This window comes from Ipomoea nil, unplaced genomic scaffold (assembly GCF_001879475.1).
Source record: "Ipomoea nil cultivar Tokyo-kokei standard unplaced genomic scaffold, Asagao_1.1 scaffold1034, whole genome shotgun sequence".
Taxonomy (NCBI): domain Eukaryota; kingdom Viridiplantae; phylum Streptophyta; class Magnoliopsida; order Solanales; family Convolvulaceae; genus Ipomoea; species Ipomoea nil.
This window is the reverse complement of record NW_017617462.1, coordinates 2,464,681-2,536,769: the sequence shown is the minus strand read 5'-3', so window position 1 is coordinate 2,536,769 and position 72,089 is coordinate 2,464,681. Positions and strand designations below refer to the sequence as shown.

Sequence of the window (72,089 nt, the reverse complement as noted above, 5' to 3'; positions counted from 1 at the left end):
ATGTCTGTTGGTTTCCGCCTCGGATTTGATTAGAGTTCAATCCAATTCAGGCTATGATTTCATGTTGTGATATGATATAGGTCCTAAATCGATCTCATCTTCTATTCTTATTGTTTTGGAATCAGGAGTCTTTTTTCTGATATTTAGAATAATGCAGATTAGAGGGACAGTTTGCCGTTTTTGCTGTTGAACTGAGACTATTAGACTAGCACAAATGGAAGCAATAAGGATTCAAATTTTTGTTTCAGTTCAGATTAAGTTGCTCCAATTATCTCTGCATTTTCTATGATATTCATTACCAATCCCACCATGTGTTTGATAGAAGTCTTATGCGGAGTTTGTAATCTCTATATAATATCAATAATTTGCTTCAAAAAAATCTATTGATGGGATGTAATATGAAGGTGAGCAGATTGATTCTACACTAAAAAAAAAAAAATTGAAATGTAATGCCCTAAGAAATGAAAAAGTACACTAATTTATTTTCTTTAGCATCATGTTTCAACTGGAAACATAATAGAGACTAATTCAGCAACATTATATTATGTAATTGAACCCGGAGCTTTTCAAAGATAAATGGAAGCTTGAGCTTTCCACAGCAGAAACAGAGGGAAATATAGAGAAGAAAGTAGGGAGAAACTTTTTTTAGAATTTCATATTCAAAATCTGCATAATCTGTCAAAAATCATGTGGTCAAGCGATATAATTGTGACTCTCCAAAATGAGAGGTCATAGGTTTGGGTTCGAACTCCAATGGGGCCAGTGACTCGTGTAGATATCAGCGTGGAGAGATGTTGTGAAAAGAAAAAAGGCACCACACTAGACATCCAAGATTACACACACTCAGTTGAACGATCACACTTAATACATAAAAACAACAAAGTAACCGGGGTGGATGACAACAATATTATAAGCCATGCACTTGATTGATTTTGTTAACGATAGTTTTTTCTTCTCCCTTGACGTTTCTAAACGAAAACTGATGCATTCGTAGGAAGAACTTACCACAGACGCAGGCAATAAGCAGACAAGCTTTATAGCTAAGCAGTTTAAAGTTTTAATATTAGTTTTTTTCCATGACTATTTCCTTTAGTTTGTTAATTTGTTTTTGAAACTCCTAATTAGGTGGAAGTGAACGTTAAGTCCATAGGTATTTATTGATTAGCCTTTTCTGAGTTTTAATCATCGAGTGTTTTATGAAATTTGAAATTGTGAAATGCAATTTGGGAGAGGAGGAACTCCAGAACTCTTCATCTTATTTCTATTACTGCTTGTTTCCTTTGTTGCCTTAGCAACCATAGGGAAGTCTAAACCAGCCGTTCCCTCGGCTCGTCCCTCAAGTCTCGTTTGTCGCCCAGTGACGCGTTCGCATATTCCAAAGCCCGTAACAAATTTGGTATCAGAGCTCGACGCCATGGGCGAGAACTTGGCAAAATCGTTCAAGGCTCTCCAAGCCACTGTTGTCGCTTTGAAGGCAGACCACGAGGAGGACCGCGCTTCTATGAAGGTAGATCGCGAGGTCCGCCAGCTGCTCCGGCAGCTACTGTCTGTGAAGGCTCCAGCAGCTGACGACTCCAGTAGCCACGATGGCCAACATCACCCGCCTCCGACTGACGCTGCAACTACACGCACAACCCCCGGCATCACCACCGCTGCTCCCCAATTCGCCCGGCTAGAATTTCCTCGTTACGATGGCCACGAAGACCCAACCGGTTGGCTACACTAGTGTGAACAATTCTTTAGGGCCCAGGGCACGCCATCAGGGGAATTTGTAAGAATGGCTGCTTTTCACCTAACTGGGGTGGCGCAGATGTGGCACTTCCATCTGGAGATGGAGGAGCAGGTGATGGCGTGGCCCCAATTCAAACACTGTTGTTTACTACGCTTCGGCCTTGACCTCCGTGGAAACGCAGTGGGCAGTCTAGCCAAGCTCAACCAAGGTGGTCGTCACGTGGACGATTTCAACGACATGTTCCAGACGGTGTTGGTGCGCGCACCGGTGATCCGCCCCGACCAGGAGGTCGACCTCTACACAGCTGGGCTGGACGAGTGGTTGCGGATCGATGTCGAAACTGCGCGCCAGGTGAACCTAGACGTGGCTATGAATCTCGCCCGGACCTACGCACGCCGGCAGCAATGCCTTGCCGCCCAACCAACCCTTCAGTCTCACTCATCCTACTTTGCCCCTTTTGCAGGTGGTTCGTCCCGAGCTACTCCGTCGCCCCCCAGTCCGTACCTAGCGACTCGACAGCCCCAACTGTCCAATGGGATGAGATTTCCAATTTGACTATGGGATGAGATTTCCAATTTGACTATGGGATGAGATTTCCAATTTGACTATGGGATGAGATTTCCAATTTGACTATGGGATGAGATTTCAAGGGATGCAATTTGCAAAGTCAAAGGGAATGAGATTTCCAAATTGACTAAGGGATGAAGTTTACAAGTGAAGGGATGCAGTTTCTCAAATTGGTATCCCAAACAAATTGGAACCCCGAAATTGAAATAGGGATGCAATTTCATCAGAAGAATTGAAGTTCAAATTGCTTCAATTCAATTGGAGATATAGATTGCAAGGGATGAGATTGCAATTCCAAATCAAGTAAGGGATGAGAATTCAATTTGACAAATCTAGCAAGGGATAGAGATTTCATTTCCCAAAATAGAAATTCCAAATCAAGTAAGGGATGAGAATTCAATTTGACAAATCTAGCAAGGGATAGAGATTTCATTTCCCAAAATAGAAAGGGATGAAGTTTCACAAGGGAAGAGATTTCCAAGTCAATTGAAGAGATGAAGTCTGGAAGCAGTATACAGACCCAGATACACGAAAAACAGAGGAAGATATTAGAAGAAGTTGCAGGAGCAAAAATACTAGTCTAACTAGTAAGGGATTATATTGGAGAATATATTTTGAAGATAAAAATCCCAAGAGGCGTGATCTACACCAGATGGAGATTCATGGGACGCCATTTTTGCTGAAACCTCAAGCTCAATTTGAAATATCTGACAAGATCTGCAACGTTATCTTATCTTCTGACAAAAGGCTATACAGCTAAGCAAAATTTGAAAATGAGACCGTTTCTTTCCAACGGACGGATTCTCATTACCAGCTATAAATAGATGAAGATTGAAGCTGAGGAAAGCAGAAGCAAATAGCAAGAAGCAAAAAAAGAAAAATACAAAGAGCAAGAACAGAGCTAAACAGAGCATACAAAATTCAAAGAAAGCTTTCCATCTCAGGAGCTTAAATTGATATATCTTTTGTGAGATAAACACTCAGAGTGATACAGAGCTTAGAAAAGAAATATCCAAGAGTGTTAAAATCTTCATCAACTTCAAGAGACTCAGCGCACCATTGAAGATCATCTACAGAGTCTCAAAGTTGGAAGCAAGGCAAAACTTGTTTTGGAGCAAAACAAGGGAAAGGAGGAAAGTAACACGGAGTTGTGAAATCCTGGATTGTCACACGGAGCTGTGAGATCCGAAGCAGCAGTGTCGGAGGACATTGGGCGTGATTGGTGTGGGCTTGGTGATCAAAGCACCAGATCACGGAAGATACGTTTCTACCGGATCGTAGAAGACGGGGGGAAAGTAGCATGGAGTTGTGAAATCCTGGGAAAGTAACACGGCGACGTGAAACCCGAAGCAGCAGTGTTGGAGGCACTGGGCGTGATTAGTGTGGGCTTGGTGATCAAAGCACTAGATCACGGAATTCATTGTATCTTGGAACCAAGAAGTGGTGGATATAGTGAATTGGCTCTTGGAGAAAAGAGCAAGTGGAGTAGGAGGATTACATCACCTCGTGAACCACTATAAATTGCCTTGTGTTCTTTACTGCTTTCTTTACTTACCGCTCTTGCTTGCTTCTCACGTCAATAATCTTGACACGATCTACACACACACCGTATCGTTTATTTAATTCCGCTGTGCACCGGACTCTAACAATCTAGTTAAGAGTCTTGGTTTATCTCTGGCTTACCTTTTGTTAATAACATGATACAACCACTGGAGTAGCAGTACTGTTGTTGTTGTTGTTGTTATTATTATTATTATTATTATTATTATTATTATTATTATTATTATTATTATTATTGTTATTGTTATTATTATTGTTATTGTTATTGTTATTGTTATTGTTATTGTTGTTGTTGTTGTTGTTGTTGTTGTTATTATTATTATTATTATTACTAGCATTGTACCCGTGCGATGCACGATCTACAAATTATATTTTAATTTAAAGTACTATTGTAATAAACAAATTGATTGAATATATTATAATAAGCTATACATATGATATCACAATAAATTGATTGAATATATGATAATAAATTATATTTTAAAATCACTTTAAATATTAAAAATGTAACATTTAATAATTAAACTGTAATGGAGGTGTGTTCTTGTTCATGCGACTGTACTGTCAAACAAATTTGTGCATATTTTTTATTCTCCAATTGAATTTTGAGTAGAATGATTTACAATTTTTACTCAAATGGAGGCGTATTCTTGCATCTATTCTCCCAATTCTGAGCTTGGAGCTCTAGAAACCTCCATCTCACTTCATGCCGCTATCGAACATATTTGTACAAATTTCTTGGTCTCCGATTGTTTTTTGAGTAGAATGCTTAGCAATTTATACTCAAATGGAGGCGTGTTCTTAGGGGTTTTCTCCAACTTCCTGAGATCTGACCAACTCTATTTTTTGAAGGAACATAAGGAGGTAGCTGTTGTAGAAGGTTCGTGCACGGTTTTTTTTATCTTCTGTTCTACATATTTGAAATCTGAAATTAGATCGATCTAGAGTATCTCATCTACTCTCTAAATCATAGGATTCAACCTTAAAATTAATAGAAAATAACTTTTGGATGATTTGTGTGTATGATTGAAATCATATATGTTCTTGCATGTTATTCTAATACAGTGTAAAAGCTTTTTAAATAAAAATCCAAAAAAAAAAAAACACATATTTTTCTACAATCATATGTGTTGCAAATTTATATTACTATAGTATTTCAATAAGAGTACTAAAAAAATGCTCTACTAAAGACAACTATAGTATAGTATTCCTAAAAAAACTGAGGATTTAAGAAAGATTTAACTCAAAAAAGACTGCAGTACATATATCTGTCATGATGAATTGTTGCTTCCTGTCACTCTCTAATTTAAATTCTACCTCTCTCAAAGCAAGAGCTGAAAAGCTCTTCATTGGGCAACCTTCAAGTTCAAAGAATACAAAAATGATACCTGTTTCTTAGCATACACATCAGTGATTGTAGCAACAACCATCAAACCACTTGTGTACTCATCAAAGGTGTTCCTACAGGACAAACTTTATATTTTTCTAGAGGATGATCTGAAAATAAATATGGTGCTTAAATATTTCGATTTTACATTGAAACTTGATTTAATCTGTCATATTCAAAGTGTGCTATTATATTTGATCAAATCTGTCTTTAAAAAACTGGCTATAAAATTACCACACCTTCTATCATAAAGGTGTAAACAGGGACAAAAGCATATTATACTAACATATGAACTTGCTTAGCATCCTCAATCAAAAAATAAATAAGGTATACCTTCTTTGAATGGAGTTATGTATTTTTCAACTGGTCCTTATGTATATGAGCATGGATACAAATACCTAACATAAACTAACATTTATATTAATTTAATAAATATTAAGCATATTATTTTCAAGAAAACTACAATGAATGCATGCATTACTTACTATTGCTTTATTTTCTAGAAAACTATCTCATATTTATTCCTATTCAGGATGTGTTTTTTCCTCCTGCTAATTGTCAAGATTAAACCGAGTGTGCTGCATAATAATAAGGTGAGAGTTAAAATAAAGTATGAATATATTGAACACACACACATATATATACTTATATTCACATACTTGTTGTATATTAGTATATAACAATATACACATTTGAATAAGAATTGAAATTAGGTACGCATTTGAATCTTACCTCTATTTGCAGCAATGTGTTTTCTCTCGCAACACATTGCAATTTGCAACCAAGCTTCTTTGTTCATTGTAGCATCCTTCCTTCCCCGTCCAAATTATTTATAGAATTCACCTTGATATTTTCACAAACACTTGGCAGGACATACATTTTTTTAATTCAAGTACAGATAAGAACGTATCTTCCTTTCATTAAAGAAAACACATTCTTTAAGCTTTGGTTTTGTTTAAATATATCCTATTAATATACATGTATATCTCATCTACATGAGAGTGGTCATCCCTCCTGCGGTCTTCTCCCAGCACAGCTGCCATGCACCACATTTTTTCCCACCACCGCCATTAACATGCTACTAAGCCAGACTAATGCCAACTTCAGATCTGCCAAAAAAAAGAAGAAAAAAAAAACCACAAACATCCTAGTGAATATATAAAGCCTTCTCCAAAAATTCATCCCACTAGTACAGAATTGCAGATAGGCAACCATTGTAAAAGACAATAGGCAACCATTGTACAATGGTCGCCTATGAGAGGCTCGCGGAAAGTCATGGACTTTACGCGACCATTTTTAAATGGTTGCACATTGTCAGTAATACGCGACCATTCTTGACCCAGAATGGTCGCGTATTGTTTTTTTATTTTTTTTTATTCAAATGTAATACGCGACCATTCTTGGATAGGAATGGTCGCGTATTGTTTTTTTATTTTTTTAAATCAACTTTCCGCGACCATTCTTTGTAAAAGAACAGTCGCGGATACTTTTTTAAAAAATAAAAAAATATAATTTTAAAAATAATTTTATTTTGCACCATGCAATTCTCACACAACCATTAGTAATATTTATACTACTGAGTACTGTAATTGTAGTAAAAAAATGTATTCATAAGATAGTAATAGTTGCGTAAAGAAATCGACTTTCATAAGATAGTAATAACAGTCTGGTTACAAACATATTACAAATTAAAGCTAAGCTCAAAGCTTCAGCATTAGAAGAGTAATTGCGCGAACCAATCAGATTCTCAGCAGCAAGAAACTGTACATTACACTTTGTTGAATCCATTAAAAGCTTGCTGATGCCATAATAATGTAACAACTGGCACACAATAAAATTAGAGACAAATGCTTAACACCTGACTCATAATTTGATTTTATCAAAGATAAAAGGTGTAGATTTTTTTAGCTGTTTATTCAGAGCTCAACTAGTTCATATAAATTATGTATCTAGAAACCATAGCCCATGAAATTTTTCTTACATGTACTCATCTACCACATTTGTCAATTAACAAAGTCAAAAATAGAAAGTAATTAGGAACTAAGTCCACTCACCATCTCCTGCTTAATCCTCTTGAGGTCCTTGTCAGTCAGTAGTCTAGGTGTCAGTCAGTAGTCTAGCTGTGCATGTGTCTGATGCGAACCTGCAGGTAACACAAGACATTATAAGCTGTTTTTCATGTTAAAACCAATACATTTTGGAGATTAAGATTGGACATACTTGTCTATGAAGAAGTAAATCCCAAAGAACAACCAGCACAGTACAGTAAGTATCCAACAAAGAATAATCAACCTGCCAACAGATCATTAAAACGATTCAAGTTCACATTCGATATCAACTGTCTGCCTTTCAACGTTAACATGATGTGATCGTACACTTACCAGCGAAGCGTTCTTCTGAACTTGAGAATTCCTAGCACTAACAGACAGATGGCTGCAACCAAATTAACTGAAATGATAACAGTACTTATTATGTACACAATCCTTAAGCCCTTCTCTATTGCCCTCCTGTTTTTCCTCGCCTGCCTCTCGATATCAGCAGCCCGACTGTCGAGGCTCTTGGATGTGGAGGTCAGGAAACGCGTGGCCTCAGGACCTCAATCTGTGGCTCCTAAATCTGCACTCATTTCTTTCATTGCCTGAGTCATGTTGTATATGGTGTTTGATGCCCCATCTGTAGTGTCAATAATTATGTCAACAACTGTATCTGCTCTCGATTGGAACCTCGCGTTCCCTCCAAGGACTAGACCCGATGCAATCCTGAAATCGTTAAAAGGAAAAGTAGGATAATGCTAGCTGCTGGTAGATGTGGTAACCTTAGACATACATACATACATACATACATACATACATACATACATACATACATACATACATACATATATATATATATATATATATATATATATATATATATATACATGAAAAAACTAACCTATGATTGGAATTAGCTTGTGATTGCTTGTATTTCCTGTGGGGGTGTTCTATGTGGTGGTGATCCCTGTGGTTATAGTAAAGAGTAAATAAGCGAACATATAATTTTAAAGAAAAATTCCTTCTTATCATAGTTTTAAAAAAAAAAACAAAATTTTGATTAATGTCTAGAAAAGTGAAACAAGATTATATGCAGCCTAGCTGCCATGTTTTTAATATCTTATCAACGGTGAGGAGGTAGCCATAGCCATTGCAGATTTGCAGTTAATCAAAAGCATCTTCTATGTGAATATTATTAGCTAATTAATATAATCAAGACTGCAAAGTTTTAAGGTGGTTACCTAGTGCACAGTGAAATTCGTTCTTGCTGTCTTCTGTGCATTGCCCTCCTCCATTGTAACACTCTTGACAGGATTTTGAGACTTCCATGTACAATAAAAGATGAGCAGTTAAGCCATCATTTGTTTGTTGAATAATAAATGCAGATGGATACAGGGTACAGTTAACAACATCACATTTGGAATCGATTTAACTTAAAATCTAATAGTTTGAGTATCAATTTAAATTCAATTAAAAGTTATAGGATCAATTCGAGAAATGGGCATAATCAAATGACTATTTTGAGAATTTTCTCAAAAATTATAAAAGGAAATTTTCGTTATATATGTAAAGCGCCCACGACGTCGTATTACGGATACTGCGGGCAACTCCAGCCAAGTTGGTTAAGCTATTGACTAGGTAACCACAAGGTTACAATTCGACTCCCAACGGGAGCGGCCTATTGGCCTTTTTGGTTTGAGCCAGCAACCTAAGTTGGTTTACCTCCTTGTGGAAAAAATAATATCCCAGTTTCTTCACTAACAGTACGTATCCATATCCATGTTTAATAACTAACTAGTATAAAAAAAAAGTTGTACATCAGTTACTATAACTCCACCACCAGAAAGCATTTGTTGCTTAGTCACGGTTTAATAACTAACTAGTATAAAAAAAAATTGTACATCAGTTACTATAACTCCACCACCAGAAAGCATTTGTTGCTTAGTCAGACGTGACTGAAGAGGAAAATAAGCATTACCTATATAACATAGTATATGAGTATATCTTAGCTATGCCCCCAAAGGAGATCAGAGCAATCTTCAGTCAAAAAAAAAAAATTAAAAACTCCCAAAGACAAGCTTTAAAGAGCTCCAAGTCAAAATGCTACATTCCACCAAAATTCCATCATCTAGAGAATTTTAATATACCTGACAGAAGACTTTGCATCCCTGACTCGGATGGAGGTTGCATTAGTTTGTAAAAAGTCTCTGCAAAAATGAACATGGACTGGATTTTCGAAGATTCTTTGAAGACCTGGACACGGGTGTCCTATAAGATTGAATTGATGGGGGGTTAATGGACCAAACTATAATGAACCTATGATGGTAGAAATGTATGATCTCCATTGGTAATCATGACCATAATGTAGGTATCTAGATAATAGCTAATCATGATCATGATGTAAATGATAATTTTCTCATTAATCATGATAGAAATAGCATGAAAACTCTAGTGGTAAACAAGATCATGATATAGGTTTCTAGTCAATTAGTACCATGATATGTTAATGACATTGTTGTAGGATCAAGCTTTGTGGAATGGCATGTTTGCTAGTTGCCTAAATCAACTAAAAATGGACAATAAAAATGGTATGAAAGACATCAATACATCTAACAAAGGAAGCATTCATGACATCTTAGGTAAATATGGCAGTCAATTTGACTAAAATTTGGGATTGAAAATAAAATCTACATATCACAAAAGTAAATGAAAAATATTACCTGTTTGGATAATCAAAATTTTGAAATGTATCAAACAAACATATTAAAAATTTAGTTACAGGTTGACCCTTCAAAAAAATTTAAAATAAAATAAAAAGGGAAAGAATAGGTATATATACTAAGAGTGTGTGCCTTTCAAATTTACCCCCTTAAGTGTGATAGTTCTTGACCAAAAACCAAGTGCAAGAAGAGAGATCTGGATAGGAAAAAATGAAACTAAAAAGCGGCCCTGATTCTCAGTTTGAATTTTGCTTAATTAAAGAGTGGACATGATACCGAATATAACAAAGAGATCAAATTAACAGAGATAATTGCCAACAAAAGCCATAGGTAAGAAATATAGTGAATGTCTGAAAAAAAAAAGCACTTAAAACTCAAGTTCTAAGATGTCTCAAATGGAGAAAGGATATTGAATCCGCATGCCAACAGCACCAGAACTAGGTATAACAACACCCTGCAAGGTATGGTGCACATTGGTGGCACTCTGCACATCCTGCAAAATGATTTGACTTCAAATAACAACATAGATAACAGAAGCTGCATACAGATTAATAGAGCAAGCATATGAAAGAAACTTCATTTGTGTAGCCGTCATAAACTTACTTCAAACTCAATGAAACATACAATATGCCTTTCCTGTCTCAATACCTTCATCTGCTTATAACCAGGTTGCCTGTCAGACAATTTTTGGGTGAAACAAACAAATCCATTCAATAACAGGTGTGCACAAATTTGTACATAATGTAGATCAATTAGATGAAGATGCAAAATCCCTACGCAGTGAACAGGCCTCTCAACTCTTCCTCATTTATGTTCTCTCCAAGATTGCCGATGAAAAGGGTATTGCAAGGAGGATTATCTTTTGTATTCTACAAGAGTAAATCAATCATTATTAACAATTAAACACAGCTCCAGAAAAATGGCTCATTCGTCAACAACTTCCAGAAACAAAAACATAAAAACAGAGCCACTGCATGACACATTACCTGGACAGGCACATATCTGCTTGGTGCTGCAGGCATAGGAGCAGGAACAGGCATTGGCACAGGAGGAACATGGTAACCAGTATATGGATCATATGGTTGAGGTGGTGGAGTCATGTACCTGAGCCATATCACTAATCAGGTCCATATTACAAGTATGACAACAAGTCATCCATGTGACTTAAATTTAGTGCAGTTCAATTAAGTTGCAGGAGATAGTTCTGCAATTTTTTGTGAGAAAGGAGTACTCTTACGCAGGTGGCCCCCAAGCTGGTGCAGGAGGGGGGTGAAAAGGAGAGGGGCTAGAGTACCCAGTATGTGTACAATCACTGCCAGTCCGCATCCGTTTGCTCTGGTCATAAGCATTTGAATCAGCAACAATTCCTGCATGTAAATGATAATTAGCACAGGGCCAATACTATAAATCATTCAAGAAATTAAGAATTGAAAAAAAAAAACTGACACAATTAATGAATCCTAGTGTTAATCAAGTAATTGTCAGTACAATACACTGTAGATTTCGTGCCCTTTGCTTTTACTATACAATATGTGACACATTCCATTGAATTACAATTCTAATATTTTAGATTTTCCAGGGAAATGAATATGCATCTCTATATACTAATACAATTAATCTATCTGCAGTGAGAATCCTTCTCTCAACAGCATAACATAGTGTGCATAAAGCAAACCTATAGATTCTGAGATGTAATGTGAAATGAGAATCGTGTTAAAAATTTTCCAAAACATGAACCATTACAACAATTCACATATGAACAAAAGGAAAAAAAATCTAAAAATGTGGAAGAAGTACAATCAAACACAGTGCTTACAGGGAATGAGCATTCAGGCAGGTAGGCAGGCAGGGGAGGAGCAATGCCTATTCTGGAAACTTGATCATTTATGCGGTTTGCAGCAAACAAACAATGACAATGGCAATGCCCTCAACAATTGGCAAACTTGATGGAGGCCAGAACGGTGACCAGACGCCTCATCTCTCGAGTACTCCACCAAAAAAAAAAGAAAAAAAGATTCAAAGAATTGTCCTAAGATTCTAACTGGTAGACAGTATATCAACCCTCTTAAGTCTTAACTTCATTGGGATCTTCTTCTCAGGTGTTGAGAAGCCTGGTACCCTTCAAAGAAATCGAGGACGTCTGTCTCGAGGTCCTCGACTGAGTACTTAATATAGTTCTCGGGGTGTTTGCCACACTCAATATGAGTCCTAAATATAATATATATATATATATATATATATATATATATATATATATATATATATATATATATATATTAACAATTACAAATAAATAAATAAATAAGCTAACCTGCAGATCGGCGGCAGTGGCACGGCGCCAGCGGGGAGGGCGGCTGTGGCGGTGCGTCGTGGTGGGGGCGTGCGACGGTGGACGATGTTCAAGTGGCTGGCGGGTACATCGCTGTGGCTGTGGCGGTGGGTGGCCGTGGCTGTGGCGTGTGGCGATGCATCGCGGTGATTGTTGTGGCGGTGGGTGGCCGGCGGCGTCAGACGGCAGACGGCGTTGAAGATCGGAGATCGGCGTTGGAGACGACAGACGACGTTGACCCTTAATGGAGACGGCAGGCGGCGTATGAGATCTGATTGACGATCGGCGTTGGATGAGTAGAGGTATGAGATCTGATGGATCGGATGAGCAGACGGTATACGTTGAGAGGATGAGCAGATCAGGTCTCTGATGGAGTGATGGGTAGATCTACTGATCTAGGGTTAATATTAGGCAACCATTTCTATTTGAAATGGTTGCCTATTATAAAACAAGTTCTATTTTAACGCAACCATTTCTATTAGAAATGGTTGTCTATTATAAATCAATTTTTTTTTAAATAAATACAAAATACAATGGGCAACCATTATAATTAACAATGGTGGTGGATTATTGATCACTTATTTAGAAAATTGCCACCGTGAATTTTTGGGCTAAGATTAGACAACCATTCTTTCAACAATGGTGGCCTATGATCAATCTTCTATGTTCAATTTTGTACTAGTGTCCTCCGACCATCTTCACTGGTGTGTGATAATAGTTGGTGATGATGCTTCGTGTTCTACGGTCTTAGCAACATCGCCTCTTCTAGATCGCTAAAATTCATCCTTTGACCTCTAAGTTCTCTGCAATATGAGAACCCAATTTATATACAGATATGGCTATCTACTTTAATGCGTATAAATTAAACAATGCTTTGTAGTACTCAAAAGACACCTTGAAAATAACATGTGGTCATTACTCCTTACTGGTAATTGTTTTCTAGTAAAAGACTGATTCATAAATACACTGTGTATCTAAAAAAAAAATTCTTGTAGAGGATTTGTCTAGAATCTTCTTCTATTGGGCAGAAACTTTTTATCAAAAACAACTTTTGTAAGCCAAATATTTGAGCGGGAATTTTGGCTCTATTTTGCATCCCAAGGTGTGTGGCTTTTTTATATAGTAAGATTATTATTATTATTATTGGTGGTTTAGTTTATAGTGGAATAATGGATAGTGATACAAGTTGTTGGGGTACAGGGGTAGTGGATAGTTTCTATGATCTGTATATTTATAGCCACCTATGTACTTGAAGAGGGCACTGAAGAATATATTAATAGATGTTGGTGACATTTTGGGAGTTAGAGTATCACTCGAAGTATAGTCAATGAGAGTTGGGCTGTTACTCGAAGTACAATCATGTCTCTTTCTCTCCCTTTTCTGGAGTTTAGGTCTTGACTCGAAGAAGAGCAACTCATACAACCTCAGGGTTGTATCAATTGGTGCTCTCGTTGAGAGTATCAACCCAGAAAAATTATTTCTGGGACAAAAACAAAAAAAGGAAAATCAAATTTAGAAATAAACAAAAAAAAGGAAAATCAAATTTTGGTCAAAAATTCAGGGTTGTATCAACTTCGAAGCCTCCGGGTTCTACAAGGGCCAGCGGTTTAGCACCCAGAACCTGCCAACGTTCTACCAGGGCTACAAGAACACCACCGCCCTGAGCACGGCGTTCAGGAGCAATAACATCGTGTCCCTCGACGTTGGCGACCGGAGCAACTACGACGACGAGAAGAGTCGCGAGGTTTATGAAATCGACGTCAAGCTTTACTTGAGAATTAGATCAAGACTAAGAAGATTAAGCCACCATCGAATGCGATCTCAAGGTTCCTTTGCAATCCAACGGCAGATCGTCTGGGAGTTTCGAGCGGACTAGGTGCCATCTTGATTGGTAGATGTAGATGGTGATGGGCCCTACCGTACCCATTCTTGATTATGCATTTCCATTGCTACTTATTTTTCAGTCTCTGATCCGTATGAAGAAGGTTATGTTGGAGTACCTAGCGAAGCATTTTTTGCTACAACTTCGGTCGAGTCTTGCAAGGCCAACATGAACATAAAATGGAGGAATTGAAGCTAGGTGGCCATAGTTTACGTATATCACTTTAGGTACTGAAGTAGAGTTATTCAAGCTTTTGGAGTTACTTTTGATTAATTATCACCTTGAGGACAAGGTGATTTTGATGGGCATGGCAATGATACGACCATCCACACTGTGTACCATCAACTTGAGGACAAGGTGATTTTGATGGGCATGAAAATGATACAACCACTGGAGTAGTAGTACTGTTGTTATTGTTATTATTATTATTATTATTATTATTATTATTATTATTGTTATTATTATTGGTGGTTTAGTTTATAGTGGAATAATGGGTAGTTATACAAGTAGTGGGGTACAGGGGTAGTGGATAGTTTCTATGATCTGTATATATATAGCCACCTATGTACTTGAAGAGGGCACTAAAGAATATATTAATAGATGTCTGGTGACATTTTGGGAGTTAGACTATTACTCGAAGTATAGTCAATGGGAGTTGGGATGTCACTCGAAGTACAGTCGTGTCTCTTTCTCCCCCTTTTCTGGAGTTTAGCTCTTCACTCGAAGAAGAGCAACTCATACAACCTCAGGGTTGTATCATAACATGTCACTAAGAATTCGACTAGACTTAGGCAGCTCCGACGACACTCGGGCGACCGGCACCAATCACTGGTTGCCTTTGAAGAAAGCGACCCAAATGGTCACATTCTTCGTCAATCGAAAAAAGCGACTAGTCCGGTTGATTGGCGATTGACTTTTTGTGAATGACGATGATTTTGTTATCAACGACGACAGTCAATGACGGTCAATAACAACTTACACACTACATACTAGTAACATGTTGATTATTGGTAGATTAGATTTATTTGACCGATTTTAATAAGTTGGAGTGTTTAATTGTAACATTCAAAAGTATATAGACTAATTGTCTTTTTGTGTAAAGTTGAAAGACCTATTTGACTATTTTTTTTATCAAAATAATAATCAAGGGACCAAAAAGTGGTTTTTTTTTTTTTTTTTTAAACCATAACCAAAAAATGATTTAAACACTAAAAAATTAATGATTCTTGAGTAAATACCCAAAATGGTCCCTCGACTATAGCTAAATTCACAAATTGGTCCTCGACTTTTAATTTCAACCAATTAAGTCCTTAACTTTGCAATTTTAACACAATTTGGTCCTTTGTCTATTTGACCGTTTGTTGACTGCGCTTTTTTAGGATATATATGTAATTTCATGGTCCACCGTCGGTTTTTTAAGATTTCGGTTGCATTTCTAGACCGCACTGTTACACTTGAATCCACTGTCGGCGCTGCACCCCATGCCGGAGAGATTATAGCTTTTGATAGATAGATCGCCGAAGTCCTTGGAGTGGCTCTTCGAGAAAGCCGTGACTCCAAGCGATGTAGGCAAGCTGAACTGACTCGGGATCCCCAAGCAGCAAGCGGAGAAGCACTTCCCCCCTCCGAAACGGCGTTGTCACCTCCAAGAGCGTTCTCTAAGCTGAACCGGCTCGTGATCCCCAAGCAGCAAGCGGAGAAGCACTTCCCCCTCCGAAACAACGATGTCACCTCCAAGAGCGTTCTCTTGAGCTTTGCACGTAAAACTACATATATATCCTCAAAGATCGCGGTCAACAAACAGTCAAATAGATGGAGGACCAAATCGTGTCAAAATTGCAAAGTTAAGGACTTAATTGGTTGAAATTGAAAGTCGATGACCAATTTGTGAATTTAGCTATAGTCGAGAGACCATTTTGGGTATTTACTCATGATTCTTTATAAGGTAATATATATTTGATACTTTTTCAATTTTCATCAGCTCAACAAATCAATGCCCAATGCCCACCATCGAAATTCGATGATAATAAGGACGTATGAGCTGCTTGAGTCTCGTCGAAACTTTAGGTACATGTTATTACTGGTCATTAATTAAGCGTTTCAATGCACGAAAACAACACATTCATGAGTTTTATTGCAACTTTTTAAAATGCACGAAAATAACACATTCATGAGTTTTATTACAACTTTTTAAAATACAATGGTCATCACACTACATGGTAATTGTAAAAATTTAAAAAAAAAAACAAAAAAAAAAAAAAACTACGGAGTATTTATTAAAAGTGCAAGGATGCTTATTTGACCTCTGTCTAGAAATTAGAAACTTATTAGTCCATCCACAGCTTACCTACTCGTGTTGGTGCTCGGGGTAGGTAAGCATGAAACTGAACACCAAACTACATATACTATGCAAATCCCAATACGGATGGATGAAACCAGCGGTGCATTGCAGCGATTCCCTCCAGAAGAAGAGACACGGTAACGCAAATGGCGAACGCGGCTGAGATGACAAGAGTGAAGCTGGGAAGCCAAGGGCTAGAGGTATTGTAATCTGAAATCTTATGCTCCCGATATTAATTTTTTTTTTTTTTTAATTTACCTTTGAATTTTTCGTTTTCTTGTATCAGATTTTCCTATGATGGATTCAATTCCAATCCGCATTCGGTTAAGATTTTATTAACTCTCAGTGTAAATGTAATTAACATTCACCCGGGGTAACCACCGGCCGGAGCTTGTAGTGTAATTTGCATTTCTCCGTTGTCAACTTGTTATTTTGCTTTATGATTAATTTGCAATTTGTAAGTGTTGAGATTAACAAGGACCAAAAAAAACAATAATAGTGGCAGGAAGTTAAAAAAGTCAAGATTTACATGATTCGGTAATGTCACTAAGTCCCAAGAATAAAACTATTCATTGATTGTGATGGTAATACAACTCTTAGGGATAGTATTTATAGACATCAATTTGTATACAATTGCCGGACTCCTATTTCTTTATCAGATTCATAAGACAATTTCCTATTCAGACAAACTCAATAGTAAGAGTGTTTATCTTGTGCAGGTTTCTAGATTGGGGTATGGATGTATGGGGTTAACTGGGATGTACAATAATCCAGTGACAGAGGAGGAAGGGATAGCAATTATCAAAGAGGCTTTCAATGCAGGATTCACATTTCTTGATACTGCTGATGTTTATGGGGCTAATCATTCCAATGAGTATTTGGTGGGAAAGGTAAAAAATTGTGGTTGAGAAATGATTTCTCCAGATGCTAATGTGATTACATAATATGTGCATTTGTCAGCATTTTGGTAATATATTGGACTGCTTTATCAGTAATATATACTTTTGCCTAATTATTATGTGGAGTTAATACTCGATTTCGTCCCTAGACTATTAAGATTTCACCGTACCACTTTGTTTATCGACTTCCAAACTTGGTCAATTTCATCGCCAATTATGGAATTTTTACCTAAAATAGTCCTTGGTCCAAACCAAAATAGTCTTGAATGAGGACCATTTTGGTTAACAATTGCATAGTTGGGGATGAAATTGAGCAAATTTGGAAGTCGATGACCAAAGTGGTGAAATTCTAATAGTTGAGGGACCAAATCGGGTATTAACTCTTATTATGTGGTATTCAGGTAAACTTTGTCAAAATAATTTTCATTGCATGCAAAAGATGAAAATGTGATGGCTCAATATAACTACAGACTTGATTACTTTGTTATTCTATATTGTGAAAGTGTCACAGTTACCAACCGGAAAGGAAATTTTTGCCTGGAAAGTTATGCTGTTAATGAGCAATAATGAGTGTGGAAAGGTTAGGTTAGCTAGATTGGATATTGGGCAAAATGCTTACTCATTGATTGTTAGACCATTGAATTCAAACTCTGAGAAACAGACTGATCTTTCATATACATTCCTTTACGAGTGAGTTTTGCATAATAAATCCAACCTATTGAATGAGTAATGAACAGTGTAGGCTGGGGAAAGTCCAGAAAGGGGATGGATGGACAGCATTGGCAACTTGCAAAATAAGGAATAAGCTATAAATTTAAAACTCTTAATAATAGCTTAAACCGACCATAAAATCTGGGGAAAATTATCTATCAGAACAGTATTAATTTTCAGTCAATACAAAAAGAGTTCTAAAGATGGCAGTTGGCTGGAAGTTCCAACATCGATCGCGTAGATAATGGTCTTTACAGTAGCAGGTTTTTCCATTTTCAAAAACTAATCTTCCTAGACAATCTTGATTTAGGTTTCTTGCATAACATTTGTTGTTGTCTTGTTACTGAAATAAAATTAGAAAAGGTGAAAATTTCGGTTGTCCCCTATGTGTTTTGTATATTAGAACTACCACAGGATAAATGGAAATGGTTAATGATGAATTTATATATTTAAAGCAGAAAATGTTGTTTCCCTCATTTTTAATATTACATGCTATTATGCTGATTTCTTTCTCTTTGGGGGTGATTTGGTAAATAGTTGTTAGCTGATTGGGTTAGTAAGTTTGACTAGTTAATAGCATTAGCTGATTGTAGAAAAGTGTTTGGTAAAGTAGCTGTTAGCTGATAGCTGATTACATGCAAAATGATTTTCTCAAAAAGCTGATCGAAAAAGCTACTTTGAGCAGCCTTTTGAATTTAAACATTTTGGAGCAATAAATTGTTACAAGAAGCTAATTAATCAAACACTCATATTGATTGTTTAACCAAGTCAAACAGCTAACAGTGATCAAATAAGCCAAAATTGGCTGGTAGGCTAACTATTTTACCAAACAAGGCCTTTGTCAGTTTTTATTGAGGTGTTTGTATTTGTTATGGTATATAACGATTGCAGGCATTAAAGCATTTGCCTAGAGAAAAAGTACAGCTAGCCACAAAGTTTGGGATGTACAGATTTGAACCCACTCAGGTTGTCGTGAGAGGTACTCCTGATTATGTTCGCTCCTGCTGTGAAGCTAGCTTGCACCGCCTTCAGGTTGACTATATTGATCTTTACTACATACATCGTATTGATACAACAATACCTATTGAGGAAACTGTAAGTGCTTTAGTTTTTTCTCGTTTTAGTTTTAGTTTTATTTTGCTCCTTCATACAATCATACCCCTCATAGCTCTTAATTTATAGTATATCAAGTTCTCTTTGAGAAGTCTTTAGTTTCTGTTTGCTAATGAGTTCCTTTTTATTTATTTATTTATTTATTTATTTATTTTGGTGGCTGTTCAGATGGGAGAAATGAAGAAATTAGTTGAAGAAGGAAAAATAAAATATGTTGGCTTATCAGAAGCTCACCCAGACACAATAAGGAGGGCACATGCGGTTCATCCAATAACTGCTGTGCAACTGGAGTATTCCCTGTGGACACGAGACATTGAAGAGGAAATTGTACCGCTTTGCAGGTTTCTTTATATCTTGATATGTTATAAATATCTTTGAAAAGTTCTTGTTCTTCTTATGCAATCCATTCCTGTGGTGAGGTATTGAGCCTTCTGGTATTTAATTATAAAATCCGTTCCTCGCAATAGGCGTCACAACTTTCTTGTTCTCATTCTTAAACAACAAAGCAAGAATGTAAATAGAACAATAATATACAATATCGTTTTTAAGCTTGGGTAGTCCTTTCCCATATTTACAGGGAACTTCGAATTGGGATTGTTCCATACGGCCCTGTTGGTCGTGGGCTTTTCGGTGGAAAGGCAGTTGCTGAGAGCTTGCCTGCTAACAGCTCCTTGGTATGAAGGTCAACTTACATTTTAGTCACTCAGAAGAATTCAATTAATTATATGAAATTTGGCACTACCAGGTGAAACATCCCAGGTTTACAGGCGAAAACTTTGAGAAGAACAAGACCATCTATTTTCGTTTGGAAGAACTCTCTAAGAAACAAGGATGCTCACCTGCTCAACTTGCTCTTGCGTGGATTCTTCAACAGGGGGATGACTTTGTACCCATTCCTGGTAAGTCACCTGCATAAGTTTTTTATGAGCCCCAGCATCTATCTTATCATCCATTATCTCACTCAATCACAAAAACCCTTCTCCCTATTAGTTTATAAGTTTTTTCTTAGTTTTTTGTAGACCCGCTATTTTACTATCCAATATCTTAATTATTTCTTTATTTATTTGAATTATAAATTTTAAATTTTAATAAAATTTAATTAAAATAAACATACTACATTTAATTAAAACGATAATTATAACATTAAAATTAAACAACTAATTGCTTAAAAATTAAAACCAATTACTTAAAAATTAAACTACAAAGCGGTTCAAAATAAATTAAAGTGCATAAAAAACTAAAATTACAAGAATATAAAATTAAACTACAAAACAGTTAGAAAAAAATACTAAATACTGTGAGTAATATTATTGTTATTATTATTTTATGCTTATAATCTATGGTTAGTTTTATATGGTTAGAATAAGTCTTCTGCTTCTATCCTGTTAGATAGAGTAGTTAGAGAGATAGACTCAGATATACTCTCCTGTAATCTTATCGATTGTTATTGAATTGAATTTTGAATTCTCATCTGGTATCAGAGCCTAAACACGACCCTCCACCGCAAAACACCTAACCCCCTCTTTCCCCACCATGTCGTTGAATTCATCGGAGAGAACTCCGTCCACCGGCCGAACTCCGTCCGCCGCCGGTGGTTCGTCTCCGGCGAACGCCAACCCCTTGGCCGGCGCACATCACTTTATTTCTATGAAACTCAACTCCATAAATTTTTTATTTTGGAGAACGCAGCTCATCCCTTTTCTCCGAGGGCAGGATTTGATCGGGTTCGTTGATGGCACCAACCCGTGTCCGCCGGCGAGATCACTGTCGTCTCCGGCGAGTCTGGCTCCGGTGCTACCACCACCACGTCGTCGACCCCGAACCTGGCGTACAAAGCATGGGTCCTCCAGGATCAATCGATCCTTTCCCTATTGATTTCATCAATGTCCGATGAAGTTCTGCATCTCGCGGTTGGCCGGAATACCGCCGCCGACGTCTGGAAGTCCATCTGCACCGCTCTCGGCTCCAATACGCAGGCGAGGTGCCTGAGTTTGCTAGGCCAGTTCCAGGCGCTCCGACAAGGGGCGTCGACGCCGGGCGATTATCTAGGGAAGGCGGTACTACATTAAAATTAAAATTACAAGCATTTTTGAAAAATTACAAGCATTTAAAATTACAAATACTGAAATTTTAATTGAATCACTTATTACATTTAAAACAATATAAATAAAAACCTATGGGGGAGGTACATTTCAACGAAGTTGTTTAATATCATTACAATACTTTGTGTGTAGCAAGTTGCTCCTCCGTCATCTCCGATGTGTCCTTCATCAATATATCATATTCTCTCAATCGAATTTTCCTTTTGTCATGTTCCAATTTCATTTTTTTGATATCTTTCCAATTTTTCTATTTATTTTTGTAACGATCCTTGGATATCTTTATCATCATTGTTGGTGTAGCGTTCTTTGGTTTTTTGTTTCGCTGTCTTTTTTCCCATTGATCGAGGGAAAATTTCTTCGCAACCACCTCCACTACCTTCTACACTTCCGCTTGATATTTGATTGGTGGATGATATACTTAAAGGAGAGTTGATGAGCTACAAAGCTGAGTTGCCAACTTGAAAGTTCTTTGCAAATGACTCATACGTGTTCGTAGCCAAAATTGTCTCGACCATATTTTGCTTATATTCTTCCATAGAACGTACAATAATATTCACATGTTAGCACTACTAAGCCGCATTCCTTGTAACTTATAATAAAGTGCATGAAACTCAAACGTTTTAGAATGAATAAGACCACAATGCGTCTTTAATCTTTGTTGGGTTCTCGTTGGCTCACCGTTAGGGTGATTGGAGTTGTAATATTCTTTGGCGTGCTTCCAAAATGTTATACCCTTTTTGGTCATTACCCACTCTTTGATCTTGTGGTATGAGCACGTGTCAACATTTCGTCATCTTCTATACTCCAAAGTTGTCGACTACTCTTCGAGTTGGCTGATGATGGAATAATTGTTATATCATTTTCGCTTTGTGTGGAAAAATGTGAAAATTGAGTAAATTGTATGTTACTCGAAAATTGGGCACTTTGTATGTTGATTGAAAATTGTGAAGACCCCCAAATTGGGAATTTTGAAATATAGGTTCAAATGATGGAAATTGAACATTACCTGGAAGTTGGACATTTTGTGAAAATTGAGAATTTTGTAAAAATTGAAAATTTTGTGAAAATTGAAAATCTGGGAGAAATTAAGAATTTTGGAGAAATTGACAATTTTGTAAAGATGGTTGGGAAGAAAAAAAATTGGGTTAGAAATTTTGATAACTTGGATTGTCTTTCTCCATTGTGCTATTCAAAAGAAATTGCTTTGAGATGTAGGAATTGAGAGAATAATATGAATGAATTGAGGGTAGGATGAAAAATAAAAAAAATTATAGAGATAAATAGTATTTATAAATTATATATATATACGTTGTCTGACGACAGTTGAAATTTGACTGTTGTTAGCAACAGCCAAATGTCTATCAATTAGGTGTGGTTGCCAACTGACGGTCACTCTCAATTGCCCAACCGGACACGTTTACTAAAGACACCAGTTTTTTTTTTTTTTTTTTTTTTTGAAAAACCTACAAAAGCAAAATTGTTTTTGCATGAGTAAAAACCAACAAAAAAATCACTTTCTACATTAGTTAAAAATCATCTCACAAACTTTTCATTATTTCAAAAACCACAAAAACTTTGTTGTTGGTTTTTACTCTTATCAGGTTAAAAAAAAAAAAAAAAAAAAAAAAAAAAAAAGAAGCTCAGTGAGACGCGCAAGTGCGTCTCACTGGCTTTACACGCGCCCGCTTATGCGATTGCTAACGGCCACTCTCAATAGATAGACATTTGGCCGTTGTTAGCAACAACCAATTTTAAGTTGTTGCTAGGCAACGACTATATATATATTATTTTTATATATAAATATCATTTATCTCTACAATTTTTCACTTTTCATCCTACTCTCAATTCATTCTTATTATTCACTCAATTCCTTCATCTTCAAATAATATATTTTGCATAGCACAATGGAAATAGGCAATCCAAGTCATCAAAATTTTCAACTCAATTTTTCTTCTTCCCAACCATCTTCACAAAATTGTCAATTTCTCCCAAATTTTCAATTTTCACAAAATTTTCAATTTTCACAAAATGCCTAACTTTCGGGTAATGTTCAATTTTCGCATTTGCCCTTATATTTCAAAATTCTCAATTTGCGAAGTCTTCACAATTTCCAATCAACATACAAAGTGCCCAATTTCCGGGTAACATGCAATTTACTCAATATTTGTCTTTTTTCATACAAAGCGAAAATGATGTAACAACTATTCCACCACCGGCCAAATCAGAGAGTCGTAGACAAATTTGGAGTTTAGAATACGACAAAATGTTGACACACGCTCATACCACAGTCTCACAAGATCAAAGAGTTGGCAATAACCAAAAGAGTATAACATTTTGGAAGCACGTCAAAGAATATTACAACGCCAATTACTCCAATGGTGTGCCAATGAGAACCCACCAAAGATAAAAGACGCATTGGGGTTCTATTCGTTGTAAAACCTTTGAGTTTCATGCAACTTATTGTTACAATGAATGCGGCCAAGCGGTGCTATCTATTCAAATATTATTGTGCGTGTTACGAAAGAGTATAAACAAAAATGTGGTCGAAACAAATTTGACTATGAACACGTATGGGTCATTTGCAAAGACCTTTGGAGCTGGAAACCCAGCTTTGTAGCTAGTTAGCTCTCCTTAAGTAAATCATCTACCAATCAAACATCAAGTGAAAGTGTAGAAGGTAGTTGATGTGGTAGCTAGCGAATAAGTTTTTCCCTGACCAATGGGAAAAATGGCTGCGAAGCGAAATGCCAAAGAACACTACACCGACAATTATGATGATATCCAAGAATCGTTACAAAAACAAATAGAAATCTTGGAAAGCTATCAAAAAATGAAATTGGAACACAACGAAAGAAAAATTCGATTGGGAGAATATTATATATTGATGTAGGACACATTGGAGATGACGGAGGAGCAAGCTATACACATAGAGTATTGTAATGATATTAGACAACGTCGGCGAAATGCACCTCCGCCGTAGATTTTTATTTATATGGTTTTACATATAATGGGCGATTCAATTAAAATTTTCATATTTGTAATTTTAATTTTAATGTAGTATGTTGTAATTTTTTTCTAACCGGTTTGTAGTTTAATTTTTTTATGCACTTTAATTTATTTTGAACTGCGTTGTACTTTAATTTTAACCAATTACTCCGTAGTTGTTTAATTTTATAATTATCATTTTAATTAAATGTAGGTAGGTTTATTTTAATTAAATTCCATTATATTTATAATTAAAATATAGGATAGTAATTTGGTGGGTTCACAAAAAATAGAGAAAAAAGTATAACTAAAGGGTTTTTGTGATTGGGTGAGGGAGCGTTATGTTGTGCACCATGCATGGTGCACACGGTTGCAAAAACGATGTCGTTTTGACGTCCGACTTTAAAAAAAAAAAATTCAATTTCGATTGCCGTTAACGGCGTTATGTTGTGCATAATTTGAACTATATAGTTCATTCATTCTGGATATATAGTTCATCCATTCTGGATATATATTTCATTCATTCTGAATATACATTTCATTGATTCTGGATATATAGTTCATTCATTGTGGATATATAGTTCATTCATTCTAAGTATATATAGTTCATTCATTCTAAGTATATATAGTTTATTCATTCTGGATATATAATTCAAATTATGCACAGCATAATGCCGTTAACGGCAATCGAAATTGATTTTTTTTTTTTAAAGTCAGACACGTTTTTTTAATCAAAACGACGCCGTTTTTGCAACCGTGTACACCATGCATGGTGCACACGGTTGCACGACATAATTTGTGTCGGGTGAAATAATGGACGATGACATGGGTGATGGGGCCCATAAAAAACTGAAGAAAAACCATCGCACAATCTTTTTCACTATTCCAAAAATTACCAAAAGTTTTGTTGATGGAGATGCTCTAAGAGTGAGAAGTGAGAACAACCTTCTGTGAAGAGTTTGTTTTTTTTTTTTTTTCTGAAACTCTAGCCTTCCGTGTCCACGCTCAATAAGAGCAGCCATTCTGGTCACCTCTCTAACAATTTATCAGATCCTTTCGCATGCTCTCGTGCTGCAACAGGTTACAGGTACCATTTTGGTTACAACTCCATGCCTCCTTCCATGCTTGCTCAAAGACTATTCAAACTTGACCCTTAACACTCTTCTTTCTCTCACATTTACCCCATCATTTCCTAAATCACAAAATATAACAAAATAACATTAATTAGTACATTATCCATGCATCCGCAATTCAGCCACAAATCTATTCTACAATTGCACTAATTAACTCCTTATCACAAATACAGCATATACATACATACATATATGTATGTATCAACTTTTCTGCAAAACAAAAGATTAGTTTGCAGGAATAACCCTAGCCCCACACTTGTAACCACAAGGTCACGAGTTTGAATCCTTGCCCTCTTGCTTTGAGCCTAACAGCTATGGGTAACCAAGGCTGGTTTCTTTCATTGTGGTCCTTTGCCGACTAGGGTCACTAGGCAGAATTTACCTAAACCCGATAGCTATGGTCGTGGGGCTTCCCTCGTCATCCAAAAAAAAAAAAAAAGATTAGTCTGTGCATGAGAAAACAAAATAAATAAATAAGTGATCTCCTTCTAGCTCATCTATATTTCTCTAGTTGCTTTAGTCAAACACATTCTTGAAACTTGTTCTCTCTTCCCCAAAAATCCAAGATATGTTAGCTCAGGGCATTATTAAACTAGTAGTTTTGTTTTATACTGAAGATGATAAATTGCCCATGAAAACTATGCACTTGCATTATTATCTTCCGTTATCAAGCTACATTTGTGTATGCAGGAACTACTAAGATAAAAAACCTTCACGAGAACATCGGCTCTGTGAAGATAAAGCTCACGAAAGAAGATCTGCAAAACGTTTCTGATGCTGTGCCTATCAGTGAAGTGGCAGGCCCGAGAGTGGGAGAGGCTCTACTCAAGTGCTCATACAAGTATGCTATTACTCCTCCATTGAATTGAAGTAATAAGAAGTTTGAAGTGTCTTCTAGCATTAAAAGGACTAGAAATGCATCAATCTCCTGTTACTTGGAAGTTGGAAAGCCATGATTTTGAGAGCATCAAAGGTTTTCTTGAACTTTCATTTGTCAACTAGCAAATGTTTGTCAATATGCTTGTTTATGTGAAACAAGGGTTAACTCTTCATGACTCCAAAATTTGTGCTATCAAGTGAACATGTTCTAGTTGTTTGTCAAATTAATTATATCATGGATTAGGGTTTGTCAAATTAATTATATCATGGATTAGGGTTCATCTTATATCGTGGACTTGATTTATAAACATTCAATAAATCAAACATGAGTTTAAATTCATTAAAACACTATTGCATGTTCATTCAAATGGTACTTATTGACTAATCCTCACTTAAACATTAAAGTATATATTTTTTCAATAATTAATATATACAAAAGATCATTAAAAATATCTCATTGATTTTTTAAAATAATTTCCATACTTTTTTTTTTTTTTGAAAAAACAAAGCTTTTATTAAATTAATTGCTCAATACACGTAGGAATAGAAGAAAACCAAGTATAAGGACCAGGTTGCGAAAAAGCCGCTCTAGCTAAGGCATGAGCACACTTATTCACTGATCTAGATATATAATTGAAAGACACTACTTCAAAGTGTCTACGAAACTCCTTGCAGGCATTGATCGCGCAACCAGCGTACGAATGATTAGATCCGGACCCATTAAGGAGAGTACAAACCACTTGACAATCGGATAGGATAGCAACCTTGGTGTAGCCTAAATCTTTGACCCAGGATAAAGCCTCTTTCACAGCCAAAGCCTCTGCGAAGTGTACATCGTTTAAGCAACGTAGCGGTCCATTCTTTGCCCCCACGAAAGTCCCCTCACTGTCAAAAACCACACAACCATAGCAAGTTCCGGCATCACCATTTAACACAGAAGCATCAACATAAAAATAAAAATAATTTCCATATTGATATATTCTTTTTTGAATGTTATTGATTTTATTACAAGGTAGGATTTGTTCTATTTATTGATAAATATATCATTTTGATAATTATTTGATGAACCTATAGTCCAATAGTATTGATTTAATGAACGTGTAGACGTGTAATAGTAACCTAATGAATTTACAATAGTGACTGAATGTATCTACATTGTAATAGTGACTCGATGAATTTACCTATATTTGTAACTTAATGGACTTATAGTGGTAAATTGATAGACATGTAGCAATTAGTTGATGAACTTGAAATAATGACTTAGGTTATCTTTATTTCTGTAATACTCTCTAACAAATAAAAGTGATCCCTCTCGTATAGAATAATTAATCTGGCTAGCACTTTGTCCCTTAACTGGGTTGGCCCAGTGTGAACAAGAATTAGTCTGAGTATGCTACGGGTTTAAAGGCAATCGTTATGTTGTGGAACTGTGCCCACTTTGCAAGGTGGGCACGGTTCCAAACGACGCCGTTTTCATGCGGCACCGTTATATTCCATAATTTCTATATAGTATATTCATAAAATCTATACTGTAGATTCATAATTTCTAAACTATAGATTCATAATTTAAATACAGTAGATTCGTAATTTCTATACAATAGATTCATAATTTCTATACTGCAGATTCATAATATCTGTACTGTAGATTCATAATTTTTAAATTGTATGTTTATTAAATTATGAACATATAGTTCTGTGATTTGTGAATACAGAGTTCAACAATTGAAAATATGAACATCGAAAATTATGAACATATAGCTCTATAATTATGAACATATGTTTATAAAATTATGAGCATATAGTTTTATCACATGTTCACAAACCGAATATTGTAGATTCATAATTTCTATACTGTAAATTCATAATTTAAATACAGTATATTCATAATTTCTAAACTGTGCGATTGCGAAGAGAGAAACGCCGTTAGCGGCAAGTGAAAAATAATTTTTTTTTAAAATTAGAACTGAAAACGACGCCGTTGTGGAATTGGGCACGGCTCCACAACATAATTTGCCGCTTAAAGGTGTCTCCTACAATTAGGGTCTGCTCTCATGACACCTCGTGATCTGACAATTTTTTTTTTTTTTAATTCGCACTATTTCTCTACATCTATACAACACCAATCCACTTTCAAAAATGGGTCTTATTTTGACATCACATTAAAAAAAAATATTATATTTTTTTAATAAATACTCCATCTGCCCATTCTATCTGTCCTACTTACTATTCATTGGTTAAACCATCTCTTTCTTCTTTGTTTATTTTCTTTAGTATTTTTAAATTTGATTTTTTTGTGTGTTTATAGTATATATAATGCAATACGTAATATATATATATATATATATATATATATATATATATATATATATATATATATATATAGTATTATATTTAGCTCATTAATTGTTAAACTCTAAAAAGAACTAATTATTAAATAATATTAAATAATTAATACAAAATTATTATAAAGATGTACCTAAAATAAGAGTATAAAATATGTCTATCAACACACACACACACACACACACACACACACACACACACACACACACACACACACACACACACACACACACACACACACACACACACACACATATATATATATATATATAAACATATAATTTTTTTTTTGTTTTGATCACTATATTATTCAAATATATGATAATTCAAAAGTATCAATCACTTTAAGAAATTGCAAAACATAATTTTAACTAATTTTTTAAATTTTGTTACTTACAAATATTTTAATATTGAGCATAAGTTTTCGCGCATCGCGCGTACAAAATGCTAGTGTATATATATATATATATATATATATATATATATATATATATTTGATTCTTTTATATTAATAGTGAGATGTGTCATTTATAATGTATTTTCTATTCGAATTATTTTATCAAATTAATTATGTTTCATTTTTTGTTATGAATATTTTTATAAAGTTTCGATGTGTTTTATTTTTAGCTCATATCCAACAATATTTACAACTATATTTCTTAATGTTTCGCTTTAGTGAAACAAATTTCTAAATCCGTCCCTATTGTTTCGCCCCCACCCCCCCCCCCCCTTCAACCGAATTTCTGTCCTGATACTCTGGTGCGATAACTTGGGTGCAACATACCTATATTCTAATCCGGTATTTCACACGAGGACTAAACACGTTGAGATGGATTATCATTTTGTTTGAGATAAGGTGGCATCTGGGGGGTTGAAAGTGAACTTTGTCTCCACACATGATAAGCTCGCGGACATATTTACCAAGTCGCTCTCCACGTCTCGATTTAGTGATCTACGGTTCAAACTGGGTGTGGTCTCATGTCCCCCGTCAACTTGAGGGGGAGTATTGAGTTGTTAGATAGTTATGGTTAAGTTAGAGTCTATGTGGTTCTCTACCTTTCCTGCTATCTTTCTATTAAGCTTGACGTATATAAATGATGTACCTTTCCATGAATAAACATAGTACAAGTTTTAATCACTTCGTCATATGTAATTTAGTTATTTTAATATGTTAATTGATTGTTGGGCATCGATTGAATTGGCGGAGTTTAGCCCCTGCTCAATTCGAGACGTGGCGTTGTGGCTTACCATCGAGAGATGTAGTTAAATGGTTAATGTCCACCTATTTATCACCAATTGATTTTAAGTAGGATATGACAATCAAATAACCAAAAAACAATGTGGTTAAGTGTGCTTGACTTACCGCCAATGATTGTGTGCAGAGATTTACATACCATTTTAATCTAAACAATATTTTTTATGTATTATTGTAGTTCGTTGGAGATGCAATCTTGTTTTTCACTATATCATGGCATTAGTTTTAGATTTAGTGGAACTTAGGTGGATGAGATAATTATCTTTATTGGTCTTTAGATGAAACTAATAATGAAGAAAAAAACATATAATTATCGGGTCACACTTGTGTGAGACCGTCTCACGGATCTTTATTCGTGAGACGGGTCGTGTCAATATACAAATCTAATATTTATACTAGCAAATGTAATATTAAATATTACATTTCATCTTGACTCGACCTGTCTCACGGACAAATATATGTGAGACGGTCTAACACAAATTTTTTGTCATAATTATCTAGCCTTCATCATTAGTAGCCAATACACTTAAGAAGATTCAGTGCAGCTTCCAATATTTGTTATTAATCGACAACCTCAAAAAAGAAGACTAACAAAAAACGAACATCATTCTAAATTTAAGAAGCAAAATAATTGAAAGTATGTGCTATGCATTTAGATAAATATTGTTTTTGCTTGTTAAATCATGTAACTTAAGTTATATATTATTTGATTATTTTGGTGCCTATTAAATCATTTGCAGATTAGGCTGTATTTTGTGCAACCCATTGATGTTTTTTGTTGTTTTGGTGTTTATTAAACAGGTGCATATTATTTTGTGCAACTTAAGATGTTATATAAACAGGTGCATATTATTTTGTGCAACTTAAGATGTTATTATGTAACAAACGAAAGAATTTGAAAATATTTTACAAAATGACCAATATGTCATTTAATAATTTAAAAATTCAAAATAAATTGTTAACATTAACAAAATCTATAAACAATGGATAGAAACTGCCACTTTTAACATAATTATAGGGGAAATTTTGTATATGAAAATAATTCATGGACCGAGTCTACAATTTAGATATAACTAATGGACTGAAATCGTCATTTTTTCTATAATAAGTAAAGTTGATTTTATTTAAATTTTAATTAGTAGGTAAAATTAGTTAGTTATTTCCTAAAATATAAATATCAAATTTATAATAAATTATTATTATTACTATTATTATTATTATTATTATTATTATTATTATTATAATACAATAATATATATTTTCTTGATATTGCTCAAATTTGATAATCAAATTTACCAATTTAAAAAAGTGCAAAAGATAAATGGAATTTAAAAGTTTATCATAGGACATTAGGATGTCCATCGTATAATTGTTTGGCGGTGTTTGAATGCACAACCATAGAGTTATTGATGGACGATATTTGGTACAGGAATGCTGATACACCCGCCCCGTGGTTGTATCGGTCGTGTTCTTTTTCGAGGAAAAAAACACAAAACTCCACAAGAAAAATGGTTGGGGAAGGAGGAAGTAATGGAAGTGTTTTCAAGAATGAACTACTTTTCTCTGCACTATCATCAGCTTGCTACACTCTCTTTATAGCTAGCGTTTATTACATTCAAGCTACCCTGCTACAAACTAGCAAGGCCTCAACAGAAATATTATTGTTAATACTACGTGGAAACTCAACCTACCACAAAGTCTTCAAAGCGTGCCGGAAGTTTACGCGTTCTTTGCGGTCTCTGTTCACCAATGACGCTCCCTTTGCCACGTACCTCATTAACTGCTTCCACAATCTCTGCAGATTTATTCACGGTTGTATCACTACCCCGGGTGCCCAAAAACACCTTGTCCTCAAGGTGAAAGTCCGGGAATGTGTCGGTCAATATAGAGACTGGAATCCAAATCGCATCTTCGGGGGGACTGTCAGCCCAATGAACCAACGCTTGAGTCTCTAACTGCCCATTAACGAGGACAGTGCGACTACTACACACAGTCAATGGGGATGGCAATCCTTGTTCCACGACATCACCCGGCAATGGGCGAGTAATCTCTGGTTCTGACCCACGATACGATTTAAGAAGGGAAACGTGGAACACGGGGTGAATTTTTGCTTCTGCTGGCAAGCGTAGATGATACGCCACAGGACCCACCCGTTTCAAAATTTCGAAAGGGCCAAAGAAACGAGCGCTAAGCTTAGGAGATATACGCCTTACTACAGACTGTTGACGAAACGGCTGTAATTTTAACCACACAAAGTCCCCAACCTCATAGACTACCTCTCGTCGTTTTCGATTTGCTATCTGTGTCATGCGGTGTTGCGCCTTCAACAAATTTGATTTAAGCATCTTAAGCAATTCATTACGTTCTAATAAAATCTCATTCAATGAATGAATGTTTGTAGAATCTCGCACGTAATGAGGGATCACCGGTGGCGCACGTCCATACAAAGCCTGAAAGGGACTCATTTGTAGACTATGATTATATGAAGAATTATAGCAGAATTCGGCCCAACCGAGGAACTTAAACCACGATTTCGGTTGATGGTGCACAAACGCGCGGAGGTACTGTTCAAGACCTCTGTTCACCACCTCCGTTTGACCATCCGTCTGAGGGTGGTAGGCTGTACTATGCTTAAGGGTAGTACCGCTGAGCTCAAAGAGACTTTTCCAGAAAACACTCAGGAAGGTGGAATCTCGGTCCGATATGATAATACTGGGGAAGCCGTGGTGTTTGATTACAATATCACTGAAGAGTTGTGCTGCACGAAACGCATTAAAATGAGTGGGTAGTGACCCGAAGTGCGCGTACTTAGTGAGCCGATCAACGACCACCATGATGACTGTAAACCCCTGCGATGGAGGTAGGCCAACAATAAAATCCATCATTATTTCGTCCCAAACACGGTCAGGAATCGGGAGGGGTTGTAACAACCCGGCAGGAGCATGCGGTGTGTATTTTGTCTGCTGACAAGTCAAACATGAAGCAACAAAGGCTTCTACATCTTGACGCATCTTGGGCCAATAAAACAATGCTGCTATACGTACCAGCGTACGTTTAACCCCAGAGTGGCCGGACATCTTGGTAGAATGGAATTCATGTAGCAGCGCATGTTTTAACTTCGATGTTGGGCTAATATATTACCTATGGCGAAAAAATAAAATTCCATTACGCCGGGTAAAATCAGCCGACAATTGACCCTCATCCATGCGTTTGTGTAATTCTTTTAAATCTTCTGAATGAGTATTATCCCACTGCAAGTCCTCCAAAAACTGGGGCACCGGTTGACTTGCAAGTACAAAAACTGCTGATGTGTCCAAAACACGAGACAAGGCATCAGCGGCAACATTGAATTTTCCTGGTTTATATTCGATACGAAAATCGTATCCCAGCAACTTATGGACAAACTTTTGTTGTTCCGGCGTCTGAATCACCTGCGAAAGCAATTCTTTGAGACTATGATGGTCTGTACGTATAACAAACTGGCGACCCAACAAATAATGGCGCCATTTGCGAACAGCTTCTGTTAAAGCTTGTAATTCTCGTAGATAAGCTGAGTTAGCTAACCAACGCGGCCCCATTTTGCTAACCGGTGTGGTATGAGTTTCGAGCTCAGAATAAGAAACAAAGTGATCAAGATATTCAAGGACGACCAAACTCATCGAGGCAAAATTCTAGCCAGAAGCAGGTTTGCTAACAATGTGGGTTTGAAGGGAATTGACCCCTACGTGCTGCACACCAAAGCATTTGATCATCGAAGACTGCGCCTCATCTTGATGATTTTATGTAATTTGCTTGAAGTAAATATTGCGATAAATTATGATAATGAAATGATGAGGTATAGATGAAGAAATGATTGGTGCTATGATAATGTTTTGAACAATGCATGAAAATATATTCATGGCCGAAAAAGTTAGTTTATGCCTGAAGCATGAAGTATCTGAGTAGTTAGCTCATGCTTGAAGCATCCGAGAAGTTAGCTTATGCTTGAAGCATCCGAGAAGTTAGTTTATGCCTGAAGCATCCGAAAAATTAATTCATGACCGCAATATTCGAAAAGTTAAGTTATTTTTGGACGCAAATTATTATGAGTGCAAAGTGATTTTACTACTCGAATTGACTATTCTGAAAGTTTACTTCGATCTCTAAGCTTAGCTTTAACATGGAGTGGTAAGCCTAGAAATTTTTACTTTTCGAATGATGTTTACTTCCTGGACTTTATTTTCCGGAGGAAGTTTACTTCTCGGAGTTACTTCTCTTAGTTTGCATGCTTATTTATGGAAATTTTTCTCATGCATGCAATATGACTCTCGTATGCAATTAACTGGTTGCTAATTCAAAGTTGAATTATTATTTGTTCTACATATCCTATACCAATTCCAGAAGGATTGCTATTATCAAAAAATTATGATAATCATCTTTTGACTAAATTTAAGATGTCAAAATGTTGAATATTTCTCCGAATATGGCTTAGTGCAATTTTGTGTTATTTAAGAAATGGAATACTCCTAAATAAGAATGATAATTGATTTATGTCATACATGATGTAATTTGTTTAAATGTTATTTGAAAGGTAGAAGTAAATTATATCATGTCAGTTTGCCCGAAACAAACGAGGGAGTAACTTATATCATGCCAGTTTGCCCGAAGCAAACGAGGAAATGAATTATTTCATATCAATTTGCCCGAAGCAAATGAGGGAGTGAATTATATCATGTGAATTTGCACGAAGCAATTCCCAAAATAGTTAGTGAACTAATGTAAAGTTGAGGATAAGGATTTTTGGGAGATCTTGAAGATCTATTTTATTTGACAAGCTTCACAGCTTCCCTATGATTGTTGCGTATCCTTGTAACATCATTTGATATGTATGCTTTCATATCTGATTATATATTTTCTTGTTGGGGACATCAGTTTTATATGCTATTGTGGTTATCACAATCTGACCTACTGCATATCATAATTATTCCCCCCTAGAACCTAGTACGTGGTATAAAACTAACATTTCCCATCTGCGTTTTATTCACAGTGTGCAGTCTTTTTCCTATATCACCATCATAGCGTACCTTTGTGGGCATGTATATGTTGATTATAAACATCCATTTGTTATTTAAATCCTTAGAGCCCATGATAAGGGATCAATATATAAATTAGGTACGCTGACTGCACAGTTTATGAAGATCATTTCACGGCATTAGGGGGAGATAAGAGCTCAAATTTTATAGAATGCCGAGAAATTCTATGAATGATTGATCTTCAATATTTGAATTCACGTACTAGGTAGACTGAACTAGAAGTTCATAAGAAGTAAACTGAACTGGAAGTTCAGAAGATAATTAATCTGACAATATATATACTGATAAAAAGAGTGACTGGGTCCCATGTATCTTCCCGAACTTGGACCGTATGTATTTACCAATGCTCCTTGACGCCAGAAGCGTGGAGACATGTTGGTATAAAAGACAAGAATCCGCGGAAAGCTAAAACTAGTAGAAAATTTCGTCACTCTTGAAATCGATTAAAGAAGTATGTCCTGAAGGCATTCGTCCAGAAGGCGAAAAAAAAAAACCCAGTAAATTTATAGGTGCACCCAAAATTATAATAATGGGGATGCGGAATGACCAGATAAAAATATCTTTGGGAAATGTCTAGAGTCTGGTTGAATTAGAAATTGCCATTATTTTATATATATGGGAGAAATTTATGAAAAATGTTATAGTTGTCGACAACAGAATTGCCTTTACAAATTGCTCTCGTTATATGAGAATCTGGATCCAGAGCTAGGCACCAGTTGTGTCTTGGTATTTTTTATGTATAAAGGAGCAATTAAGGCATATACAGCTCAACTCGCTAAAACTGTATTCTCTTTATAACAAGTACACCATTTAATGTTAACCCTGAAGGTTACAAATGGGTGTTTGTACAAAAGAGAAATACAAATAATCTGGTGGTATGATATAAAGCGAGACTGGTATCTTAAGGTTTTACGCAGAGACCTTAAATTGATTTTTGATCAAATGTTCTCTCCCATAACATATGCCATTACGTTCCGCTAATTAACATCATTGGCAGTGAATTATAAATTTAGATATGCAGTTGATGAACGTCATGACCAACAAACTTACGGGTCATTAGACGCTAATATTTATTTGTAAATCCCTGATGGATTGAACACTTTTGAAATAAAGAAAGTGAAAATAGCAACGTGTAGCATTAAACTACCAAGTCTTTGTATGACTTGAATATTATTGACTGAGTGTTTTCCTCCCGAAGAAGGAATATGCGAATAATATGTACCATTATGTATTCGTTAACGAATTGCTAATGGAGTTACTTATTCATTATCTCAGTCGATATTGATGGTTTAAATGTTATTGAAACACAAAGAGAGCTTGGTGATATTAGCTCATACCGAAAGACGGAGTTTTGAAATAAAAGACTTGGGAAATCCAAGTATTGTCTCGACCTGAAGATCGAGCTTCTCCTTGAAGAGGTTTTATACACCAGTTAGCCTATTTGAAAAATGTCTTGAAGATGTTTTATATGGATAAGTATTATTTACTTATCACACAAACAGTTGTCCAATAATATCTTGAAGTAGATAAAGGACCATTTAGACTCGAAGATGATAATGAGGATATTTAGGGACTGGAAGTCCATCACTTCATTCCTATTGGAGCACTATTATTGAACTAGAAGTTCCATAATCGCATCAGGCCTGATATTGGATTTGCGATGAAATTGTTAGCAACATTTAGTGTGCCCCCATACAATGAAAATTGGAATGGTATTTAACATATCCTCTAGCACTTTCGAGGTACAAAGATTTTGACATTTATGTGAGAAACCCATATGTGGTTTTGATGGGCTACTTGGGCACTGGCTCTTTTATTTGATCCCTATGATGCCAAGTCCTAGACTGGTTATGTTATGTTTTACCCTCCCAATGTCCCATATGAGGAAAAAATAAGATTGTGTTGCACAAGCAATTCAAGTAATAGGTTTCTTAAGGGGAACCTTACAAAAAATATTGCACCTAAGCCCTTCTATACACATGAACTCCAGAAGAGTGGTAAAATTCTTGTTGAGAAAGTTTTCCCCAGTGAACAATCTGGTAGATATGCTCACTAAATTTCTTCCTACATCCACTTTTGAGTAATATGTTCATAAAATTGCGATGCGTGGGCTTAGAAGATTGTTGTCTTCTGGGGGAGCGACAACCCCTAACTGCACTGGAATGGACAATCTAGAAGGCTTTTGAAATCCTGAAGATTATGCTCCGAAAGCATATGGTTGTACTCTTTTTCCCTTAGCTAAGTTTTTTCCCACATGGTTTTCTTAGGCTAAGGTTTTTAATGAGGCAATCGATGTTGGTGCACTTGAGTGGATAGTCCTGAAGACCTTTGAAATCTTGAAGATTATGCCCGGAAGGCTTATGGTTGTACTCTTTTCCTTAGCTAAGTTTTTTCCCACAGGGTTTTCTTAGGCTAAGGTTTTTAATGAGGCAACCGGTGCAACACAATGGTTTAATATACTTCGTGTACTCTTTTCCTCGTCTAGTTTTTCCCACTGGGTTTTCTAGCGAGGTTTTTAACGAGGCATGAATATAGTTATTTAATGGCCAAGGGGGAGTGTTATAAATATTTCAATTAGTGGCCATTAATCTTGAGACTCTTCATTTGCCTTCTACTTAATATCTTGTTTATGATAAGTATGTGAAAGGTTGTAATGGTCCCTATAAATTGAGGGTGAAGACTTAATGAAAAGATGGTCTTATGAAATTGTGTTTTATACATAGTGTTCTTCATCTCCCTTTTACATATCTATTCTATATACTCATATACATACAATCACAAAGCAGTACCATGCAAACATCACGCGAGAACTGGGCTAGTTGATAGGCCAGATTTCAACAAGAGTATAATTTTATGTGTCCATTTAAAATTATTAAGAGTATAATTTTATGTGTCCATTTAAAATGATTGTGCATTCAAAAATCAAAATTGTTTTCTTTTGGTAGATTAAGAAAAGAAAATTTTATGTATTTTCATTTTCTATTATAACTTTTACTGTCACACATAAAATCTTGGTGTAGACACTTGTGTTGGAACTCACATAAAAAAGTAATTTATCGGTGTCTATTATATCGCGAATAAAAATTACAGAGTAAGATTTAGGAGTTCATGGAGTAGAACGCATGCGTGAGAGTGAATTTGAATTTGATAGGTTAATTAAGGAGTTAATTCCATCAAAGATCCCTTGTTTTTTGTGGCAATTTCAAATTTAGTCTCAGATTATCGTTTTTGCCATTTAACATCCCAGACTATTATTTTTTGAACACTTTTAGTCCTTCTCATGACTTTTCTATTTGCACATTTTTGTCATGACTTTTCTATTTTTTGAACACTTTTTGAACATTTTTGTCTATTCATATTTTTCTTTTGTTATTTGTCCAATTTCAACCGGTTTAATTAGTTTACGACTTTACTAAAAATCTGTTGAAAAATATGGTTACAAAAAATCAGAAGTTATCTAAAGTTCTAAATCAATTAAATCGATTGAAACCGGAAAAATAACAAAAAAAAAATGAAAAAATAAAAAATGCCCTTACTAAAAATAAAAATAAAAATAAAAAAATATGAGAAGGACTAAAAAAAAAAACAATAGTCTAATGAAAATGATTGTCTCAAATTAAATTTAGAATGGCTACTAAAGACTGGAATTAACTTGTTAATTAAGCATTGTAATTGACTTGTTTCTGCATTGTGCAGCATTATTTGTGAAGGAAGGCTACAGACTACAGGCAGACACAGCACAGAGGTCGTCTCCTTCCTCTTCAGGTCTTCATTGACTTGGCTTGGCCTTCCTGCCAAGAAAGAATCCAATTCCTGACGAAGAACAACACTGAAGAAAAGAAATCAATCGCAGAAATGGTGGCCCGGAAGTTCTCTGTCCGCCACAATGACTCCACCTTCGACGTCGATTACGACACCGACGATGGCTTCGAAGTCCTCCTCTCCATCTCCTTCCCTCTTTTTCTCTTTCTTCAATTCCCTCGTTAACACCTCCTTCTTTTACCTTTTCTCTCCCTATTTCCAGGTCCTCAAATTCCAGCTCTTCTCTCTCACTTCAGTCCCTCCCGATCAACAAAAGGTACGCGCCCTGTGTTTCTCTCTCTCTCTCTCTCTCTCTCTCTCTCTCTCCCTCTGTCTATGTGTATATCGAATTATATGCACTGTAATGCTACGCTTGGTTGATGTGAAATTGGAATGATGGACAGATATTGGGAGGTGATGATGATCAGGTTGTATCAGAAGACGCTGATCTGGCATCGGTTGCAGAAAAGCTCCGATTGGTGTCGATTGACGAAGAGGAAGAAACGAAGAAGAAAGAGAATTCGGAGCCTGAAGTCGCGATGTCGGATGAAGAATTAGCTCGGCTTTTGCAGGTTTAGTTTATATGTTTTTGTCGGTTCAATTCTACGAAATTTTTTACTTTGTCTTTTGCTTTTCACTTCAAATATCAACTTGGCAAGCATTGCGATTCCGAAGTCCAGTGAAACAAGGAAAATTTTCAAACATTTTGATTGGCAACCAAAAATTAAAATAGCATCTGAGAAGAAATTAAGGACAGAGCTTTGATCTTTGGTAGCAATTTTGACTTTTTTTTTTTCCTTAAATTTTTGTTTTGCAATATCTTGACAGCACCATTTTATACAAGGACTATAAGTGGATCCATAGCATTTCCAAACGGTTTCTAGTGTACTTTATCTTTTGACATTTCATAATAATTTTAAGTCTAATGATAATGTGATTGTGTTTCTAGGCAGAAGAAGACGCACTTATGATGCAGCAGTTTGTAGCAAGTCAAAATAATGCAGGCTTTGAGCAGAGGATAAGGCCTTACATTGATCAAGTTCTACAGGTAAAGCCTGCACATCTTTTATTGATTATTTTCTTGTTTGCACTTTTTTTTATTTTTTATTTTTTTATTTTTTTTGCCTTTGTCTTTCCCGGGGGATATTTTATTTAGGGTTTTTGACAGAATGGGAATATTTCATGTGGTCTGGACAAAAATGGGGACATCTTTGAAATTTGAAAAAAAAAAAAAAAGGAAGAACTTGGTTCCCAAATGTGTTTGAGTAAGTTTGCATCAGAAATGCATTTGCCATATACCTTTTGTTGAAAACCAAAGGGTTATGCATGTCTATAGGGTTGTGTCTTTTTATGAATAGGTGCTTACATTAACAGTTATGTGTTTGTATATATATGTACTATGTTTCTTCATTAGAAACATAGAATTATAGTAATATATTGTAATCTTTCAGTATTATATACATATTCTCATTCCTCTTCATCTCTGCTTCCGTCTAACTGGCGGGTGGTTGTTATTCTCCACCCGCCAGGCCTTTGGATCTTTCAAATTCCATACGTTTGAAACCATTTTTAATTACTTACGAAAACTAAATTTTACAAATGCGCCTTATGTAAAATTTAATTCCTGGAAATACATCATATATCCCTAATTTGATTTATTTTTTTTAAATGTAAAATACATCAAATACATAACAATTACAATATGTCAAGTGGATGCCCGAAATGCATTTGACAAGTGTGCCTGGTGCCCCTTAGATGCGATTCCTGCTAGCTTTCAATTAGGATGCAAAAGCAATCTTCGATTGGGAACTGGAGGAGCTAATCCCCAAATAGCTCTGATGTCCTTGTTATTGGGATTAAGAATCTGAGAATAAAAATTCAAGAAGTATCTCATATAATATTTATTTTTTTATTTTTGATGTAATTGCAGAAGTAAACTGAATAAATGGTAGAGTTTGTCTTTAGAAATCAAAAGGATGAGTAGTTTAACAGGCGTTCTGATACTCAAGCAGCTAATTATTAGATGCCTCCAGAAAATCTGAAATTAGAATTATGCAGCACCACTCAATAGTCAAGAAATCTTCAACAACATAATATTGTACACCCTATGTTTCTACCGCAGAAGCCTTCTTTTGCAGTTTTTCCATATCAACCCTGCACTATGTGTCTTGTGCTAATTAGAAGAAATAATATTCTAACTTAAAGCGTAGTTATGAACAGATACTACATTGTAACAGAGTCAGTAGTACTCACAAAAAAAAAAAAAAAAAAAAAATCTGACTTAAAGCCAAAACCAAGTGGCTGGGTATTTTAATTGTCAAACTCATTCTTTATGTTTGTCGTAATTCACATTAAAAAAAAAAAAAAAAAAAACCCTATCCAAATTAGGGATGTTTGGTGTATTTTTAGGCATTCAATTTTATGTTAACACATTTTGGATATGCGTTTGACGTAAAATTTAGTTTTCGAATGTAATTAAAAATGGTGCCAAATGTATATGGCATATGCGTTTTTTACTTCAATTGACTCAAGCATTTGAGAAACAACTTCTTCCCATTTTTGCCTAAATTTCAAAATGTTCCCATTTTCATCTTGGCCATATGAAATATTCCCATTTCTGTAAAACCCCCTTTTATTTATTCCCTCAAATTTTTAGTATGGAGACGTCAAATAGTATAGAATTCATGTTTAAGCAGTTATTTCTCATATATTGGTCCTGTAAATGTAAAAACTCAATACCCAAAGATCAAAATAATCCTTCTCTCTCTCTCTCTCTCTCTCTCTCTCTCTCTCTCTCTGAATGAGTGACAGGTTTTATTTCTTATTGACTTGGCTTTGTTGCAGTATGAAGACCCACAGAGGCAGGAGGCTGCTCGAAAGACAGTACCTACTGATAAGCTTGAGGAGAAAGCATTGATTTCATTGGCCAGGGTTAGATCTTAATCTGGATTTTTATGTATAATCTGTATACATAGTGCCTAAATTTTGAGTAATTTGGAAGATGTATGATGTTAGTTGCAAGAAGTTGGATACTGACATGCACTTAACATGGAGTTAGGGAAGCTTAAGTCCAATTTTAACATTTACATTTTTGTTCATTTATGGAGTACCATTGTCAGAAGTAACAGGAATTGAACACCTAAACATCTTCTTTCCAAATAAAGATGCCAACATAAGAATAATAGAATATCGAAAATGAACTTGAAAGTAATGGGTTTACCAGAGAAATGTCAAGAATTGTCCAAACCCCAAGGCCATCATTAGAAATGACATGGTGGTGCAAACTTAAAACTGAACCATCATTTGAACTTAAAAGATGAAAATGCAAACATCACAAAACCCAGAAGTTGTAGAAATATGAAATGAAAGCATAGAGGATAAACCAATGTCTATGGAGAAGTAGATTTCATCTTTCCAATGAATATAGGCCATGTGTAACCATTGCAAACCTTGTGATGCACTAATAGAATATGAGAAAAATATGCAGGTTATATGAATTTACTACTGCTATGATAACTGGTGTCAACTCTTGTGCTGTCTCCTGTCCTCATTATCTATTGCTTTAGGAACTAGGCTCCTAGCTAGTAATGTAGTAGATACAAAAGCACCACAAGAAGGCATGGGCCATTTGTTTTTATATTCTGGTATAGCTGCAAAAATTGAGTTTATTTATTCATTTTGACTTAGGAGTTTTGAAAAATGAGATAGGATATTCATTCAACAGGAAAATAGTCCACATTCATGTGTATGTGTCTGCCTTCCAGCTTCTGCAGCCCAAGGATTATGTAGGACAACGAAGCCAAACATTTGGTGAAAGTCTTGCACTCTTGTGACATGAAAAGGAAGCAGAGACACTCTTTAGTCTAATATTATTTTCTCTTAGTAATTAGGGCGTGTAGATAGTAAGCACCACAAGAAGGCATGGACATCGTTTCTTATATTGTAGTTTTTCTTGTATTTGGGCCTTAGTTTTAGATTCCACGTTTAGCATTACTACTTTGTTGGGATGCAACAGTGTTACATAAGCATTATTTTGTTGGTATGCAATAGTGTTACCTAAGCACTTCTTCATTAATGGAGAACTGATCATATCACAACAAAAATGCTGATGTTTTGTTTCTACCATTATTGCATTTGACAGAATAGGCATTAGTGCCTGCTTGAAATTCTTTTTCAAGGAATTTCACAACTCCATCATCTCCCCGTGTCATAGGATCAATCTGCCAGGGTCCAAAAGTTTTGTTTTTTTTTTTATTGACAGCTAAACTCCAACATTCTATGAGTTCACATGAACTAATTGATATATTTCATAAACCATGTTTTTTTTTTTTTTTTTTTTTTTGGACTGCTTCTTGAAGGAGAGTATTTGTCTATATGTTGGTGTATATTGAGTCTGAAAGTGCAGTCCATTAGTTGCAATGTGATGATTCCGGTTGTAGAGAGTCTGATCTGCTTGTTATCTGCAAACTAACTATTTTGACCTCTTATAATGCCCTTATGGTATCTATTTAGGAGGGAAACTTTGAGCCAACAAAAAATGAACAAGACCATGCTTTCTTGCTGCAGCTTTTATTCTGGTTTAAGCAATCATTCAGGTGTGTATCTTTTCTGCATTGTTGCTTTGAGATGTAATAATTTGTTTGATCAGTCAAATCAAACTGAATATCTATGCCCCTACCGAATTTAGCTTTCTTCTTAAAAGTCTGTTTGGCTGGACTTTGAGTAAGAGATTTTGCATGTTGGGTTGTGTATCATTGTATAAATACTTATGTTTCTTTATGTAGTTTTGAAATTGAGACCCAGTCTCATCATACTTCAACTTTGCAATTGTTTATCCTTGCATACCATTTACAATTGCTGTAAGAAATAAGTGAGTTTCACCAATATTTTCCATTCTCCAATTTTCTAGAAAATTGTAAAATTCTATGGTTAGCAAACAGGCCTTTAGGGGCTATGTTACTAAAGTTTAGTGAAATAAATCATAAGAATTGTGCTCATTTATATTAATCAATTCCAGGTGGGTAAATGCGCCTCCCTGTGATAGTTGCGGTAATGAAACTAGAAATGAGGGCATGGGCACTGCAAATCCTTCAGAACTGCAATATGGTGCTTCAAGGGTTGAACTTTATCGGTATGTTTAAATTTTAATAAAGATACTGTAATCTAGCTGATTTCTAGTTGGATGCATTTAGTTAATGGTTTCCATTAAATTTCTTTCTTTACTAATAACAGTATTGTGTGATGTCATAAAGATTGCATATATGCAAATGCCAGAAAGACATTTACTTTCACGTTTCTGCCTTTTGGTAGAAAACCTCACAAACAGTTTTCATAGTTGTTGGGCATCAGATTAAGCTCTTTCATGATTCATGAATACTTTTCTCCATTTTTAATTTCCTTGCTATAGAACCATTGTTCTCCTACATGCCTTGCTCCCAGCTGAAAGAGGGGAAAAACTCAAGTTCAATATGCTGCTTTTCTTATACAGTCCCTTTTGTTATTATTGTTGTTGTAATTTTAAATCTCCATTGATGCCTATTGTGCTCAGATGTTACCCGTTTTCCTTGATAAAATGAAATATTACTTCTCTCCAATTTTAATTTTCTTGTTGTAGAACCATTGTGTCTCCCCGTATGCCTTGCCCCCCGCACAGCTGAAAGAGGGAAAAAAACTCAAGTTAAATATGCTGCTTTTCTTATACAGTTACTTTTTTTTTTTCTTTTTAAAAAATCTATACAGATGCCATTCATGCTCAAATGTTACCCGTTTTCCTCGATACAATGACCCATTGAAGGTATTGCACTTTTGTTTGGGAAGAGGATTTCATTTTACAATTATTTTGACTGTCTTTAATTCTTCCATATGCAGCTCCTGGAAACAAGGAAGGGGCGCTGTGGGGAGTGGGCCAATTGCTTCACACTCTATTGTCGAGCTTTTGGTTATGAATCACGCTTGGTAATATTTTTGCCTCTTTTTTCCAGAGTAAATCTACTAAATAAAATGTCCATTTCTATGTAAGTGTTGAGAGAGTTTACTACTAATACAAGCAATGAATATAGAAACAAATTATAAATGGATTATACAGAATTAGAAAACTATCCCAGCAAAATATTCATAGCTCATAGGATCCCTAAAAATTAGGGATTCCACCACAAAATCTCCTAAACACAGTATTTTACAATAGGCTGCCTCAAAAATAATGTCACTCTGCTTTTCTTACTAAAGTAATATAAAGTTCAGACTTCAGAGAAATTAGTTATTCTAAATGGGTATTGTACGTCAACAAAGTTGGTGACCCAAATTTGTTTCCGTATCCTGCTACAATTCCTTCCTAAAATTGACTCCTAATGTTCACTCTGCATTATTGCATTACTATGTGGACTATCTTTTTGTATTTGATCACTATGTGGACATTTATTATGACAATACTTATCCACTTGTGGAATTAACTAATCCATGGGTAGAATTATAGGTGTATAATACATGACATGGCAATTGCCATCTCAGGGTGTGAATATTAAATGGTAATTTTAGGAGGGGAAAACAATATTTTTTCTTATCTAGCAGTAAGTCACTTCTTCTTATTAATTAGTATAGGTGTAGAATACTTGGCATGGCAATTTCCATCTCAGGGAGTAAATATTATGGAGTAAATGGTAATTTTAGGAGGGGAAAACAACACTTTTCTTATCTAGTCTAGCAATAAGTCAATGCTAAATGAGTTCATCATCGGTTCATCGCTATGCAAAGCAGGAAAAAAAAAGAATGAATCAATCAGGTTCATGTAAAGGCCGAAAGGAGAAACTAAACATAAGTTGGCATGAGTTTAAAATCTCAGAAGATGTAATGTAAGTAGTCAAAATGGGAAAGATGACTAGGTTAACTTTCACTTATTTTCATGTGTATTTCTGTGTGACTGGTTTTTTGTTGGCTAGATGTTTTCTTCCTTAAGTCTGCATTGTGCATTCTGTCAAGGTAACACTCGGCTTCAAGATGGCATATATCAACTAATCAACTTGTGGTGATGTTTATCAATGGTCAAGTTGTAGTTGGAAATTTGTATGCTCAAGTAAACCTTTTGATACTGATTGAAATTTAATTGAATTTTAAATGTTGCCCTCTTTTTAGCTTAAAAAATTGCAACACTATCACATTCTCTTTTATTTGGGATTCCCGGGACTTCTATTGTCTGTTCACTCTGAAATGGATATCTATAACCTGTACAATACATATTTTGTCATTTTGAAGGGGAATCTTTGAGTTCTTGTTTTATCTTCTCATCTAGTTTGGTTCTTTTCCAGGTTTTGGACTTTACAGATCATGTATGGACAGAGTGCTTCTCACTTTCCCTGGGAAGGTAAAACTTTCCTTACTGAGATGTGGTTATCATCCATGCATTTGTGACCTGGAAACTTACTGGTAAACTTTGCAGATGGATGCATCTTGATCCTTGTGAAGGAATTTATGACAATCCATTACTATATGAGAAGGGGTAAATTCTCTTTATATCTGCTCCTTTTCAGTCAATACTTTTCTAGTATCTAGGTTCCATTTTTATCTCTTTAAGAGAGTTAAAACCATTTCAGCAGTATGCAAGAATCTATAAAGAATTCAAATATTTTAAAGAGCTAATTGGAAATCATAAGGTTTGTTGAAATTGGTACTATGATTCTGTGAAGCCAAAGATGGACAGAAGAGACTTTTTGGCATTGCCCTGCTTGCTATGACATAATGTTCTGCAGATGACATTGATATGATATAATCAAGCAACTTTGCACATTGCCTTGATTCCTGTATATCCTAAGAGGACCAAGCATATAGAAGTTGATCATCATTTCATCAGGGAGAAGATCATGCTTAGATTCTTTACTATGAGTTTTATTAAGTCTGTAGATCAATTGGTCGACATTCTAACCAAGTCTCTCAGAGGTCCTAGTATAGGGTTCATTTTTACCAAGTTTGGTGCATATGGACTTATATGCTCTAGCTTAAGGGAGAGTGTTGGCTGTAATAGTGATGTTGAACATAGTAGCCCTAGCCCTAAGCCCCTAACCCTAGTCAGTAATTGGCATACCCAACATATGTATATAAATATAGGTCCTATGTACACACTTTTATTTCACAGAAAAATATAATAAACCTTTTCTACTCTCAGTCTGTACTCAGATATTGTTGTCATTCCTCTCAGTCTGTACTCAGATATTGATGTCATTCTAACCTTTTGATTCTAGAAGGAAGTGTTGGATATTGTTCTGAATTCATATACATTCCATTCATAATCAAAAGGTATGTTGCATTCCTATTTCCTTCTAACTTGTCTCTCCATTTCCTTGAAAGGTGGAACAAGAAATTGAACTATGTGTTTGGCATTGCTAAAGATGGAGTCCATGATGTCACTAAGCGCTACACAAGGAAATGGCCCGAGGTACATAATCTAATTTTAGCAAGCCTGACGTCTGCTCTCCTTGCACAAAACACATTAGAATTTCTGGGTACTAATTAGTTGGGAATATTTGCTTGTTAAAGGTTCTTGCTCGGAGGAACTTAATTACAGAGCCTGCACTCTCTGCTTTTCTCTGTAACATAACTAGAGAAGTACGGAAAAATTTATCCTCTCAAATGCTTTCAGCTTTGGAAGAACGTGACAGGAATGAAACAGAAGCCATTGAGAGAGATTTATACTCTAAAGAAGATTCTACAATTTCCTTACCTGGAAGATTAAGTGGGGATAAGGAATGGCGCTTATCGAGATCTGAAACTGGTCCTGATCAAAATTTATCCCTCAGCTCTTCATCTTGTCCAGTTCGTAGATGCATAGATGTACATGTGACTAAGATCTACAATGCCTTCTCTCCTATTATTTCTAAGCTAGTAGAGGATTCTGCCTCAAAAACAAAAGCTATTGACGTCCTTACGATTTTCAGAAGGATGTTGGTTGATCTCAAGAATTCCCCTTTTAGAAAAAGGAGAACTTCTTTACACTCTGTTTCAGATAGTTCCCTATATTTTGCCAATAAGATGCTGCCATCTTTTGGTCAATTACTTGAAGCTTTATCATTGAAGAGTGATTTGGGCATAAGTGGTAGGATTGACATATGCTTAGCTGCCGATCCTGTGAGAACCGCCGTTGCACTGCCTGTCGTGTTCCATGCTTTGGATGATGTGATCTATAATGTTAGTCAATGTAATAAACTTGATAAAGATTCACTTGCTTGGCCACTTTTGAAGTTGAACAGATTATGTTCTGGCCTAGTGCGAGCTAGTGGGGAGGAGCTTCCTTTTGGAATTGTGAGTATTATTGACTTGTATAACAGTATAACGACTATAATCCTATGGGAGCCTGAGAAGCTCTTCTATCCTTGTATTGTAGTCTAAAGATCTTGTGTTCTGAATTCTGTTTGAAATACATCAGGCAACATCTGCATTTGATGGAACACGGATGTCAAAGTGGGAAGAACCAAATGGGGCAAAAGGTACTTTTCTGTTAATTTTTTTTTTTTTTTAAATAAAAATTAATCAGACTATGGTAATATCTTCATCTAATCACATAATTTGGCAAAATCATTTTCACTTCCTTTGAATGATATTTGTTTTTCCTATCTTCTACTAAATGGAAGAACTGAAGAGGAATAAAAACTAGGAAAGCTGGATTCTTTTTCCCTTTTGTTGTGTGATCATGAAGCAGGTCATAGAATTTTTGTTTACAAATGCGCATGACTCATATGCATATATAAACATACTTAATTACTTATACATATATATACACATGTATATATGCAGAATGTATGTATGTATAAATGTATACTGTCTTAAGATGAATAGAAAGAAACACAAGGAATGGCAGTTTGCCTGTTGACCTCTTTACTTTTTTGTCTCAAAGGACTCCTAACAGGCTAATATCTTTGGAAATGAACAATCATTTAATCCGCAGTTAATAAGGAGGAACAAATTAACGCAATACAAATATATTATTTGGAAATTGGAATAGTTAGATTCAATAAGCTTAAATGGCAAGGATGACCTGAATAAGGCTTGTGACATCCAGTTAATAGGTTTGAATCCCCTTCATGTCATTTGTTCTCATCCTTCCCCAGAGGGATCCCCTACGGCCCATGGGCTTTATAAGTCACTGACTAATGGCTATCAAGCTGGGGCAGTAACCTTAGCCTTCTGCTAGTAACCTAGTAAGCCGTTGGCACCTTGGTTACCTGGTTGTAAGTTTGGGTGAAACATCCCCTTCCTGCCAGTTTTTCTTCCAAAAAAAAAAAAAATCAACAATCTCAGAGATGAACAAGTGCATATCACCTAAGAGATCCTCTAGGTTCTTAGTTCATGGTATGAATCCTCTTTCTTTTCGTTGCTCAGTTTATTGTCTCTCAACTGGCATTCTGTCTGATAGGTTGTTGGATCTTATATCAAGTTAATGGTGAACAAATGCATGAGCTTGTGGCATATGAATTCATGTCAGCTAATGATGTTCCAGAAAGAGATCCAAAGGACTGGTAAGATGCCTTCAAATTTTAAATGTTAAGTGAAAAAATTATCTTTTGAGTTCGGAGCTCTACTTTAGATAATTAAGAAATGTACACTAGTGAAATGGACAATTGTCCGAGTCAGCATCAAACAGAAGTCTGAGTGAGAAGTTGAAGCCATATAAGCCAACCCCAAGTAGATTCGGATTAACTATTAAGGCATAGTTGATTTAAGTTGGGTGATTGATTTATGTTATTTTCCATTAGGGTTGTTGAAGGAAGCACAAATGGAGGCTCTAGCTGGCATGTTTTAGACAAACAAACTAACCAGATATTTGATAAGCGTTTCCAGCGGAAAACATATACTGTCAAATCACAAAGTTTCCTAGCAAATGCTTTCAGGTATACTCCCCGATCGAGCATCTCTTCACCTATCCGATCAAAACCAAAACTTAAAACTTACAATAATCAATGGTAAATATTGGCAGGATAAGATTTCTAGCAGTTCAAGATGGGAAGGAAAATCCGCGGTTCCAAATTGGCAGTATTGATCTCTATGGTAGATGCAGTTAATATTTCAGGGTGGAATCAAGTAAACATAGGCATTATCCTGCTTCCAAGCTTAAATAACTGTGCCTTCCCAAGTACCTTACTTTTGCGATTGCATTCACTGACCCCCAGTAAAGTGTTATTGTATTGTTTATTAAACTGTTCCATATCATGCTATGTGGCTTTAACTGGTAACTGGTAAGTCAATGAGCATTTGAGCTTGCATATTGTTAGTTGCTGACCTGTAAATTATGAGTGTACAAAGTTTGATTCCTGTGAGTGTTTTTATATCTAGGCTTCAGTACTATTATAATTTATAACTGTGAATTTAATTATATGCATAGATCAGTTTTTTTTTTTTTTTTTTTTTTTTTTTTTTTTTTTTTTTTGCATTGATTTGAGATTCATGTGTTTTTTGGTATTTGATCCACCCATCCTGCAATTGCAATGGTTTAAAAGTTAGTGAGCAGATGCTTTTGAATTTTGATGGAGGGATTGATAATGGTTTTAACCTTTATTAGGTGTCATTTGGTTGAAATGAGGGTTTCTTAGAAAGGGTTGACATTTTTAGTTTTTGAGTTATGAATGCCTAATTGAGTGTTAATTCTATGAATTTTTCTAGCAGTACTCAATTATACTGATGGTGTAGATAATTAAAAGTGGTTTTAAATAAGTTGAAATCTTGTCAAATAGAATGTGATTTTATAATGTCTGATTGGCTATCTTAAATTCTTAATCGTTTGGCCCAAATTAATATTGAAGAATAATACTAGTTTATTTTTAGCATATTGCGTTTGCATGTTTGTTTTTATTACAAATTTATTTTTAGGTAGTATATTACAAATAAATTTATATCAAAATATAATAAACTTATTATTAAAAATAAACTTGGTTTTTGGACTTTATTGTACCAAAATACAATGTTGAAGGTTTAATTGTTACTTTAAAAAGTTTAGGGGTTTAATTGATTTTTTAAGTAAAGTTTGAGGGTTTATTTAACCTTTTTTCAATTAAAAATTAACATGTGTTTTACTGGTTCACATTGCAATACTGGTTATGGTTTACGGTATAATGATTGATAATTTAAGATTATCTTTTATTTAGTTTAATTTTTTCATTTTAAAAATACTTTTGGATAAATAATTAAATATAATAAACTTGCTTATAGGTTGTATTTGACAATATACACTCAATATGTGGGACATGTTATTCAGTTTCATTTTATGCATACTATAGTTTCATTATAATACAACTAAAGTATCATTTCAATTTAATTACAGTTTCATTATAATACAACTAAAGTATCATTTTAATTTAATTACACTTTCATTTGATAATATAAACACAATATGCTAGACAGTTTCATTTTAGATACAATGTAGTTTCATTTTGTTATAAGCACAAAAAATACGAAATTTGTTAAAAAGTAACGGCTACCGTTTCTTTACTTAAAGAAATGTGTCATTTTCGAATCATGGTCCACAAAGCTCCGTGGACCATGATCCATAGTATAACAACCACATTCCAATTCCACCATATTACCAAATATATAAAATACTTTAATCAAAACTCATTACTATTATCAAGTATTTGATTCCTATTCTGATTCTGACTCTCATGTGCGAACAAAACGCACCTTTAATTCTTCATAGATGTTGGCAAATTTTGTCTCATGATGCGTCACCATTGAACAATTTTATTTTGCCTTCAGAGTTATTAAAAAAAAAAAAAAATTCATGATCTTCATTTGTGCAAATTTTGCAAGGAATTAAAAAGCAAAATTTCCTTTTATAAAATGTGTTTTTATCATAATACTTTATAACATTAGAGTTTATAAATAAATAAAAATTTAGGGTAACGAAAATGGTTGAAGTACTAAATCTCACAAATTGATATGTTTAGGAATCAATTCTGCATAGTGCATATACCAAGTATAAGTGATTAAATTACAATGTTTCAAGTTTGAATAGTTGATTTGGTAATTACAAGATTTTAAATTCAACTTTGTATGAACTGTTTTTGACCGTTGTGGTTTGCACCGATCAGTTATGACAACCTAGCATGGTTTATCTCCAAGAGAACTTCACCTAGAACGCACTTCGAGTAGCGACGGTAAGTTTTCTTGTAAATTAAGGTGATTAAATTTTAATGTGACTTCAACTCAATTACTAAAATTGTAAGTTTATTTGTAAATTCCCCAGTAGAAACTTCTAGTTTGGACAAAAGATGGGATCATATGATATATGCTTTACTAATTATTCTTTTCTACTAAATTTACGACAATTGAATTAAACATAAGTCTGAAAAGTGTATCCAAACACACCATTAGGTAAATTTTCACCAACACCATTATACAAGGAAAATGTCATTTTCCAACATTTACAAAGCACATTTTTAAACAAGCATAATTGTAATTTTTTTTTTTTTATTACAATACAATTTCATAAGATATTGTATTATATCTTTTGACTCTTCCTTGTAAATTACATATTCTAATCTCTTGCATGCACTCCATCCCCATATACATTGTCATGTTTGACTGAACACACAAATTTAAGAATTTTTTTTTAAAGGAAAATCGCACTTTTGGTCCCTTAATTATTTTTCGATCTGCAATGTGATCCCTCACTGTCAATTTCATTCAATTGGGTCCCTCGAATCTTTAAATCGTAGTCAATTTGACCATCCAGTCAGATTTCTCTCAAACTAGAGTTAATACCATGGGCAAAAGTGTAATTTTGCTTTAGCCTCTTTACCTCAGCAGCAAGGACCGAGGGCACTCCATATCCGGCCACCGCAGACCGAGCTCTACCAGATACAGTAACACCAACGAGATTACCAGCATAAATATGTATGAAAAAAACCATAAACATAAAGGAAAACAAATCTCGTCGGAGTAAGGTAGTATCTCTGGCTTCCATTCAATCATTCGCATAGGTTTGACCACCGTTAGACCTAGTTGACCAGCCTGAAAAAACAGAGGAGAATTGGCACGGAGCTTTGACCACCACAAAAATCCAGTTGACCAGCCGGAAAAACCAGGAGGAAGAAGACGGTGGACTGTTGACCACCGGAAAAATTCTAAGCAAGTTGCTGCTCTCCGGTGAAGACCTCCGTTGACCACTCAAGAAACCCAGATGGATAAACACGAACACCCAAGGGAGAATACATCGGAAAAGTGAACGATGGAGAAACCCAGAAAAATTAAGAACTTCGAAAGAAGTTCAAGAAAATTGAGTAAAATGCCTTGAAGAAAAGTCAACCAAATTAATTTTGACTAAGATAATTACACACCAGCAGAACCAGCCGTGACCACTCCGAGGCCTACACCACCCTCCCTCTCCATTGCAAAGTCCTCTGTTCGCCGGAGACTCGCCGGCCACCCAACAAAACTCAGAAATCTCGGAGAGTTTCGATCAACAATCTAAGCATTAGGGGTGGGTCTATGCACGTCCCTGACTCCATCTATGGTCTTTGATCTTCCATGCAATGGCTAAATCGTCGAGGAATCCATCAACGACGAATACTGGGTTGTGTCGCGAACCTTCGCAGATGTTGACCATTCATCAATCTAAGAACGGCGATAACTTTGTAGAGGTCGTGAGAGTGGTTCGCCGTCTTCCTTTTCATTGTCACCACCCTCCGATCGTCAGGACCCTTACAACGAAGATCGGCCAGAATGTCGCGAACTTGATTGAACGCCTCCTCTACCACTTCTTGAGGCGCGCCACCCACCTCCATGACCGCCCCAAAGAGGCGAGGCAGATGATCTGATCAAATTGCCGTGACAAGAAACGCCGGCGTCGGAAAGTTTGGTCAAAATTGGCGAGAAGTCACGTGGTTGAAGAATGGGGGTAAAGAAGGTAAATCAGAATTACCCTTTTGTCAATGAATTTAACCCTAATTTGAGAGAAATCTAACCAGAGGGTCAAATTGACTACGATTTAAAGATTTGAGAGACCCAATTGAATGAAATTGACAGTGAGGAACCACATTACAGATCGAGCAACAATTAAGGGACCAAAAGTGCGATTCTCTTTTTTTTTTTTTTTTTAAACACTCGTGATTGTTTACAAGATAATATCTACTATATATTTTCTCAATCTTTTTTAATCTAAAGAATCAATTCCCCCACCATCGAATTCGATCCTGTAACCACCCATTTAGAATGAAACCCAGCATCATTACACCACATATGCAATCAAGAATCACTTGGTATTATCATAACACAAAATGCAAACATCACCCTTTCAATTATTTCACATTGTTGCCAAATTTGCCCATAAATTGTTGCCTTTTTTCTAATACACTCTAAACTACTAGCATCTGCTCAACTTTAATGTCAAGGGATGAGATTCAAACCTGAAACCTTCCTTATGGAAGATAACAGTGATGACATCAGACGCCTTGTTAGTCACTAGATTTTCACATTACAAAGTCCATATGTCAACACCAATTGGCTGTATAATCCAATTCATAATTTTTGGTAGCCACTGATGGATTGATAAGCTTAGTCTGGATTCTGGAGGCATTATTATAAAATAATCTTCACCAAAAGTTAATGCTGGCTGAATGGTAGGGTTGTGGGTTGTGGGAGCAACCCAGCTAGCTTTCTTCTCCTGCAATACACACAACTAACAACATACAAGAAAGAATCTCAGAGAGGTGAAAATAAGTGTACAAATTTAAAATTTTCTTCCAGATTTCAACTGCCCAAAGTTGTGAATTCTTTTGTAATGGTATCTGGTGCTGACTGTTTCTTAGGGCATATAATTTCGTAGAACTTGATGCATATAGTACACCATAACAATGGTAACGAAAATGCTTGCTTCAAAATGAGAAATCGAAGTATGGATTTTCTTGTAGACCCGTGCTTTCTCGAGGTCAATGATCCTCAATCTTCTTCAAACCCTTCATATCTGTTGTCTCCACCCTACACAAGACACCGTCACAAAATTAACATCCAGCAACAAAGCCATATAACATACACAGTACGCTAAGAGAAGAATTAAGTAAAACAGCAAGGATTAATATTTCCAGAAGTGGATTTCATGGAAACTGAATTGGCTTCTCCAAAAAAGATGAACATTACAATTTTGAAGAGAGCAAGGGGGTGAGGATGATAATTATCCTGTTTATCGAAACTTCAAAGCCATTTAATTTCTTCAATAATAAAGCACTGCAGTGCTTTTGGTATCCAATTCTTACTATTCTTTTAGAAATCCAAGCTAATAAAGTATTTATTATATGCATTTCAAAGGTGTGTCCATGATGAACCGAGCCAATCTGAATATTGCCTAGCCTCAGTTCAGCTGAGCTTGATGATTGACAGAAAGAGGCAAAGGGGCAACTGCACCAATATGGCAATACTGGACAAAGAAACAAAGGCTATTACAGGAACACAGAACACACATAAGTCGAACTGATACACAGTAGGGAAATGGAAATATTATCCAGCAGATGATCACAATGTGAAGAATATTAGTGCACTTGTTTTAGAGCACTAGACAAGCTTATCCAAAGCTATAGGAAGAGCTGCTACTGGCCCACCATCTCCCTTCAGGTTAATCAAGTCAACAAGCAGATATATTCCCAAATTGCACATGCTCCACCTTGTTACAGAAATATCCCTTTACAAATGGTAAGGTATAACAATAGGCTTGAAGAGTGGTGTCGTGGTGCCTGATTGCCCAACAATTGCATTTTTTGGGCGTAATCACAGGCTACATTGATTGTTTCATCTAAGCCTATGAGTTAGCACTTCTCAACATCAATTTGAAGGGTCCCATCAAGACCCGCCGTTATCAAGTTCCACTTGTTGATCATATCAAACTCTAACAGTTTCTCACTAGCGTCATTTGGATATCATCAATATACTCCTCCATGTGCCTGCCATTTTGTTTCAATTTAGCCAATTCCCTAGAAGATTAAAGCTTCTCGGTAAGCCAAAATGAAGGTTACATCACCGCTTTAAAAGTATGCCAAGAGAAACATTGGCCATCCCAAACTCATTTTGTGTACCAGAATTGGCTGTTTAGGTCCGGTAAGGCTTTTGTGACAACTTTCTCATGCTCAGGCACAATGTTGACAAAGTATAGGTCATAGTGATGGAATTAGAGTAAGGTATCCTCTTTGCCTGAAAAGTTTGAAAACTCTCACTTTGTATGAGTTAGTCGTGTAGGGTTTTGTTTATGTGGATGCAAGTTAAGGGGAGTAGATGGTAAAATGATGGTAGATATCTTTGGAGGAGGCGGCTGGCTGCTTTGTTTGGCTAACAATGATTATACCAATTTTCCAAGGTTGTCATCTACATTGGAAATAATTTAGACTTTAGACTGAGTCTACTATTGCCTCCATTTTTTGAAAATATGTTTGCGCAGATTACATAGAAGTTTAGAGAGCCTGGACTTCTGTTTGCAAGGTTTTGATATCACCCATGTCAATGCTCAGCAACAAAACCAAAATGTTATGTTCACATGCAAAATCTCACATCAATAGGCAATGAAGATCGTCCGAAGCAGAGGGTGGTTTGCCTATTTTGTGAGCTTGAAAAGGGAATAACAAGGAAAAATAATTTGGAATTTTTGGGAGTTTTCCTTCTCCTTAATTTTTGACTTAAATTCTACTGTGTTTTATTAGAAAAGAAACCCCCATTTATATAGGGAGGTTTACATGCAATCAAAAATCATAAAGATGGAAAGGAATAATAGACAAAATTACCAAACAACTGTAAAGGAAATAGAATAAAATTCAATCTATCAAACAATCAGAATAATTGATAAAATCAATCTTGATTTATTTTCCTTGATTTTCTGAGCTGATTTCTTGTCATATCAATGACTTGAACAAAAAAAACATGTATCACATAAATTGATAGAAGACATGTTAGAAGCATGTATAATTGGAATCCAAATTGTAGGCAACAAGCCAAAATAATTCTAAAAGAGTTAATGTTTCAAAGAAAGTAGAGCTCACTAGCTCAGGCATCTATAGACTATAGCATCATACTCGACAAAAATGTCATACTTCACAGTTCACATTATAAAGCACAGAACAGGGTTCTTAACAGTATAGGATGAAAAATGAGAGCATGGATTGAGAAACTTACGTTGTTCCATACAGAAGAATCTTTTGAACTTTTGTAATATCAGTACCAGATTGATTGTCCTCAATAAAAATTGTCACACTGGTTCAACATTATTAGCAAGATTAAAACTCATTAGAATTAGAATACATAACTATACTAAAACATTAAAAGAGAGGTAAAGAATGGAGGATGGTGATTGTATACCTGCGAACATTTTGAAACTTAACATACTTCAATGTGACAGGTTTTCCCTACAAATGTCAAAAAAAACCCAATAAAAGTAAACTAAATTAATAACAATAACAACAACAATAATACAGAGTAATAATAATATTAATCATACTAGTAGTAGTAGTAGTAGCAGCAGTAGTAAAAGCAGCAATAGCTACGACTTTTTAAGGAAAATCATAGACCAAAAATCCATCAGGTTATAATGTTTTATTCATTTGCTTTCATAATTAAGAACTAAGAACAATTTTTGAAAACTGACCTTAAGATTATCAACAGATAATTCAGCCATGTCACTTGGAGGAAAATCATTGACGTTACTGCAGATAGGTCAACCAAATTAAGTAACTATATTACAGATGGAATGACAAGAGACTTTCCCATCCAAAAATCTATCATGGTAGCAATAGCATCAAGAATTGGGAATTTCACCTGAACCCCATGTGTTCCCTATTAGCAAAAAGCTTCACAGTTTTAGGACCTGGATTTAGACCAAAGTTAGGATGTTGTTAAACAAACATTACAAGGAAAGAATGATTGAGAAGAAGCAACAACTCAATATCCCTTGTTCTTTTCTTTTCTTTTTCTTTTTTTGTGTTGTTGTTGCTGAGTGTGTTTTGGGACATAGTGATGATTTAGTACTTAAATCAATGGAAGCTTTGTGAGTCCACAGCCTTTAACAAAGAATTGTATGTGGAACATGCTTAACATTACTCATTAATACCTTCCTCCTCAGGACCTTTGACAACAATGGAATGAAGTTTAATAACTTGGTTAAATGGTATGTAAATAAGAAGCTGCTCATCAGCATCACTCTCCAGATTCAAACCCTCATCTTCTCTGTATCCCTAAAGCATAATACGCAAATCCAATAAGAAACCACAATACTTAGAAAAATCAAATTATTAAAGTTAACCAAACAATACAACAAACAACACTATAGCAGTTGGTTGTTAGAATGCTAGAATGCATTAAGTTCATGAATTATATTGATCCAGTAGGGATCCTTACTCAGGCTTGTTGGAATGGAATGCTAGATCATAGTAAATTCAAGAATTTTATTTTTCCAATGGGGATAAGGTCTAAGGCTTGTTAATCTAGCTCTACTCTTGAGGACTTTTCTTTTCTAAACCCTGTGTGATAAATAATCCAAGAGGGTCAAGCATGAATTTTCAAGGGACAATGATTAGACTTTCCTTTCTAGTGTGTCATATTAAGAAGGTTGTTTAGGTTTTGCAACTTTGGTTATCCAAAACCAATCATAGCTACAAAAGTGTTTGCATATGGTACCTAGCAAGTTTGAAAGGCCAAATAAGCATAAAATCTTATGTGCACTACAAACATAGTTTAAAACCCATTTTTACTTGTAAACCTGTCTTTTCCATGCACCTTTTGCAGGGAATATGCAGTGGGCTTGTTTGCTATCTGTACCCTTTAGTGAAATGGTATATTTCCTATGGCCATTCTCTTCAAAGAAGACATGAGAAAACCTATTTAGCAAACCACTTGAATGTTCTTAGCAAAAATTTATTTTATCAGCAATCTCTCTTTTTCCATTGAAATTATCATCTTAGGGAAATAAAAAGTTTGCAGACTTCCACATTCTTGCTGTATTAAATAATTCCCAAGAATCTTACTCCAAATGCTCCATAACCACCAGTACCAATCTAAATTTGATTCCACACTATGAACTGTGAAGAACGAAAAATAATAATCTAAAGACCTTTCTTCTTCTGATATTGCAGGTGAAGTATATGAAATTCCCATATGCCTCTGGTGATTAAATTCATTATGACAAGTAAATAAACTCATAGAAAAGAATACTTCTTATTTCCCTTCAAGAAAAACTAGAAAAATATCAATCCATAGAGAACACCAATCAGTATTTCCATAATCTTTCTCAGGCCTAAACAAATTCCTTAATAAATTCCTCAACTCCTCCAGAGTACAGTTAAGCAGTAATTAAAGTAAACAAAGCAAAACAAAGTTCATTTGAATGCACGGGAAAATTATAAAACATAGAAACCCCAATTTCAGCAAATAGCTCTACCTGCTTGAGGGCGTTGGAAATGGAATGGCTGCTGTTCTGATTAAGGCATTCAACTCCAGACCAGTCTATGAAGTCCAGCAAATCAACCTGTTTGTGTTCATCATCATTCAATTCCACCCAATCACAGCATCAGCTACCCAACAATCCACATATACGCACACACACAATGATACTATCTGTGCGCAAATAATTTAAATACTCGAGAAAAATCTGAATAAGGAAAACAGAAATCCGTACTTGGCCTTTGGGAATTGCAGATGCAGATTCAGCTGACATGGTTGATGGGCGATTTACGCAAGCCGCAGAGAGAGAGAAAGAGAAGAGGAGAGTGAGAGAGAGAGAAATAGCAATTGATGAAAATAGCTGGGTTAGGAAGAAAGGCATAAGGCAAAGGGGAGTTATAATTTAGGCCTTCTAAGAATTGAGAAATTAAATATTCGCCACGTAAAATTAAGAAATTTCTAAAGAGACGTTTATAATTGGGCAAATTTCACTGTGGACCATGGTCCATGTAGTAATGTGGTACATAAAGTAAATATCATTCTAATTACCGCAAATTATATCGTGCACCAGGGCGCATTCAAAAAAAAAAATATCGTGCACCAGGGCGCATTGTGCGCCCTAACCAAAACGACGTCGTTTTGTATTATTTTTTTTTTAGAAATTCTGTTTCTCGTTTCTGCCGTTAACTGCTAAAAAAAATCACACGTTTCGAATGTATAGAATTTTATAGTAGAATACATATAAAGTCACAACATAATACACGTAATCTAACATAATACATAATACACATAAACTCTTAACAGAATAAACATAAACTCTTAACAGAATACACATAAACTCTTACACAAAATACACATAAATTCTTAACATAATACACATAAAATCGTAACATAAAAAACGACGTTGTTTTGGGCCGGGCGCACAATGCATTGTGCACCCTGGTGCACGATATAACAATTGTCTAATTACACTTTAGGGTCCGTTTGGAAAGCAGGAAAATGAGTCATTTTCCAAAAAATATTTTCCTTTCCGGTGTTTGGATGCACAACAGAAAACTGTGTTTGGTTCATTTTCTGGAAAATGAGTATAATTGTATAATTAAAATATAAAACCAAAATAAAATTGCAGTAATAAACCAAAACAAAATCATAGCAAAGTCTTGTCTCTCAAGTTGAAATTAATCCCATGTTCAGCCACACTAAATTATTCAAAATTGGACTAATAACATTCTCATGACAGTTGCCGGAAATTCCCATAGACTAGAAACAGCAGCCACATGCGAACAAAGACCACCATCATCACTGATTTATTTGTCCGCCTCCTCAATTTGTCTGCTGGGTGCCAACGTCCGGAGAACTCGTCGGTGTCTGATTAACGATCGGGTCATGGATTCGAGGACGGCGCAGACTGCAAAAGATCGGGTCATGAATTTCGACTTTCCCCAAATTCGATTTCCGCTAGCTTACTTGATCTACCTCGAAGACTCAGTCGGTGAAGGATGCTCTGGGACGGAGACGACAAAGGAGAAGGCTTTGAGGACGGCGCAGACTGCAAAAGAGAAGGTTATGAGGGCAGCGCAGTTGATGAGGGAGAAGGCGGCGGAGATGGCGGAGGCAACGCTCTCGGACGAGAACGGGAGGAGCTTTAAGATGATTTTTGTCGGCGACGCTCTAGGAGGAGAACGGGAGAACAGAGGCGACGAAGGCATCACTCCGATTCCGACGACGGCGAATCCGCCCACGGGAACGCAGTTCACTGGCAGCTTGTGGAGATGTGGAGATGGCAGAGAGAACATGCGTGAACAGTGCACTTGGAAAATGACTTCCCCCAAAAAAAAAATGGGAAGTCATTTTCCGGAAGAATGAGGTTGTTTTCCATTGACTGCAAGTCATTTTCCTTTGACTTCTTATTTTCCTGCCTAGCCAAACACCACAAACCCGGAAAATGATTTCCAGAAATTATTTTCCAGGTTTCCAAACACACCCTTAGTTTCATTTGACAATATTGTTCTATTTTTCAGTTTCATTTTCCACACTCACTTGTTTCATTATAACAATACCAAAGTATCATTTTAATTCTACTACAATTTCATTTGACAATATACATTATTATATGAGTTCTATTTTGTTGTTCATTTTCCACACACACTAGTTTAATTATAATAATGCTAAAGTATTGTTTTAATTACACTCTACGTTCATTTGACAATATATGTTATTATATGGTTTTGAATTTTAGTTTCATTTTCCACACACTAGTTTCATTTTAATAACATTAAAGTATCATTTTAATTATACTACAGTTTCATTTGACAATACGTTATTGAATGAGCTTTATTTTTTAGTTTCATTTTTCACACACATTAGTTTCATTTTAGCAACACTAAAGTATTATTTTAATTCTACTACAGTTTCATTTGACAATCATGGTCCACATAGCACTATGGACCATGGTCCACGGTATAACAACCATTATAATTGAGAAAACAACATTTTTGACTCCTAAATTGTTTCATTTTTGAAACTTTAATTCTTGCTAATTGATTTAAACAGATTTAGCTCTTAATTGTCCCTTGTGTTACACTTTCAATCTATGGTGTTATATAGGAGTGTCCGCAAATTATGCTGTGGAAACGTGTTCACTATGCGCATGGTGAACACAGGGGTAGATCCATAATTTATATGTTGTAGATTCATAATTTTGTATTTCATTTGTTGATAATCTCTTCGCAATCACATTATTTCGTCTTCGCAGTACAGATATTATGAATCTACAGTACATAAATTATGAATCTACAGTATAAAAATTATGAATCTAGAAATTATGAATCTCCAGTATAGATGTTATGGATCTACAGTATAGAAATTATGAATCTATAGCTTAGAAATTATGGATCTGTCCCGTGTTCACCATGCACATGGTGAACACGGTTCCATAGCATAACTATTGAGGAGTGTCAATGCAGACCGGTCTGCCCCATTAGGCCCGCTTTTTGGCGGGCTTTTGCGGGTCGGGCCGCGAAGCCCGTGGCTCCCCATAATTTCTTCTTCATATATGTCACTGTTTGATTGGTTAATTTACTTTTTCATTAAAAATTGGTGAGGTCAATTAATTCATGACACCTAATGATTATAAGACATGTCATGCGTGGAATTTAGGAGGGGAAGAATTAGGTTAACTCCATCCCCGAAGGAAAATTATATCGTGCAGCAGGACGCCTGGCTCAAAACGATATCGTTTTGTATCTGTTTTTTTTAGAAATTTCGCTTTCCGTGTCTACTATTAACTTCTTTAAAAAAAATCTCATGTTTCGAATGTACATAATTGTATAATAGAATGTACATAATTGTATAACTGAATAACATACTCTTTTTTGAAAAGATAATACACATAATCTAACATAATACATAATACACATAAACTCTTAGCATAATACACATAAACTCTTAACATAATACACATAAACTCTTGACTCTTAAAAAAAAAACATATGTTTCGAATGTACATAATTGTATAAAAGAATGTACATAATTGTATAAAAAAATGTACATAATTGTATAAAAGAATGTACATAATTGTATAAAAAAATGTACATAATTATATAACAGAATATACATAATTGTATAATAGAATGTATATAATTGTATAACAGAATACACATACACTCTGTCGCGTCAACTCCCCACACAACTTAACAAAACGACATCGTTTTGGGCAGGGCGGGGCGCACAATGCAGTGTGCACCCTGGTGCACGATACAACGATTGATCTCTGAAAGGATGGAGTTTGCAAGATGATGTGGAAAATTACGAGCCCGTTTACTAATAGAAAACTGTTCTTTGTTTTTTGCTTTCTAATTTTTATATTTTCATTCTCTGTTTTACTAACACTTATTTTTTCAATTTGTTTTTTTTTTAGATTAACGCTATAAAATTAACACAAATTTAATTTCGAGCGATTTATAGATCTTATATTTAAAATATTTTTTTACATATGTTTGGTTTAAATGGAATAAATTTAATTTCTTTTTACTTTTAAGTATAATATATGTAAGATTTTTACATAAAAATTAAAAAATATATCCGAACTAATAACCTACTAAGGGGGGGGGGGGGTGTATTCAATCATGACTTTCATAGAGTTTTAAAGATTTTTATGAACTTTAAAAGTTTGGAGGTATTCAATTCAAACTTTTAGAGAGTCTTTAAAAGTCAGGCGGTATTCAATCATAATTTTTAAAGAGTCTTTAAAAGTCATGTGGTATTCGATTAAGACTTTTAAAAAGTCTTTAAAGCTCATGTGGTATTCAAAAAATTATGAACTTTTGTAGGCTTTTTAATGAGTAAATACCCAAAATGGTCCCTCGACTATAGCTAAATTCACAAATTGGTCCTCGACTTTCAATTTCAACCAATTAAGTCCTTAACTTTGCAATTTTGACACAATTTGGTCCTCCATCTATTTGACCGTTTGTTGATCGCGATCTTTGAGGATATATATATGTAGTTTCACGTGCAAAGCTCAAGAGAATGCTCTTGGAGGTGACATCGTTGTTTCGGAGGGGGAAGTGCTTCTCCGCTTGCTGCCTGGGGATCACGAGCCGGTTCAGCTTAGAGAACGCTCTTGGAGGTGACAGCGCCGTTTCGGAGGGGGGAAGTGTTTCTCCACTTGCTGCTTGGGGATCCCGAGCCGGTTCAGCTTGCCTACATCGCTTGGAGTCACGGCTTTCTCGAAGAGCCACTCCAGGGACTTCGGCGATCTATCTATAAAAAGCTATAATCTCTCCGGCATGGGGTGCAGCGCCGACAGTGGATTCAAATGTAACAGTGCGGTCTAGAAATGCAATCGGAACCTTAAAAAAACCGACGATGGACCATGAAATTACATATATATCCTAAAAAAACGCAGTCAACAAACGGTCAAATAGACAAAGGACCAAATTGTGTTAAAATTGCAAAGTTAAGGACTTAATTGGTTGAAATTAAAAGTCGAGGACAAATTTGTGAATTTAGCTATAGTCGAGGGACCATTTTAGGTATTTACTCCTTTTTAATATTAAGACTTTTGTAGACTTTTCCTTCTCAAATATAAATAGTTGAAATCCAAACATCAACCCCAAGATTTCAAATTTTCTTTCTAACAACTTTAAAATTTGAATGTTTTCTCTCTCTATTTAAACTCTATTTTTTTTTCTCCCTATTTAAACTCTATAAACCTATCTAAATTCAATAAAATTATTTTTTTCTTCATTATCCTATATTTTCCTCATCATACCTAAACTCTACCAATTTTTCTATCTCTCCTAAACTTTAAGAAAAAAGAAAGAGCTTCGCTCGGTTGGCCATCCTACGCTGATGAATGCCTCTTTTCTCTTCTCTGAAGTCTACAACAAACAAGTGGGAGAGGCAGGATTCGAACCTACGTAGAAAAACTTCAACAGATTTACAGTCTGCCGCTTTTGACCACTCGGCCACTCTCCCCTTCCCGGGCCGAGGCCCCCCTCAATGGGTTCTAATTCTAAGAAAGGGGGCGGTGCCCTGAATCAATAAAAAAGCTTATTGATTGAATTGAAGGGAACTAAGACAGTTGACTGCTTCTATAGATAAGGCGGAGCGTCCTTGGCTCAGCATTATAGCACGCACATAGGGCTTCGGCGCTACTACAGCGCTTCGCTAACCTCGCTATGAGAATATAGCTTCGCGGACCAAGAAAACGGATGCACGTTAACGCAACGGCTTCTATTTATTTCACCAAGGAAGACGTGTAGCGTCACTTTACTCACGCACAACAGCTTCAACAAGAACTATATGAATAGCTAAGTAGCGCTAGTCTAAACTAGAAGCCGTTGCTTGTTCTTTCGCGGTAGCCGAACAAAGCAAATTTTTCATCGTCAAATTTTAGTATATGTTTCATAATATTCATATAAATAATTATATATTGAGTTAATCAACGATTTGGTCCCTCAATTATTACCCAACTGTCAATGTAGTCCCCCAATTGCTTAATCATCGATTTAGTCCCCAAAAACAATTATTTTTAGTCAATTTAGTCCCTCCGGCCGTCTTCCGTCGATGGCCGGAGGGACTAAATCGACTAAAAATAATTATTTTCGGGGACCAAATCGACGGCTAGGGGGGGGGGGGGGGACTAAATTGACTAAAAATAATTGTTTTCGGGGACTAAATCGATGATTAAGCAATTGGGGGACTACATTGACAATTTGGTAATAATTGAGGGACCAAATCGCTGATTCTCTTATATATTTTGATTTTTATGTTTATATTCGTAATATATATTTTCTCTTTTTTTTTTAACAACAGGTTACTACGAATAGCGAATTATTGTTCGCAACAACAATTTGGGGTTGCAAACAGTAGCACCTTGTTGTTGTTCGCAATCTCAAATTGCTATTGCAAATAATAGTTATTTGCGTGATGCCTAGCAATATACCAAGTATAATTTTATATATATTATTAATATAAGATTTTTGTTTTTTTTTTTTTATTTTATGCAACTTGTAATTATATTTTTAAATATTTTATTTGATAAAGTCTTTTATTATAAATTTTTTTGTTCAATATTGTTATGAATTTCTAATGAAATAGTTTTTTTTTTTTTTTCTGTTGATGTTTATTAATAATATATAAGTAATTAGCATATAAGTCTCAGTATACTATGGATAAAAATAATAATGTTGAGAATGTTGATGTGAGTAAAGAACTATATAATAAGAAGTATTTTATGATATATTATAAATGCTCTGTAAGAAAATTGTAAATGATAAGAATCAAAATCATTGAAAGTTTGTAAGGATGTATTCAATTTAGAATTTCAATAACTTTTGTAGACTTTTTAAAATAAAAAGTTGATAAAAGTCTATGAATATTTTTTATATAGACTTTTATAGTCTTATAAAGTTTTAAAAAGTTTTGAACGACTCTATGAAAGTGAATCAAAATTTATTAAAATCTATCATTTTAAAAGTCTTTAAAACTCTACAAAAGTGATGATTGAATACACCCCTTAAGTTCACCTAAAATTTAGTTTAGATAATATTAATATTTGTTGAGCTAATATTTAAAATATTTTTTGGATATATTCATTTGAATGAAATGTATATGAATAAATAATTTTTACTTTGAATTCTAATATATGTGAAATTTCAATATCCGATATCTGGACCGAACTTGTATTACGATATAACATAACTAACTAAAAATATCCGAACTAATAATCTATTGAATTCAATCAAAATCTAAAATATTGTATAGAGTTCAAATCTTAATTTTGATAATGTAAAACTTTAAATTATAAGGGAATAAGTTATGTTTAAATAAGTAAAGTAAGTAGAAAAGATAGAAGATGATGATAAATAAAAAAAAAATGATAATGAATGTAATCATAGTAATGTGGTTATAGTGACATATAATCTAATAATAGATGATAAATGATTCTGTTTTCTATTTAGAAAACAATTTTTAATAGTGTTTCTGGAAAATTATTTTCAATTTTCAAAATGAAAATGGTGCTAGTAAACATGTTTTCTGTTTTCTATTATGCAATTTCTCTAGTTTTGGTGAAAATTTCCTGTTAGTAAACGAGTCTAAAGTCCTTTTTTTTTTAAATATTTTTTTATTTTTTAATACTACAATCTAACGTATTCGGGGTATCTATCCAATATGATTATGCCAACATTCTTAATTGGTATGAGACTTGAACTTGTGACACGTGCAACACGGCCGCAGTTGCCATTTGGCACCTTTAATATATAGGACCCACTTTGAAAGGGAAAATATTTGGTGTACTCTCATTTTAAACTCCCAACTTGTACTCCCTCTCACATTTTCTTGATGTAGACATTTTTCTGTGGACCCTCATGATAAAAATAATCAATCCTGATTTGCCACCTCAAGGAGTATAAATGAGGGAGTAAAATTTTGGGAGTCTATGTAGTAAAACTCCTTTGAAAGTGTGTTGGAGTTGCTGAAAATTGGTAAATTATGTTGTGGAAACGTGCCCAACTTGCAAGGTGAAGCACGGTTGTAAATTCATAATTTCTATACTGTAGATTCATAATTTCTATATTGTAAATTAATAAAATCTATGCTGTAGATTCATAATTTCTAAGTCGTACTGGAAATCCTATTCATTGGAATTTTTTTTTCTACATAATATAAAAGTAAAGGCAGAGAGATCATTTCTTCACACACAAATCATCATTTCCATATATTTCATCAAAAACGAATATGTCAAAGAGAAGTGCCATTCAACAAGAAATGTACCAGAGCATCCCTCTTTTTCGGTCAAATTACTTATGAGATCCCTGTATTATAATATTTTGTTCGATTTAGTCCTTCTATCTTAATTTTATTCAATTTAGTCCATGTACTTTAAAAGTGAAACAATTAAGGACAATAGCTTATATGACGCTGACATTATCTCTGCCACGTCATCATACTTACATGCTAACTCATATATATATTTTTATGAATATTTAAATTAATTACTTTTACAGTTTTACCACCAATATATTACACTAATATGTCCAAAATAAATACATAAATATTTACTCACATAAGTTATTGTCCTTAATTGTTTCAATTTTTAAAGTATATGGACTAATATGAACAAAATTAAAGTAGAAGGACTAAATTGAACAAAGCACTATAGTACATGGACCTTAGAGGTACTTTGACCCTCTTTTTCTAGCAGCAGCAGCAATTTTTCCTATTTGCTTCAACTCTAGCATTTTTACTTCAATTTTGTGCTGAAAATACAAAATGAGAAAAATAACCATTTCAGCAAAGACCGCACACAAACAGTTGAAACGCATATTTAACTAAACACAAGACAAACAAGAGCTTTGCGATTGAAGCTCCGGACATGGGAGAAAACCTTGGCGCTAAAAGTGAATGTATTAGGTGAACTAAATGAATGGTTCAGAACAGAATGTTCAGCTTGAAAATTTTCAAAGTTTAGAAAATGAAAACTGAAATAGCCATAAACGAGTAAGAACTTAACATTGTTAAATTTTGCATTCCTCAACCTTCCCGGCCTGCAGAGAGATGATTGTTAAGTCTTTGTAGCATGCATCATACCAAGCAATTAAGGATATACATGAAAGAGTGAATGTCAGATATACGTGGTTTCAAAGTTGTGTGATTACAATATAATGCCTATCCAGGACATGCAACAATTAAATAATTAAAATCCAAATTGAAAGGAAAAATAAATTATTATAAGTGGCTAAGAATTGAAAATACCACTTCATCTATACATTAATATTCTGTCTTTACTACAGATGCATTTAAACAAATCCAGAAGCTGAAAATCCTTAGACTTAAATAAAAAGTATTAACAGATAGATAAAATGAGACACAGAAACAAGAATTTGATACATTAAGTGTGCAAAGCAAACCTTCATCATCTGCTCCAGAACAGAAAGTTTGATCACTCCCCTGTGGCAATTGGCAAATGTAAGTGAAAACATAAGAGCATTGCCAATTTTCCAATTCAACATTTAAAACCAAAAACTAATGTTTAAGAAATTTGAAGAAAAATGGCTCCACATTAATTTCCCTGTCCTAACAACAAATCCAATTTCAGACTTGTCCTCCCACGAGTTATACAATCTATTCAATCCAAGAAAACACCACTTTTAAGTTCATGTGCAGTGTAGCATTACAGCACAACCCAGAAACAGAGAGATCGTTCGTGTATCAAACCATAAAGCTAAGGTAGTGAGAGAATTGAGTAGACCCGACCAAGGTGCACGATATAACAATTGCAAAATTAATATCTAATTAACTCCAGCACTTGTTAGACCAAGGAGATCCACAGTTGGAGTCCCCTCAGCCTAACAATAACAGATTGCCTATTCTGCAAATTAAGCAACTTTCACCTTCATCATGGGCCATCAAGACTAGACTACACAGAAGCAGCCACATAACCCACTGCCACCAATCTCAGACCTTCACACTCAACTCATTTAAGCTACTACTCCACTTGCAAAACAACAATCTATCAGCCTTGACAACTCGATAACAAAATTGGAGACAACCAATTTTATTTTTTTTACAAACTCAGAATTAGTCTTAAGACATAGTATAAAAACATTCGTGGTCAATAAGCAGCCAATTTTCTGCATTATATTTCTTAGTAAAACATATATAGTGACAAAGACATAGTATAAAATAAAGTGCAGAGAGTTAAAGTCAGAGAACAATAAAAAGATGCAAACTGTTTAGCAACTAACTGTTGTCTCATTCTTCTATATATCAACAAGCTAAGAATTGTAAGCACAAGAATTACAAAATCATTAATTCTACCGTACCTATCAACAACTAAACTACTACTGTTGTCTCATTCTTCTATCAACAGGATTTGTAAGCACAACAAGTACAAAATCATTTCTCTATCAACAACTAAACTAAACTAAACTACTACTGTATTGTATGTAGTGTAAGCCATACACAACAAATTAAAACCCAATTGAAAAGAAACAAAAGCATCTATGGAACCGTACTCAATTTGGCTAAATGTGAGATTCTTAGAATCCCAATCACTCAGAGTGACTTCCCGGGGTTTCTCCATGACTTTTCCCAGAATTTGCAACGCCATTTTCTTCAAACCTATCTTCATAAAATGTTTCGAACCGTAAACCTGCTCAGCCAGACGCCGCAAATCAACAACTGTTGTCACCGCCAACCCGTGATCTCGGAGAAGCTTGTCGGCATCGTCTTGAACCCCAACGCCCACAAAGGTGAAGCGCGGATGAGCTAGAAAGGCAAAGAGAGAGCGGGGAATGTAATCCTTGTGCAAAAGTAGAAAAATCAAACATTTCTCACCAACGCAGAGCTGCAGTGTGGCGGCCGGATTTTGTTCCCCTTCTTCAAAGCAGGGGTGCCACTCAATGTCGAGGCCGACGACGACGGGGTGACTATGAAGGAAAGGAGAGTGATCGTAAAGAATGTGGTTGACCCATTCATCAACCTCGGCGGCTCTCTTTGTGACGGTGACCAAGAGATTGTTGCCGTGAAAGTGAACTTGGTGTAGCCCAAAGGAGTGGCTCTGGCGGAGGGAGTGGCACTCGCTGAGTCGGCGAAGCCTGGGTGGAATCATCCTTTGGAATTTCATTGAAGAATGAAGAATAAGCGATTCGAGTGAGAGTGCGATCGAAAGCGAAAGCTGGTTGAAGAAATTGAGTAAGTGTGAGGGAGCGCTGGATAGGGCGGTATATATATAAGTTTTTAATTACTTGGGAACAAAGTTTTTGATAACGGTAATATTTGGATTTAGGAAATTCAATAATTTGAATGTGCATGCAAGCTTGCTATTCTCCGTATTGGATCTTAGCTTTAGAAATTTATCAAGGCTGTGAAGTAAAAAGTTGAGGAAACAAGCACTATCCTACCAACTCTAGCATGATATATACCTGAAAATCAGAGTTCCCAGCCACTTAGATTATTTCTTAATTCTTGTTTATTTTTCTCAAATATTAGATATATTTTCATTTTTTACTTTTAAATCAATCTATAGGTACATAAAATCATTACTTTAGTGTAATATTTATATACATTAAGCTTTGGTTTTTATTAACATATAGAAACAACATTATCAACCTATTATAAAATGAATGAAAATACATATGATGTACATTCAGTTGGCAAATTATGTTGTAGAACCGTGTCCACCTTGCAAGGTGGACAAAATTCCAAAACTGTTCATAATTGTGAATATAAAGTTCAAAAATTATCAACATAGAGATCTATAATTATGAACATAGAGTTCTGTAATTGTGAATATAGAGTTCAATAATTGTGAATATGAAGTTCAAAAATTATGAACATAAAGTTCAATAATTATGAACATAGAAAGGTGGACACAGTTCCACAGAATAACAATTGCATTTAGTTTAGGATTTTTGGACATTACAACTTATGTTTATAGACATATAGAATAAATATTAAAATAAATTTCACTTTTAGTCCACTGACTATTATACATGAATCACATTTGGCCCTTGACTATTAAAATTTTATAATTAAGTGCATGATTATGTAATTTGTATCACGTACATTTGGTCCCGCCATCCAATTTTCTTGTCACTCTTTACCTTTAATTTGAATATTTGATTTGCTCTTTTATTGTCTAGGGGATGCAGACACTTACTTAAACCTTCTTTAAAAAAAAAGAGTCGATGGACTAAAAGAAATTTTAAACGCTCATAAGGGTCCATTTACGAGTCAGGGCCATAAAGGCCTAAATGAGATCCTAACAACGTCATGACTGTCCGGTTTGAAAGCAAACAACTGAGCGTCGTTTTACCCAGCTAACCACAAACACATTAGTGCCTAGTGCAGAGTTAACCACAGCACGTCAGATTATTCAGTAAGATATGGATTGATGTTTGAGCCCTCGCTTCACTAAAAAAAAGTAGGTTCCTCGTAAACTCCGTTAGCTAGGCGCCCATTTATAATTATATGATAAGGGCTAAGGTTCCCCTCCGCCCAGGCGCATAGAGTGTCCACATTTTTCTTTGTTCCGATTGAGTTCGCTTTGTTTGGGATGAACTCACAAAGACTCGATCCAAGGACTTCCCTCGTAGAGGTTGCAGGTGCCAATACAAATACCATGATTAGGAAACCCAAGGCCAATGCTCGCTTCGTTCCCGAACTATTGAGTTACGTGATCAAAGTCAAAGCCTAGAAAGCCACCAACCATCGATTCTCGTAGTAGGCTGGACCAAGATCCAGCCGAGAGATGGCAGTCTTTAGAAAAATCAGGTTGGGAAAGCAAGAGAACGCTTGGCGTTTTCTTATTTCGTTGAGTTGCAGGCGGATACGATCGGCATTGT

At 35.3% G+C, this 72,089-nt stretch overlaps 4 protein-coding genes and 1 long non-coding RNA gene across 5 annotated transcripts; 2 read left to right on the top strand and 3 right to left on the bottom strand.

Annotated features, from left to right (window-relative positions):
* Positions 1-7,365: 7,365 nt before the first annotated feature.
* Positions 7,366-8,017, bottom strand: LOC109180778. Its single transcript, XR_002054118.1, has 3 exons — positions 7,628-8,017; positions 7,467-7,538; positions 7,366-7,389 (listed from the first exon to the last, which is right to left on the bottom strand). It is a non-coding gene; the product is annotated as an uncharacterized LOC109180778 (long non-coding RNA).
* A 2,220-nt stretch (positions 8,018-10,237) lies between these two features.
* Positions 10,238-14,552, bottom strand: LOC109180783 (cell wall integrity protein scw1-like). The gene is made up of 7 exons (XM_019330482.1): positions 14,491-14,552; positions 13,570-13,808; positions 11,237-11,366; positions 10,986-11,103; positions 10,777-10,868; positions 10,603-10,672; positions 10,238-10,492 (listed from the first exon to the last, which is right to left on the bottom strand). Exons 1-7 carry the CDS (start codon positions 14,550-14,552, stop codon positions 10,391-10,393), a joined length of 813 nt encoding a protein of 270 aa, XP_019186027.1. The 3' UTR covers positions 10,238-10,390.
* Positions 14,553-16,556: 2,004 nt separating this feature from the next.
* LOC109180788 (perakine reductase-like) lies at positions 16,557-26,597 on the top strand. Its single transcript, XM_019330487.1, has 7 exons — positions 16,557-16,751; positions 17,271-17,441; positions 19,053-19,256; positions 19,443-19,615; positions 19,852-19,948; positions 20,020-20,173; positions 26,185-26,597. The coding sequence occupies exons 1-7, from the start codon at positions 16,698-16,700 to the stop codon at positions 26,361-26,363; spliced, it is 1,032 nt and encodes a 343-aa protein (XP_019186032.1). The 5' UTR covers positions 16,557-16,697; the 3' UTR covers positions 26,364-26,597.
* Positions 26,598-38,735: 12,138 nt separating this feature from the next.
* On the top strand, positions 38,736-50,143 carry LOC109180787 (peptide-N(4)-(N-acetyl-beta-glucosaminyl)asparagine amidase). Its single transcript, XM_019330486.1, has 17 exons — positions 38,736-38,976; positions 39,068-39,121; positions 39,249-39,416; positions 39,794-39,892; positions 41,689-41,775; positions 43,357-43,439; positions 43,862-43,975; positions 44,584-44,638; positions 44,713-44,799; positions 46,146-46,201; positions 46,277-46,336; positions 47,182-47,269; positions 47,371-48,132; positions 48,257-48,317; positions 49,244-49,346; positions 49,584-49,718; positions 49,805-50,143. Exons 1-17 carry the CDS (start codon positions 38,899-38,901, stop codon positions 49,887-49,889), a joined length of 2,175 nt encoding a protein of 724 aa, XP_019186031.1. The 5' UTR covers positions 38,736-38,898; the 3' UTR covers positions 49,890-50,143.
* A 4,238-nt stretch (positions 50,144-54,381) lies between these two features.
* LOC109180789 (PITH domain-containing protein At3g04780) lies at positions 54,382-59,617 on the bottom strand. The gene is made up of 8 exons (XM_019330489.1): positions 59,468-59,617; positions 59,231-59,317; positions 57,905-58,028; positions 57,613-57,661; positions 57,443-57,500; positions 57,157-57,203; positions 56,974-57,051; positions 54,382-54,798 (listed from the first exon to the last, which is right to left on the bottom strand). The coding sequence occupies exons 1-8, from the start codon at positions 59,612-59,614 to the stop codon at positions 54,750-54,752; spliced, it is 639 nt and encodes a 212-aa protein (XP_019186034.1). The 5' UTR covers positions 59,615-59,617; the 3' UTR covers positions 54,382-54,749.
* Positions 59,618-72,089: the final 12,472 nt, after the last annotated feature.

Bases quoted from the DNA above. Each gene is read 5' to 3' on its own strand.
- LOC109180783 (XM_019330482.1), bottom strand. From the start codon at position 14,552: ATGGTACACAGTGTGGATGGTCGTATCATTGCCATGCCCATCAAAATC. The intron at 11,367-13,569 runs GTGGCTATAAAT...ATTTACATGCAG, and splicing joins TGCCCTCTTCAAGTACATAG to GAATTGTTGCTGATTCAAAT. The intron at 10,493-10,602 runs GTAAGTTTATGA...ATCATTTTGCAG, and splicing joins TATGTTTCATTGAGTTTGAA to GATGTGCAGAGTGCCACCAA.
- LOC109180788 (XM_019330487.1), top strand. From the start codon at position 16,698: ATGGCGAACGCGGCTGAGATGACAAGAGTGAAGCTGGGAAGCCAAGGG. The intron at 16,752-17,270 runs GTATTGTAATCT...TATCTTGTGCAG, and splicing joins TGGGAAGCCAAGGGCTAGAG to GTTTCTAGATTGGGGTATGG. The intron at 20,174-26,184 runs GTAAGTCACCTG...TTGTGTATGCAG, and splicing joins TGACTTTGTACCCATTCCTG to GAACTACTAAGATAAAAAAC.
- LOC109180787 (XM_019330486.1), top strand. From the start codon at position 38,899: ATGGTGGCCCGGAAGTTCTCTGTCCGCCACAATGACTCCACCTTCGAC. The intron at 44,639-44,712 runs GTATTGCACTTT...TTCCATATGCAG, and splicing joins GATACAATGACCCATTGAAG to CTCCTGGAAACAAGGAAGGG. The intron at 44,800-46,145 runs GTAATATTTTTG...GTTCTTTTCCAG, and splicing joins TTGGTTATGAATCACGCTTG to GTTTTGGACTTTACAGATCA.
- LOC109180789 (XM_019330489.1), bottom strand. From the start codon at position 59,614: ATGCCTTTCTTCCTAACCCAGCTATTTTCATCAATTGCTATTTCTCTC. The intron at 58,029-59,230 runs GTAGAGCTATTT...ATTATGCTTTAG, and splicing joins TTTCCAACGCCCTCAAGCAG to GGATACAGAGAAGATGAGGG. The intron at 57,662-57,904 runs GTATTAATGAGT...GTCTAAATCCAG, and splicing joins CAAAGGTCCTGAGGAGGAAG to GTCCTAAAACTGTGAAGCTT.